We start from the raw sequence: 72089 nt of genomic DNA, 5'->3' as shown, positions 1-72089 counted from the left end.
AATGCTATTGATTTTGACCTTACCTTACCTTTATTTATTTTAATAATTAAAATTTAAAAAACCTTTAAAATAATTAAAGTTTTTAGTCCCCAGATGCACATGCAAATCTTTAGTATGCATGTTTCCTCACGGTGTCTTCCTTCGCCGTTAAAGCAAGTTATATTTGATTGATTATAACTTTTTTTTTTGGATTGTGTGTAGCTGAACCCTAATAATTTCAACAGCGTAACGCGGGCTTGTGGGTGCGCCTCGGAATGGGGCTCTGCCAGGAAGAGTTGGAACCCTAGGGCTCGAAGAAGCGAAGGGATCGTCGGCCCGAGGGCGCCTCATGTGAGGCCGAACCTCGGCTCAGGCGTCGATTGGAGTGAAAGGGTTAAGGACGGTGGTTAATCCACATGCCTCCGAGGCCGTGGCGTGAGCCCTCGTCCGGATGATGTCATAAGTCGGGGACTGTCTTTGCCGGCGTAGACGCTGTGCTGAGTTGCTTAAAACGCAGTGCTACCCGGATATCAATCTTGGCTATCTTATCACAGCTTTTTAGCAGAGTTTTAAGAAATATTTATATATATTTTTATTGGTTTTGCAAGTATATGTTAATACTCTTTATTATCAATATTTGCTTATGTTACCTGACCCTGAGCCCTTTAATAATAAGGGCCGATAATAATAATAATTGTTTTGAACCGGAATCTGAAAGGAGGCACCGCCAAATATCTAATTGGAATTTCTAATTAGACTTGTAAAGCTCAACGCGGGGCTAATTAGTTTTCGATGGAGCGGTTTATTGTGTACGCCTTTTTGACTGTATGGAAGAATACAATATAATACAAGAGAATTAATCCCTTCTATCTTATGGTATCTTTTGTCTTAATTATTTCTTAACTTTCTGTTTTATGTTAAAAATAAAGTAGGCATTATTTTATTAAAAATAAATACATAAAACACTCATAATAAACGAGAATAAAACTGTATAATCAAGTAGGTAGGTATTTTTTTTTTTCCGAAATGTACTTACACAAGTCGAGCTCTGAATGTTAAAGATGAAAGAAAAAATATATGCTACCTGTGACCTGTGACTCTGGCGCAACGGTGAGCGTGCATTTAAGTAGGAATTCCCGGGTTTTATACCCGGCATTGGCAAAATTTCTGAATCTTCTCTGGTCTGGTGGGAGGCTTTGGCCGTGGCTAGTTACCACCCTACCGACAAAGACCTGCCGCTAAGCGATTTAGTGTTCTGGTGCAATGTCGCGTAGAAACCGATTAGGGGTATAAGTACCATACTCATTGGCGTACATAGAGGGTATGCACAGGGTATGCAGATGATACAAAATGAAGAAAATCTCCAGTACGAGTTATAAATACTTAAGCGTAGGCTTTTTATAACTCTTACAAAGCCTATTCATAAGTTTTTTATAACTAGTATTGGAGCTTTTTCTTCATTTTAGATCAACTGCATACCCTCTATGTACGCCACTGACCATACTCCATAACAGGTTAGCCCGCAATCAGGGTATTAGGTCATTAGGGTCATTAGGTGAGATTGCAGTCAAGGGCTAACTTGTAGTGAAATTAAAAAAAAAGTATTAGGTAATTTAATCTATCGGACCCCTGTTGTATGTTGGCCTCCAACAATGTGTGCAGAGGATGTACAAAAACCCATTACGCTCCTTTATTAATAAATAACGATAGCCATCTGCACGTTTACGGCCAAAATCACCAAACACGCACAAATACGGCAAGGGTGCGATTTTCTAAGCCCTTTCACATAAATTGCAAGTACCTCCGTACGATTCACATTTAAAACACACGAACATTACGGACCCGCAGAGATGTCCGAGGGCCCCCTTGACCGTTCCCGCCGGAAGAAAGGGCTCATTTTCATTAGGCAACTAAGCGTTAGAATACGTAGATTTATACAGCATGCAAATCGGGACGGTTCCCAAAGTGTAGACGCCACTAAACGGTATTTAAAAAACGTTTAAAAGTATATGGTCGCACTTCTAGTTGCCGCTGAAACGGTGGCGCCACGTGACAACTATAGCGAAGTTTTACGAATGCCACCCAAGCGCCATCATGAAAAACAAGGATTGGAGATCAGAGGGTCGTGAGGTTAAATAAATACTTTTTGCGGAACGGACGTCTGGCAGGCAAGAAATATGCTTGTCAGGCGAAAAAGAATAACGGGGCAGAATTATTGGCCAAGGGAAGGGATATGAGATATATTTTCCAAAGAATGTTAAAGTATTGTTCTAATGTAAGGTTTGGTGATAGTAAATGTAAATGCTTATACGATGATAACCCATGTGTACTCTTTTACTTATACTATTCATCATCATTTCTAGTCTTTTAAAGCCGTACTGCTGGATACAGGCGTCTTATCTCATAGAAAGGGGTATTTATGGCATACACCCCTAGCGCTGCTCCCATACGGGGCCAGGGCAGACTTTAAATATCATTATCTCATGTAAGTGTTTATAATCAGGACCGACGACTTAAGGTGCTGTGGAGGCACCTGGCTCTACAGGGGTGGACATCGCGAATTTTCTAACCCCGGGATGGTATTGAGATTGTTTTACAAATAAAAGCAATAAAAAATCTTTGCATCAACCGGTAATTGAACTTAGGACCTCCTAATATCAGTGTACATTTAAATGTGTACGTGTAAATTAAAAAAACTAAAAAGTGATCGTGATTTCAGTTTAATGCAAGTTCCCAAAAAGTTGGAAGATTTTTACCTACCTCTGAGAGCGGTAGGCTCCGGGGTCTACCAAGAATGCAACAATATGGTACTCGTTCTAACGGCATCGATCTAATAAGTCTCGCTGAGTCTCCAGTCAGGCCGCTGAGCCTTGAGGTATTTACATCAATTGATTATGAATACTATGGATTTGTGTGTTAAGATTAAAATTATAGATTAAACTCTAAGGGTTACCTAAACCTAACGAAACTAAAATAACTGCTGTAAACTTAGACAGATCTGTACAGAAGTCCTCCGTTACAAAAATAAACACAGAAAATTATTTGTTTTACTCCACTAATTATACTTATAGTTTGAGAAGCGCTGTCCGTGTTAACGAGAGGCGAGGGTGAGTCCAGTGACCCTTTCGTTTGAAGCGAGCGAAAGGCACTTTTCGCTGCACGGCTACATTCCGCCCAAGAAACCACGCGAAGCATGCAACGCTACACTTCGCTGCATACCTACTCCTCGTATCTTTATAACAAGGTAATATGATTACGGTCTACGGAAGCTGTGAACAATTTCGTCAAAGGCACTTACAATGTGTACACTGTACAGTCTTATTAACAAAAATTGCTTTGTTAAGTGTTTGATCTTATTAGCTGTGTTTCCCAGATTATATATGTCACCAATTAGTTATTGGGCAATTTGTATTTTATGACATGTGAGGGTGATTGAAAAGGTCGAGAAAACTTATTTTTTTTTCTACTACAAATGAGCTCTTGACTGCAATCTCACGTGATGGTTAGTGATGATGTAGTGTTAGATGGTATCAGGCTAGCCTGCTAGGGATTACGGCAGTTATCTTTAACTTATACCCCTCATTGGTTTATTCGGAACATCGTACCGGAACGCTAAATCACTTAGCAGTACCTCTTTAGGGTGGTAGCCACGACCGAAGCCAATTTGCTCTTGCCGCGAAACGATCTCAAGACCTCCAACTGAAAACTACAGCGCTTGCCGCGGCAACAGATAGGTCGTCAAAAACTAAGAATAATTAATTATTGATATTGATATATATTTTATTCTGTGATAATGTTTGTTAAGTTTATTAGACATCAAAAGATAATGTTACACATTAAACAAGGAGGGTATTTATATAGAAGTTTTTATTTTATTCTATCTAATGTAGTAATTTAAAATAACGGATCTATGTTGCATGAAAAAAAATATATAATTATTGTTAGGTGACTAAAGCTAAGAACTTCAACTTTTGGACTCTTATCAAGCGTTAGATACCATAAGCCAGACGAGACATAGATCATTAGTCTAATCACTGAACAAGAAAGAGTACATACTTATCAAGGAGCTTACTACCATCGCTTAAAGCAGTATTATTTTGAAATTTTAGTTATATAATAATGAAAAATCTTGAGGTAAAATAAGTACTATTGTTTTGAAACAAGATCGTCATCAATATTATAACGAAGCTTAAGTGTTTGAATATTTGTTAAAATAAGGAGTTTTTCGGCTTGCTTTTCTTAAATAAACCAGATTAAAAACAGCTAAAAATAACTACATATATAGGGTTCCTATTCTGACCACTGCAATTATGAGATTTTGTATAAAGTATTGTATTTAATACTATATTATTAACGATTTTCTCTTGCATCTCCACACAAAACTGACGATTCTAGTTTCGGTATTTATACTGTTACATACGTAATTTATTCCACTAAATATCATTTAATAGCAAATATGTTCATCACAAAAACACATTTGAAAAGTTATCTAACTGCACATGTAGTAGGTACATAAAATAAAATAAAATATAAACAAAAATTTTTACATATCATTTGCTTTTGTGATAGTGAACCTGGTCACAATAGTTAATATCCTATTAAGGTTAATAGCACTAGCTACCTGGCATAAAGAAGAGATGGATCTTAAAATATGATATGTCTTACATATATCTAATATACAATATATATTTTTTATTTTTATTATTTCCATTTTCGATATTTTTTTATTGTTTGTGTTGTTTTGTTTTGTCATCTCTTTTTTTAAGTAGCATATTGTTTTTTTTTCTATTTTACTTTAAGGTACCAACAGGAGTGGTTTTATTTAATACCTCTGTAACGCATGTTGAGTTAGCTTTTTAGTGTGTGTACGATGTTAGTCCTTAGTTTAGTTTTTTTTAGTTTTTATGAATGTGTATTCATGACGGCCGATTGGCGCAGTGGGCAACGAACCTGCTTTCTTGGTCCAAGGCTGTGGGTTCGACTTCCACAACTGGAAAATGTTTGTATGATGAACATTAACGTTTTTCAGTGTCTCGGTTTATACATATATTATAAGTATTTATTTATATTATTCATTGAAATATTCAACAGTCATCTTAGTACCCGTAACACAAGCAACGTTTACTTTGGAGCGAGATGGTTATATGTCTATTATTCGTGGTATATTTATTTACTTATTTATTTATTGTATACCGTTTTGGCTTCCTATTAATAAAATAAAATAATTATTATCAGCTATTAGCCACGCCCTTCAGAAGAAATGAAGGTACCTACCAATGATTATTTTGCAAAATAAAATAAATAATGTACCACATGTAGCCGAAGTTTTCTCTGCATCGCAAAGGGTGAACACGTTACAGCCATTATCTCTGGAGCGAAACCGACTTTTGTTTTAAAACGTAGAAAATTAAAGTTCCCCCTTTTTTCGTTGGAACAATTCTAAACTTCTATTTTAGCGGCGTCCTCGCATGTTTGCGGAACTTCAAAAACTTTGCTCGGGACTTTAAAACAGCGATTTGTTTCACTTTATCCCCGCAATTCAGTTAAATGCTTTAATTGGACCGGTTTGAGTATGGATAAAAGGAACGTGTGTGCAAATTTGAACGGAATATTTTATGGGCTTAGCTTAATAATAATAATAATATATAATGTTTTTTTTTTTATAAATTTTTAATTGTTTTTTATTTTATTTTTAAGCATTGTTAGTAATTAAAATAAAAAATAAAAAGAATAAATGATACAGTATAATAATAATAAAAATCCTTTATTGCCATACACTATTGTTAATACAAGATTATAACTAAATGATTATCAATTAATATTAACAATATGGCAAATGGGCGCAAATTCAGCCTTATGCTGTGTATTAGCAACAATGCTTAGCGGTCTGCACCAGTATCAGACTGAGCAAACAACCGCGACGCCCGTTGCGTTATTACTATAACTAGAGTAAATTTAAATAAAAAAATCCGAATAAACTGTAAAAGAGAACAAATAAAACTAAAACTAACCCAAACAGTACATATTCAACAGTTTAAGGTAAACAAGTAAGTAAAATAAAATAATAGAAAAAAAAAAGTTTAAAAATAAACAAAACAACAAATATATCTAACTGATTAAATGAATTCCTGTTTATTCAATTATTCCAAACAGAACTCATTTTGCATAGACAAATCACGCTGCTTCAATTTGTAAGCTAAGGTAAAATCTTTGCTTATCTTAGGCTTATCTTTGTTTATAAAATACCCCGTTTATAGAACCGTTTTAGTTTTCTTTTTTGATTTTATAAATGTGTTTTCATGACGGCCGATTGGCGCAGTGGGCAGCGACCCTGCTTTCTGGGTCCAAGGCGGTGGGTTCGATTCCCACAATTGGAAAATGTTTGTGTGATGATTAACATGAACGTTTTTAAGTGTCTGCGTCTTAATATATATATATATATATATATATATATAAGTACTTTTACTTTTATATATATGTAAGTACTGTTAATATATATATATATAAAAGTACTTATGTATATCATTTTTTAAAATATTCATTGGTCATCTTAGTACCCATGGTGGCAAAGTGTTAAAAGCACATGTGTCTTTCCTGGGACAAACTTTACAAATCTTCATAGAACAGCCTCTACGTATCAGCCATCTTGCAAAACTGTTGTTTGCCAGGGTGGCATTATCACTGTTAAGTACAGGCCTTCTCTCTTTTGGAATAGAGAACCCTCTTTTGTATGAGAGAGAAGATCATGCCTTAACTAACCACGCTGCTATCCTGTGGTTGGACAGTGCTATACGGTGCTCACGCAGTTACGTAATAAATGGAAGGTAAAACAAGGTTATTGGTAACTCTTGGCTAAAAAGACACGGAGAGTTTCTCGATAGAAAACCGCAATACCTTACGACTTTTGGCTCAACCCGGGAATCGAACACAAGCCTTCGTGATCTGTAGCCTATCATGCTTACTATGAGATCAACAAAACCATCATTACAAACCCACCATCGGCCCAAGTGCGAGTCCAAACAGCGGATTGGTGAACTTGACACACCTTTGAGAACATTAAGGAGAGCTATCAGGCATGCAGGTTTCTTCATGATGTTTACCTTCACCGTTAAAGTAAGTGATATTTTACTTTCCGAAGTTAAAAACGCACATAACTCCGGAATGTTAGAGGTGCATGCCGGGGATCAAACTCGGTCCCCCCGAAATTGAAGCCGAAATCCTAACCACTAGGCTATCACCGCTTTTAGTGGCAAAATATTTCACATGCATTTGAATACTACGGATTTAAAGCTAGCGTGCTAGGTAACAGGAACGAGTGTTGTTCTCTTACACATGATATAGCTAGTTCTTGGAAGTAATTTCTTACATTATTTTAATCTTTTTTTTCATACCACTACAAGATTGCAGTCAAGAGGACTGCAATCTCACCTGATGTTAAGTGATGATGTATGATGCAGTTCACGATCGTAGGGGCAAGTCAGTTATATTAAACCCCTAATCGGTTTCTACGCGACATCGTAACGGAATGATAATTCACTTAGCGGCACGTATTTATCGTAAGTAACCGATAAGACGAGTCAAGGTAACGGTAAAGAGAAAATCAAAATATAATTCTTATTATGATAATATTTTTTTTGTATGATCTGTAGCCATTAACATTTTGGTCCTTTGACACTACCGGCTGTGCTGCCATTAACTTTAAAATACTCTTTTTTAATAAAGCATAATATTTGTGGTCCAGATGTATATAAAAATGGTCCAGATCATGAATCCAGACGATCCGGCACCTCGACATAGCCATTTAAAAATATTTTTTTAAACAACAGACGATCAATTTAGATTTAAAAAATATTTTTTTACACAATAGACGACTCAATTTAGATTTATATGATTTAGATTTAGATTTAGAAACAAAAAAACCTGTTAATAAATAACTGACAAGTTCGAAATCAGATTTAAAAATAAATTGAAGTAACTCCTCTCAGACATGGATATAAATCGAGGGCATTACTAAACACACCTCAGAGCAATCCAAACGGCCTCCGTATATAACAGTCAAAGTAACATTACAGTAGGAAGTCCGATTAATCAGTTGGTGCGTAGTGGTAGCGAGCAATTAGATTTAAGAACAACTGGGCGTCAGGCGGAGAATGGCGCGCATTAATTTGAGCTTCTCTAACGAGCGACGGACCGACTGGGACCTTGCACTTCTAACAAAACTATGGAGTCGCCTTGTTGACACTTTTTTATCTAACCGTACATATATTGAACAACAAGAAATATGCTACATGGAATGTATTTGAAAATCCTCAAAAAAATAACTACAAAATTCATTTATTTCAAGTAGGCCTAATATGAGCACTTTTGAAACGTCAAGTCTGTCTGTGTGTAGTGACTCATTTTTCTATCTTGTGAGAGATGAAAGCGGAGCCGGATGCTTCCAAGCAACCTTGTCATTAAGAAGTTCATCAATTGTATATTAACCTCGCTGTAATAAATGTGTTTTAACACATTTTTTAAACTTATGCATTAGTTGGTCCAAAATAACTTTAGGAATCATGTTATAAAAGCGTTCCACATCCGACTTCTGCACCTTTCGCAGACGATATGTCACTAATTTATGACCATTTCTTGTAAGTCGACTGTTTACATCCACTTTTTGATTATATAAACTAATATGTTGTCTTACAAATACTATATTGTTATAAATATATTGTGAGGCTACCGTAAGTATAGCTATTTCTATAAATTTTTCACGGAGGGATTCACGTGATATATTTACCGTACAGCTCTTTTCTGCAATATGAATATAGTTTAAATAACAGCAGCTTTGCCCCATAATAAGATCCAGTAAGACATCACACTGTGAAAGTACGCAAAGTAAACAAGTCTTGCTGTTTCAACGTCAGTAATCCTGTAAACATTCTTTATTTTTCTAAAATAAAATATACTACAGCGTGTTTAGAAAGCCCAAAACGTTTTTGATCTCAGACACTCGCCTATAAATTTTCATGTGCGTTTTAAAGAATTAAACATCACTCGTTTTAACGATCTAGGAAGTCATCGTAAGGAAACCTCCGTACCTAAGCATCCTGTGTTAAAGGGCATTACTGTAAAGTATACCAATCCACACTTGGCCAGCGTGGAGTACTAAGGCATAAACCCTTCTCATTCTGAGGGGAGACCCGCGCCCTGTAGTGGGAATGGGATGGTAGCAATAGTGATGATACAGTGTTTCAGTATGCAGAATCTGTGAAACATAAGTTTCCCAATTAGATCTTAAAATAAAAATTTAATGCTCACTAAATGTAAGTTTAATTGGAACATGATAATAGATAATATGATTCTATATTCTCAACATATCTATGCCATGATAATATATTGTCAGTATATATATATTATTTACTAAGTTTGATTTTTATTAGTGATAGTAGAAATAGGGATACAAATAGAATTGAAAACAATCTAATTAGAATGATTATCTCATTGATACTGTTCAGTGACTGATGTAACAAAAAACTTTATTAAAGTAAACAAGATTTTGTACACGATTTGGTCTGCGTAGATTTATTTCGTGGGATAAAGGTAGCCACTATCAGACGTTTTACTGTTATTTTTCGAAATCCCGCTGCCAGAAAAAAACCAAAAAACCATTTGAAATTAGTCATTTATTCATCCAGCGTTATAAGTTATAACATGTACGAACACTATTTAACTCTTGGAAAAAAACAATCTAGGTTGATGAGTTAAAAAGTTAGAGGTATTCGACTCCATGCGACTCTATGCCCTGATGTTTCCAGCATAGCAGTGCGCTGGGCGTCCACTGCGCTATGTTTATTGCAATCTGGCTAAATGCTGCTTATACTGTTACTGGGCTTATACTGACCTTCTGTTGTACAGGATTTTAGTTTAGATATTTGCTGCTATTTTAATACATATGTATATGTTTTTATTCCACTTGCAGGTTAGCGCTTGAGTGCAATCTCACGGGCACAGTTAGGGAGTATGACTGTTATATACCCTTACCCGGTGACACATACCCTTAGTCGGTTTCTACGCGATATAGTATCGCAAGCTAAAACGCTTGGTAGCACAAAAATTCTGAAATTTTAAATCATTTAATTCGTTAAAATATCATCAATATATACTAACATATCCATTTTAGTCATAAATGCGAAAGTCATCATCTGCATCAGCACATTGGAATCCTCAGCCCGGCCCAACTTGTCCAATCCTACTTTAGCTTGGCAATTCATGATGACGACTCTTGAAATAATCTTCTCATTTCTAATTGGATCAAATTTGACAGCTAAGCTTTATTTTTTAGGTTTATAGTTAGCGGCACTTTTCTGAGCCATAAGTGATCACCACTGGAAACATGCAATATCCGGAGACTATATCATATCATCGAGCACTGGGTGACTTTCTCAATAAATACAGAACAGATCATCAAATCATCTGATGAACGTGAACTGCTGGCAGAATGTCTTCCGAAGAGAGTCCTAAATTCTATGTCGATCGTGTCAAGCGGCTCTTTTCTACGATTTCAATACCACTTAGGACCAATTATATTAATTAGAAATTACACTAGCTGATCACACCGACACCGCCCTTTTTGGGTTTCTCATAATACCGCAGGAACCCTTTATTTACCCGGAATAAAAAGCTATGGCCAGGATCCAAGCTACATGTGCGCTAAACTTTATCAATATCGGTTCAACGCTTTAGCCAAGCATAAGTAACAAACAAACAACCATACGAATAAACAAAGTTGAACCGAACCCTAGCGAAATTGTATAACAATCCATAGATTGTTATACAATTTTCGTAGACCTCCAACGTACTCGTAGCAAGGGCGTAGCGCTAATATTCTTGTTTCACGTGCACAAGATTTTACATTTGATATCTGATTTAATCAAATCAACGATTAATTTAATTACACAGATATTTTCTATTACAATCCTATACATTTCGGCCGTAAGCGTTATTCTACAAACAATAACATTCCCAAAGCAGGTTAACATCAGATAGGGTTGTAAAAAATATACCAAAACAAAACAACCCTTGAATTTTAAAGAAGGTAGGTACTCCAGAATTCTATTTGGACATAATCTATATATCTATATCCATATTTATAATAAAACTGTAACTGGAAGATTTCTGTACATTTAATTTATTTTGAAAATTTCGACCGGGGTGTGCTTTATAATCGTTTTATATTTAATTTTAGTCTGTCTGTCTGTCCGGGCATCACGTGAAAACTGCTGAACGGATTTAAATAAAATTTGGTTTAGTGCTAGCTGATATTCCGGGTCAACATATAGAATACTTTTTATTCCGATAAACTATAAGTTTCCTCCGGGAAATGGACTTCCACTTTTTTATCAAATTTACTTTATAGCTCCGTTAAATTTGAACCGAGTTTGATAATTGTTTTTTTTTGAAAGTGTATACTATCAAGCATGTCTTCTTTTAATAAGGATCTGATTAATATTTTCGGAGATAAAGGACATAACTCTTCACAAATAACAGCAAGTCGCAAGGCATATGGGACGAAGATCGAATGCATGCGTGCCAGCCTACTAATATTATAAATGCGAAAGTTTGTGAGGGTTGATGTATGAATGGATGTATCAGTATACCACGTAAAATAATAGTAGGTACATAGCTAGCCACTATGGTTATGATGTTAGCATCAGATCTATTCTAACTTCTCGATTGACTCATACGCGGACGAAGTCGCGAGGGTCCGCTAGTATTTAATATATATATATCATTTTAATAGTATCATGATCGATACACACTTAAAACAAATAATAAAATCTAATGCAAAGCGAATATAGCATTCGGCATAATTTTTACTCCTCCATTGAGTTAATTCTGGTAACAAAACACAACAAGATTTGGATTTGAAAGACAACAAAACTAAAAAAAGAGCAAAAATAATGTGTAAGTGTATTTTAGCTTATGCACAGTGAACGCGTTATATTCCCTTTCAAAATAAATTATAACTCGTAAAACAATTAGAAGAATCCGAACCGTCTGATGAAAGGATAATACAATTTCTAATGGTTCACAGAATCTGCTTATCTGGTCAGCGGAAGGGTTGTTGAACTATCTCCCTCGGCGGTCCCTCGCAAACAATGTGCCCTCTGTATGCGCGGACTTAAATAAAAGGTTTGATTTTGTGTTCTAAGGGTCAAATCGTACTAGGGACGCGGTGTCATATTTTTCAGTCGCCCTTTGAATTCCCTTGCCGTAATAAACAAAAAGTATTGAAAAAACAGACATGCAGACTTTAATAATAAAAACATCATTAAATCATTGTAATATTATTTATTTTATCATTCCAAAAGATCCTACCGGCATCCCTACTTCCCTTACACAATGATACTACTTGTGTTAACAGTCATTTAAGCCCACCAACCCGCATTGGCACAGCTTGGTGGGTAAACCTCGTCTCTCTCAGTGGGATATTCTTTTCTCTGCCATCACCAATCCGTCTTCCCAGTGTGGGTAAACCCTCCGTTGAAAGAGTATAAGGTTATCAATGATGTTTTTGTTTTATTTTAAAACGAAAGAAAAGGACACCACACCGTTATTGAGATGTCCCAGATCACCCAAACTAAATTAAGCATGATACTCACTCTTTGTGCGAAAAACAGTACCACACTCCTGTCGTTTGGCATTCTCCCTTCAGAAATCGTTCCTCTTATAACAATAAACTTATATCGCACTAGTAAAAGTATTTTATATCGTCAATACTCCGCGAAGGTAGTTAGTTAGTTTCTATGCGATGTCAAATATGACTGTAAAATCTCTCATTATCAATACTCATTTAGTGCGTAAAACAATTTCAAGCTCATAGAGCTGAGATTATTTAAGCCACTAAAGCATGGCTGACATTCTAAGGTGTAGGGAATTCAGTAAAAATAAACGTAGTACGCAGGTACAAGAGACGCTAGGTCTGAAAATCTTAAGTTAAAAGTTAATCTTATTTCAATATGTTAGTCTACACGCCAAGTAGTAAGTGTGGTAGCAAGTCGCGGACATGCCGAGATTTTCCGCCGGGTTATATAGGCGGGTCGGCGGCTTTGGTGTTTGGACTTCTTTGTGCTTACGTTAGCTTTTTGCACTGAACTTAGCGCAATAAAACATAGTAACGAATACATTTTTCCTAAACATAGTTTAATGGCTAGTAGATATTTTTTACCGTAAATAATCACGAAAACTATTGTGAGAATTGCATATAATTTTATTGTAATCACTTCTGTAATTAATTGGCAAGCGCTTGCGTAACATCTCTAGTATATTTAGGCCTGAAACAATTTCCAACTCAGTTGTTTGGACTCTTGAGTAGAAGAACCTATCATTGACCAAATTCAGGTGCAAAAATGGAAGGGGATAAGACTTATGGATGATATTTTCTGCCGATCTTCTGGTGTTTCACAAGAATTGTTTGAATTCTCAAGCGAAAACTATAACGCGGGGGCGGTCTTTTGCAGCAAAAATAAAAGTATGCAATTTTATCTGGTATCCGTTTAAGTAAAAACTCGATGGTTGAAAAAATAGTTGTGGCCGTATGCACCACCAGACGTTACGAAGAAGACGCTTGCATTAAAGATTGCATGGCCATTAATCTTCGGAAAGAGACACAATAAACTATTGTAGTCAGTTAGTAAAAAAGGCACAATCGTTTTCGCATACAAACGTCTAGCGACTTATCGTCGCTCGACATGTCGCTAGTGTGATATGTGTGAATAAAAGGTTTGATTTCATGTTGTAAGGGCCCATTGTTTGCGGAGCGGACCAACTGATCTGCATACCTTTATTATACTTTACAGTAGCTTTGAGGTTGTCCGGCTTTGTATTGCAGTTTTTTATTGTAGACGTCCTCTTGCCTGGAGGTACGCACGTGCGTAGAATTTAATTTTTGTGCATTGGGTCCCTAGCTCTGCCCGCGGCTACCTGCGCGGCATCCCTAGTTCCTTTACACTATTGTCTCATTGATTGGTAAAATTTAATTTCGGCTTACTTGTGGTAAACGTCGTTTAAGCCCACCAACCTGACTGAAACGGCTTGGTGGGTTTTACAGCTTATATGCTGTAAAACCTCGTCTCTCCTATGAAAAATGACGCCTGTGCCCAACAGTGAGACGTTAAGAGGCGGCGGATAATTGTCTCATTTCTCTGCGATCACCAATCCGTCTGCGCAGTGTGGGCAAACCCTCCGTTAGAAGAGGTCTTTATTTAAGCAGTAGATGAAAATCGATGAGTTTTTTGTTATAGGCAATAGTTTAATCAGCCATCTGCGTCATCATCTTCAGCCTTGGGTTTTAGACCATACCCACCACGGTTCCCCACTATTAGTTGATGGGTTTTAACGACTATTACCACATGTGTGTGCAGTGGCGTGCATAGAGGGTATGAACAGTGTATGCAGATGATATAAAATGAAGTAAATCTCCAGTACGAGCTAAACATACTTAGGGGTAGGTTTTTATTACTCTTAAAATGCCTATCCTTAAGATTTATATAGATTTATATCTCACTGGAGATTTTCTTCATTTTATATCATTTGCATACCCTGTGCATACCCTCTATGCACGCCACTGTGTGTGTGATACCGTGCCGTATGTGTGTGAACCGGTATCGGCTGCTTAACATGCTCACCGATGCACGGGAATGGAGCGTCAGTTTTCATACTTCAAGCTGGTACGGTGAGTTTCTAACAGAATAATCCAATAACCAACCATGAAATTGAACAAGCCCAACTATGAAATTGAACTCAGGAGCTGGTATAAATTATTTTACAAGCTTCAAGCTTCCTAAGAACATCCTAAACTTTAAGTCTTTACTAAAAAAAGGTAATATCCAAAAGCTACTGGTTCTTGACTCATGTAAGTTTGAAATAATTTGTGCAAATCAATGTTCCACCATACATTCGACAGAATAGAATAAAATATAATGGAATAGAATAGAACAGACCAGAATAGAACAGAATAGAATAGAAGAACAGCACAGAATAGAAAAACAGAACAGAACAGAACAGGACAGGACGGGACAAGACGGGACGGGATTATTAAGTGTAATTTTTGATAACGCGAGTTAAAACAGAAATTTAATCAGTGATGCAACCATTCCCAAAAGATTCCGAATCGCTGATCATCTACTTAGTTGTTATAGGCCGATTAAATGTGCCGTGCTTCAGAGAGCACGTTAAAGCGTTGCTTGTTGGTTCCGTATATTATTACTAACATGTGATAATAGGTGCATGTTTGATCATAGACTAGAAGAGTATCGATCAATCCCACTAACAAAGCAGGGTAGATGGTAACACTCTTAAAACGCTTCGAAGAAACTCAGATATCACACACACACACATACACACACACACACACACACACACACACACACACACACACACACACACACACACACACACATTATTCTACAGTTATTGTTTAATTTTTATTTTACTAAATTGTTATAATATGTAGATTTCATAAAACATAGGTTTAAAATAAATGAGCACCTTTGTAACAACTGGAAGGACCTACCCTCTGTACCACAGGTTTTCCTTCCGCAGAGGTTAGGGCATTCATGTAATTATTGTATCCATTATTTTTAGCCTAAATAAATGATTATTATTAATAAAAGTTCGATCATACAACTACGTAGCCAATTTTGCTGCTTTAGAAACGTTAAAAAATCCCCAAACAACCTTTGCGAACTATCCAGGGAACCATCGAGAACTTGTATCTAATAGTGAAGTCTGAGTCAGGGCTTGTGAAGTGACAGCTGCAGTGAACGGCACTAATGGCTATCAGCAGCTACATGACGCGAAATGAAATGGGTGAGATTTGATAATAAACACAAATTACCAACCCTATTCCATGGCGATAAGGTCCGTTTTGTCTTAGAGCATGATGGCTAAAGTTCGAACGCGTAAGGCAATAGAGAAGGGGCCCCGAATGAACTGTCCTGAGATTCATGGAGCGTGTATCAACTAAAACTTGATATTTCTGTGGCTTCATTTTGCAATTGATGTTAGGTTTTGTAAAAACGAAACAAACCTTTAATATTTTATTATATTTTAGACAAGAAGATATACACTTTTCTATCTTTTTGGTATATTTTATAATCTCATTAAATCTTTAAGTAACGTGCTTTTTTCATAGCGCCAAAGGCTTACTGCAAATTAATTAACAAACAAAGAAATCTTTCATAAGAAATAAACTATAACCAATCATTGTTGTCATCCGTCGCTTGCAATCGCAACCGGAGTTCGATCCCTGTTATACTCCTGTTTAGCCTAGGATGTATGATTTAAAAAAGAAACACACAAAAATCATCGCCAGTTAGTAAGTGATGAATTAATCAATGAATGAATACACTTTTACATTACACCAAAGAAAATAGTAGTTACAAATTCTTCCAGGCAACCAAAGACGCGAAAGGAAAAAACAGAAAAGAGGCAGTGTTGCAATAAATCTTTCATCATTAAACGAGCAATTCTTGTATACAGGGGGTTTCGGGGGCGATAAATCGATTCATTTTTAGAAAATGTCATTTTATTTGTGTTTTCCGGTAATAACCGATTTGGTGCACCGAAGTTGCACGGGTCAGCTAGTGTGGAGTAAACATTACAAAAATATATAAATATAAAATATATATATATGCATATATATCACGCATAAATGCAAATAAGATATAAAAATAGGTGATTTATTAGAACCCTCATTCAGCCATTATTGCATGAAGTGCATTGCGTCCAAACAGTAAAAAAAACGCCCCGCGCACGTCTCACTTCACACCTTCGGAATGAAGGAACTAACCGACTGTTAGAAAAACTTCTAAAATGGAGTGGTTTTTATGCTTCAATATTATAGGTGTACACGGTTTCACTCATCATGGTTTCATCTTATTTAAAACGCCCTTTGTCTTGGGTCGAGGCATGATTTTACATAGTCAAGATACTTATTAATGAAAGTAATAAAATTCTATAACAACAGATAATCTACAGCCTTATATGGCAGAACATAGAACATAGAGTCTAGAGGGACTTTTTTATTGAAGCCATTTCGTTCCAAAAATATATTTCAAAATATAAATTTAACCCTAATTCTCTAACTACTTCAATTAATTTTCTACGGATTGGAAAAAGGGGGGGAAATAAAGTCATGTTTTTATTAAATCAGATTCAAACCACTTCAACCGATATTTCCTTTAAATCGTTTATCAAAAAACGTAGCAATCTCTAATCCCAAACCTTTAGAAATATCGAAAGAGCTAACCCTAGATGCAATGCATGCAAATTGAAGATGGGCGGGAGCCTGTATTTAACAGGCTTCATTAAGTAAATTCACCTCGTCCCTTCCGATCCTCGTCAAGCCACATTAACAACAACTTAGGATACCTACATTCTACTCAAGTCGTATAACTGTATAATGTTTAGTGAGAATAGGAGTTCACAGAAATACATCGTCACGTAAGGAAAAAGCGTTATGCCCAGTCCATGGGAGTTATTGGCTTCCGTCTGGCGAAGTTCGTATATTATCCTCTGGCTGCCATATACGAGTATGTTCATATAATGTTTTTTTCCGATGGCCAAAGCACAGAATTTCATTCCTAACGGGATCCTACGACCGATCACGTTCTTTTAACAAATTGTAACCCATGTATGTTCATAAAAAAATTTCTAAATTTATGAAAAATGTGCAATAATTTGAATATTAGAAGGAAGAATTAACTTGCAGTGCAATATACCTACTAGGTTACATATAATTCTTATTTCGTTTAAAAGAAATTGCATACAATTTTACAAAAAACTACCCATTGAAATCTTGGAGATGTCTCTTAAAAAGTTCAAAGTTTGTATTATACGTAAGCTTATAGAAAAGTCATATCCTATAAAGGACTACGTAATTGATAAAAAAGCTTGGGTGTGAATTATTGCTCTAACCAGGTGGCTCTTCTAATAATTCAAAAAAGAACAACCAGCTTAGTTTGTCGGGGGCTTCTTCTTAGATGAGGACGGGTTTTGAACCCCGTAGCTTTAGTTTTAAGTTAACGAATATGGTTATCGCCACCATCTCACTACTGTGTACACATTTTTCATGGAATGTACGCATCAAAAGTGCCATCTATGGGCCTACTTGATTAAAGATATTATCGACTTTGTCACTTAACAGTGCCTGAATCTATAAGGGACAAGCGTCCCATCCTCAATCAATCTTCTAGAACTCACTAGTGCATTTCACTATTTTTTTATAACTTTTTTATTTTTATTTATTCTTATTTCAATTATAATTAAATGATCTGCTTGATCATACCGCGGATTCATATTTACTTACTCACTTTACTTACTACTATTCATATTCATACTAATAATGTTCTAAATGACCAACAACAAGGACATCAACTTGTGTTGATGTCCTTGTTGTTGGTCTGTCTTGTGTGTGTTAATTTCAGAATTATTTTTGGATAAAAAGTATCTCGTGTCAGTATCCAAAAGTTTTATAAACACTTTAATACCAAATGTTATCAAAATATGTTACGGAAATTAAGTAGTTAACGACTTTCCCTTAATTTTTTTGGAAAGAAAACAGAAAAATCATCCAATTGCTCTTCTGCTGCGTGAAAGAAGGAAATACACTTACGCAGCTATAATTTTTGTACGCAATAATTAATTTAATAGCAAACAACATTTAATTTCAGTTTATGCAAAATATTTCAATTGAATGCTGCTGTATTTAATAAGAAAAGTTGCCCCTATAATCAAGAGCACTTTTTATGTATTTTCATTCCATAATTTTACCGCTGACCAGATTAGCGCCTTCTATCTTACACATCAATTCCAATTACATCATTACGGTCAAAAGGGTTACTGTAACCTCTTTAAGACTTATCTTGAAAATTGAGCAATTTATATGTAGGTAAGTTTACCTTTATGGGTATAGCTTACTTACCCTGATATATAAGTAGACTTCATATTATGAATATTTATAATTATGAATTTAATTTCGCTGAAAATTTTTAGATAAATACATATTAGGTAATTATGCTCGGTTTATAGGTTTAGCATTTGAACAAAATATGAGTATTAAGGCCAGTAGGAGTTGGCCATAAAAACTTAATTAAAAAAATTAACATCAAAATTAGTAATATCTTCACAACACTAATAACACTTTTTTTGCTATCATAAACATCGTTGTTTAAACTACTTTGGTAGTGGAATGTCGATGACGGCAGCAACGGCTACTGCGGAGGGCGGCAGGCGGGTGCCAGCAAGCAGTACGGCCGCTAAATGCCGCAAAGAGAGCTCCGCCGTCCCGCTTGCACCAACGGCACCCGCGCACCTCTCGCTCGCGCCGGCGCGAACACGTGTTTATTTGTATGTTTTATCCTTCGGCGGCTTTAAACCCAACCCACCCCGACCGCAAAGTGCGCTCCGCCGCCCGCCGCGCCCGCGCCGTCGCCGTCTCTCGCTCGCCGCCAGCCCGCCACCGCTGCCGCGGTACCGGCTACCGACTACAGACTCACCCGCGAAACTTGCTCCGAAGTCGACGGGCGCGGACGTACTCCGCGTATTAATAGCCACGAGCGGACACCGCAACCGAGCGGTTCCACACGCCATACGCTGACGCGAGTCGCATCTCGACCGCGCTACTAGGCGCACGCACCCACGAGTGTGCGGGACGCCGACGAAAACCCGAAAAGCGAGTTGCATCCTCACTTTCCAAATATCAAAAAAAAAGTTCTCGAAAGTGAGAGCCACGTGCGTATCGTAAATACGGAGCGCAAAAAGTGCCGTCATTGAAACTAGTGAAAAGTTTTTTCGCCGCGCGGGGGAGACACCCCTCTGTACCGGAAAAAATCGGCCCCTCGCGTCCCCGCCCGCCGAACCTTTCATTCACCGGGAAAAAAGTGTGGCAAGGCCGTGTGACGTCACATCTAGTGGCCACGCGTTCGTTCCCTAGCAACGTGTCGCATCTCACGATAGGGTCTTCCAAGGAAGTGTTCCGCGGGTGCAAGATGGTGCCGTGTGACTCGGGTTCGGTGTGGATGTGACCAGTGTGGAGTGGGAAGTGCGATGTAGCAGGTGCGGACACAGTGGACTCTATGTGCAGCACACAGCGAGCGCGGGTGGCGAGGATGCACCTCACGGGCGCCTCCAACGGAGCCGTGTCGCCCGACACCAGCTCCACCCTTCTCCACGAGACATACACCAAGATGACCTCAGACATCCTCGCGGAGAGGACACTGGGGGACTTCCTGTCGGAGCACCCGGGGGAGCTCGTGAGGACCGGCAGTCCGCACTTCGTCTGCACCGTCTTGCCACCTCACTGGCGGTCGAACAAGACACTGCCGGTCGCATTCAAAGTTGTGGCTCTAGGCGACATCGGAGACGGCACGCTGGTCACGGTGAGGGCAGGCAACGATGAGAACTGCTGCGCCGAGTTGAGGAACAGTTCGGCGGTGATGAAGAACCAGGTGGCGAAGTTCAACGATCTGAGATTCGTCGGCCGAAGTGGTCGCGGTGAGTGCTGAAGGTGCAGTTATTGTTACACAATGAGTATCTTTCGAGTTCGAATCCCAGACCTCAGACACACCTCTAACTTTTCCAAGTTAGGTGAATTTTAAGCAATTAAAATATCACTTGCTTCAACGGTAAAGGAAAACATCGTGAGGAAACCTACATTCTTTAAAGTTCACCATAATGTTCTCAAAGGTGAGCGGGTACCTTGAATTACGGACTTAACGCTTCTCAATGTGGGAGGAGACCCGGACACTGTTGTGGGAAAGTAATTAATGATCAGTATTTTTACACTGAAAGCTCTTAAAACAGTTAAACTACATACTTTATAATATGGTACCATTAATATTACTACTATATAGTACCTACAATAAAGACTACATAAAGGAAAGCTGATAACATTTACCTATAAGTTTGCAGAGTACTTATAATGCGAATATCTGTTATTAAGGTAATTTACTTTTTGTAAAAACGAAAACTATTTAAACGTCAAATCACTCTTAAGATATTATTTAAAATATGTTAAATAAGGCAATATTAATTAGAAGTTTATTTTTAACGCGAGTTTTAAATACCTATAAAACCCCTCTGATAAGTGTTTACTAAAAATACAAAAGTTATGTACCTATAAAAAATAACAAGTACATATAAAACCCCTACCTCGTTACCAAACAAATAAGGTAGCTATCCGATCAGTAGACAAATTTCAAAGTAAATAGACAATTAAATTCATTTAATTTAATCTTTGTTGATGTACAGTTGTTCAATATATGGATATGAATGGGGTTTTTATAGATAAACTGACAATGTGCCTTTTATTACTTGCACTACAACTTAATTTGGCATGCCTAATATTAAGTATGTACATACAAAAATAACCTTTTTAAGAATAATTAAATTACAAAAAATATATGCCACTGTTTTACTTACGGGCATGGTTGGTACCCTAAACTGGTGTTAGCGTTATTGCCTCTTTGAATTGCAAGTCTTACCATTAGAGCCCAATAATCACGCCGTCTACCGACTTTTATTCGAATTTTTAGGAGTCCTAGAGTCTAAAACTCAAGCGTTGCGATATCGTATTCTTAACTTATAACGAAGTTTTTACGAAATTACGTATACATAGAAAAATGTGCAAATTAGTGTGCAGTTCTACGAACCCTATGAAAATCAGGAACTCTATAATTAGAACTAATTACTAATTTAGAATTACTTCAAAGTGCGGGAGCGCCCCATCTAAAATCTAAAATTTTGCTATTTCTATATATTATTACTTCAATAACATACAGCTTACGTTTGTGTCTCTATCCGCGGAACTAAAAAAGATAGTCAATGGGATTTATACACTTTATATAATTGTATAATGTTATTGTATAAATTGTACACAATTTTTCTGTAAATTTATAAAAATTGTGACAAGTCGCCGATTAGTTTCCTAAAATATTCAAGAAAACGCAAATCATGCTCAGTTCATTAAAAACAAACAAAATCTTAATACAAACTTGACATAAAATTTGCATTGCAAACAAGATATTCAAAGTTAACTCTCACCCTAATAATGTCATTCATTCGAATGTTTCAAGCAAACTTTCCGAAAGCATACGATTGAGAAGAGATCAAAACTTTTTGCGAGGTGCTTAAAAAGTTTTCAATGTCAAATAGGGCGGAATGTCCGGAAACGCCCTACACTGCCCGCCTTTCCTTAAGGCATAACATGAATGAAACGCGAAATCTTAGCGTTGATGGCAGTTGTTGCAGATTTTATTTTTCTCAAGATTGCTTTAAGTGTTCGTAATTAGCTTCAAATCGTTGTTAGCTAAATGAAACAAAACAATAGTAAAACTAAATAAACAACATCGTACATTCATCTTATCATAGCTTCAGTTTTTAGTTAAAGACAATGGAAAATTACTGTTGGTACACCACTACAAGTGATAAACAAAGCGAACTCCTTTGTGGGGTTGAGTATACGCTTTTAGAACATGATTCCTAAGGTAATTCTTGACCTACCAATGCATACATTTAAAAAATGTGTAAAAACACATCTTATATTGCGAGGTTACTATACATTTGATGAATTCCTAATGACAAGGTAGATTGGAAGCAGCTAGCCTCGCTCTCATCTCCCGCAAGATAGAAAAATGATTGTAAATGTTGATGTTGGAAAAGAGCAACTACTGAGTTTCCTGCTTTCCGAACCGGTGGAAGAGTCAGTACAAACATACATACTTGACGTTTCAAAAGTGCTTTTAAAGTAGGCCTACTTGAAATAAATGAATTTGAATTTGAATTTGAGGTACCCAGTTCTATACCTGGCCTCTAAGTTTGTGAAGTTATATGCAATTAAAGCAGTGGAATATCACTTGCTTTAACGGTACAGGTTTCAATAGTAGTAAAGTTTTTGTGTCTTTTCGTCTGGGGAAGCATGCTTATTTCTGCCGCTGAGCAGCATTGTTGCAAAGCTGTGTTTCGGCCTGTAGGGCTTAAAACCTACGCCTCAGATAGATGAACACAGGGGGACCACGTCGCAGGACATGTTGCTCGCATGTCCTGAGAAGTGTTGCTATGTTGGTTTTCCCTTTAACTTCAGGTTGGATTACTGCTAGGTCCAAACAATCATAAATATATAATAATGTTTATAATACACCCTTCAATAGGTAGTTGAAATAAAGACGAAATTGCGTTTCTGTGAAAATACAAGAAACAACATTTAAAGCCCTCACTTCAGGTCTTTAAAATCCAATATTTTTTTCTTAAAATAAACTCTTAAATATCTTTTTTAAATGTCACTTATCACTGTAAAAACATTGGTGACTTTAAAGTTCGATATATGAACTCGAGAAAAGAGTTCTTCACATCTCCCCCCTTCGGAGAATAACAATTTCATTTGACGATGGATTTAAATGTTGTTTTACAACATTATTATAAAACAACATTTAAATTCATTACTTCAAGTCTTTAAAATCCAATATTTTCTTCTTAAAATACACTCTTAAATATCTTTTTTAAATTTCACTTATCGCTGTCAAAACATTGATGGCTTTAAGGTTCGATATATGAACTCGAGAAAAGAGTTGTTTACAAATATAAAAAAGAATGCATAGTGAGTGAGTTGCATGCCTAAGAATTTACAGAGGCGTGTGAATTTAAATCAAATCCGCTTTTAACCAGCGTGGTGGACTACGGCTTTTACCCTTTAACGAAGGGAATATAACAGAGAGCGCACAGCAGCGTCCTCTGTGCGTCATCTATTGCAATCACCAAAACTTCTGCCTAGATGATTCTGATCATAGGAAAACCCCGGTTGGGAGAGGCATTTAGTGCAGTAGTGGACTGTTATACGCTATTAAGATTACTTTCCTAACTTTATCATCTTTAATGGTTTTATTACAGATTATGATTTTTTTATTGTAGAGATACAAGTTAGACCTTGACTGCAATCTCACCTAGTGTTAAGATGATGCAGTCTTAGTCTGAGTTTTAAAATTTTGTATAACATTAGAGGATTGTGCAATGACCATACAAACTCAATGGAGTTTCAGGACATCAAGTCACCTATGTATATCTATCTACTTATGATTGTAAGAAAATAAATAAATAAATAAATAATAAATAAGATGGTAGCGGGCTAACCTGTTAGGGAGTAGGGTAGTCATAACCCTAATTGGCTTATACGCGACATCGAAACAGAAAAATAAATCGCTTAGGGGCACGTATTTGTCGCTAGGGTGGTAACTAGCCACGGCCAAAGCCTCACACCAGACCAGCCCAGAGATAATTCAGAAAATATAAATTTTCGAATTGCCCCTGCTGGGAATCAAACCCGGGACCTACTACTGAAATTCATAGCGCTCACCGTTACACTAGGGAGGTAATTAATGATTAATATTAAGGATTATTTCCAAAAGGTACGTTGATTAATGTTATAATGCATATACGTACTTAAATACGTTATAACTTGATTCAAAAGATAATATAGATAATAGAATAGATAAGGTCAAACTATGTGTTTATTGAAATACATTAAATCTACTATGATCACGATACATTTCATGAATTTCTTGACGATAAGCATCCATTGATGCAGTAGATTCTGGTAAAGACACTCATAAGACAGAATAATAATATTGTTCAACTTACGAAATGTTAATGTTGGAAAAGAGGCCCTACTGACTTTATTGACGGCTTCTAAACTGCCTTCGAAACAGGTAGCAGAGTCTCTGTTGCTTTACAGATTTTACATTTCAATAGTGCTTACATTGGATCCTTATTGAAATGAAATATATTTAGAATTTTAATTTTTAGAAGATTTTATAAAATTCTCATAAAAAAAATGATCATTTAAAGTTACATATATGTATTTCAGGTTTATAATATGAAATAAACCTTAAAATAAATTGACAATGACGACTAAGATAAATTGAATTGACGTCACATCACATTTAGTAGTGTTTGTGTGTGTATATAAAAATATTGTTTTAATATTATCTAGGAACGAATTATTTTTGTTGATATTATCTTATATCTTTAAACGACCAATTCTTGTATACGTTAATTAAATATATAAATATATATATATTTATATATAACATATACAAGAATTGCTTGATTATTAATAGATTCCAAATTTATATATATAATTGGTTTCGGGGGCATAAATCGATCTAGCTAGGATTCATTTTTAGAAAATGTCATTTTATTCATGTTTTATCGATAAATATTTTGAAGTAAACTCTTTTGCGGACGAAGTCGCTCGGGTCCGTTAGTATAATATAATCCTTGACCATTGCCAATGCGTTATTTGTATGACAACTTTGGATACCGCCACTGTATTTATTTAATTATATTAATTTATCAGCTTGTATTGTTTTCATTTATTGGAGCTTGCGTTTTGACGCTAGAGAGGCAACATGCTCTATAGCGTTCGCATCCTCCAGCGCTTTCCATGCCCATTTTTGCTTACCATTTCGCACAAAGGTACACTTCCATCGGAAGACTTTTTCTTTTCTAACATTATAATTAAATTAAAACTACAAAATATATTTATAGATTTGTGTGTGCCAAGAAATGAGGAAAAAATGAGGGAGGAACTTTTTGTTATTAGATCAACCAGTTCCTTGACTATCCTTGTGAAAATGATGGCTGTATAAGTTTTACAAAAGTTATCGCGTGCTATGGTTTTCAGGTGGGACTTTGCGTGTAGAACCTTTTTAAATCAGTTTTAACAACGCGCTTTCTGTCATAATTTTTATTGTCTACGAATTAAAAAACTTTAATACAAGTATACCTATTATGAAAAACACAAACTGATGTTCAATTCCATCTGATAAAGGAAATTGTAAAGACGCGCAAAGCTAGGAAAAATATATTGTTTATAGTAAAGATAACGATCCAACTTTGTAAACAATTAAGCTGTGCGGGAATAATATACCGTTCAGTAAGGAACTTTAACTTTAAACGTAGCAAAAACCATTTAATAAAACTGTAAAACATATTATTAAATTTTTAATTTCATTATAAAGTTTGTAACATACTAGCTGTCCCGGCGAACATCGTACCGCGAAATATTTTTTTTTTGATGAATTTTATATTTTAATACTTATTATTCTATTCCGGTCTAAGAGGAATCCAAAATATTAAAAATCATAAAAATTGGTCCAGCCGTCCTTGAGTTATAAATGGTGTAACTAACACAAATTTCTTTTACATATATAGATTTATAGAATCGAATTAAAACATTTACGTAGCTACTACTACGTAGCTTAGGGGCAGGAAAAGCTTTACATGATCACACGGCTAACTTAAAAAAATAAAAAACAAAGTATTTTAGTTTAAGGAAATGAATCCATTTTTTCCTAACACCTCACGAGCCTACCGAGGTAACATTTGTTTAAAATTTTCCCACAAGCATTGAAATTATTAATATTCGAATTCGCTGCCTAAAGACTTAAAGTTTTGCTTAATTTAAAATTGTAGTTCATTGAACGGGCACATATATGCTTTGATAAGCATTCAGTCAGCCATCAAAAAGATGATCAAAATGGTTGCTTATTTTAATATAAACAATCACTATGTACGGTTTTACACAATAGCTAAAATAGGTGCGAGTTATACATTTATATCTGAACACGTTAACTAAGCCCAGTTTCAAATGAATAACTTATTTCGTACATTGAGACTGTAGGTGCTTAGGCATGACACGTGACAGGTGCTATATTTAATTCCACAGCTATTAGGTGCCCACATAACCGTATTAAATCGGATAGCATATTCACTGTATCTGTTACATAAAGTTATAACTGTCTAGTGTTATTTGACAGTCGCATTGTTCCGAATTTTGCAGTAATAACACTTTCGATTTCATCAGTTATCCTTTTCACTGGAACTATGTAAAGATGCTTTGCTTAAGAATCATGAGTTTTATGATCTAGCTAATTTTAGTTCAGAAAGGGGATCAGCGAAATAAAGTTTTATATTTCATTGCTCGATCAGAATCTGGATTCCTTTTTCTGCTACTCGAACTTCTTCGAAATTATTGAAACCTGACTTCGACAGATACTGTCAGTTTATTAACTTCACAACTAACAGCTGACAACGTAACCGAGCTAAATCAAACATACTCACTAGCTCTACTTCATAAAGTCATAACTGATTAAGTTGGTTTACACCACGGCTGGCTGTATGAACCTGCGATGCGTTGGTCAAGTTATTCTTGAAAGCCGACGAATTAGGTTGCTTTATTTTTATGGCTAAGCGGTGATAGCGCATTGGCTAGGAGCTCGACTACACTTTCGGGGGCTCGAGTTCGAATCCCAGCACGCACCTCTAACTTTTCTAAGTGATGTGCGTTTTAAGTGATTAAAATATAACTTGCTTCAACGGTGAAGGAAAAATATGCGCGAAGGTGAAGGAAGCCTGCATGCCTGAGAGATCTACATACTGTTCTCAAAGGTGTGTGGAGTCCCCCTTCTCATTGTGAGACCCGTCCTCTGTAGTGGTCGGTAATGGGTTGATGTGATGATAATAATGGCAAATTGTAGTTCAGAAAGCGCTTTATAAGTGCGTACTATCTATCGTCTGTATATAAAATATATGACTCTTAAGTAGTGATTAGCGAATGGCAACACTACCTCGCGTATCCTTTAAAATCCCGTGCCACTGCTAAGTAGGGAAAGGGGGTCACGACGGGGCCTCGGAGTAAGATGTGGTTTCGAGCTTATAGAAGAATCTAGAACGTTGCGAATATAAATAAACAAACCGATAGGAAGCCACACTTAATCAACAGTCAGTCCGAGAGATAAAATAAGTTGAAGTGCACTCATTTTATTTCTATAAATGGAAAACTGGTTAAGTGTCTCGCTTCTAATATTTTTGTGGTTAAAAATGTCCCCGTGGAAAGTAATAATGTATTTTCTAGCATATGTTCACTACTGTTGTAAAGGAGTTCTATAAAAAACTAATGCATAGCATAAGAACTGGCAGTATATAAAATGGTGACACAAGCGAACGCTAAGCGAGCGTAACGGTTTGCCGGATTCATTCATAACCATTAAATACCTGAAACTATACTGATATATTAAAACATATAAAAGAGACCTGTTATATAAATCATAGTTTTAAAAATTATCTGAAGATTGGGGAGGTTGTAGTAAGAAGTGGGACTTGATATCCCAAAGTCTAAGTCAAATTTAGTTAGATTAATAACAAGGGGCAATTTTGCTGTATTTTATTATAAGATATCCTACCCTATCATGGTGGTTCTTACCCTTTGATGGGTGTTACATTGACAGTCTGCCAATTCCATAAGAAGACTGTCAATGTAACGACCATCATCTTCTCTTCCACATCTTGAAGTATCTTTAAAACTACACCTAAATTGAATGCTTTTTACCGAATAAGTATTTAAGTAGGTATCTTTATTTGAATCAACAGCTTAGAGTACGATGTTGTCTCTCAATTGATTGTACAATTGTTATTTGTTGATTTGTTAAAGATTACGATTTAGTGACAGAAGCTGAAACCGAAATACGTTAAATTCTTAAGTTACGTCGTATCTGGGTCTGACTCCAGTTTACATATTGTATCCAGCACGATGAACTATTTTTGCTGCTGCCACATATCTCTCAAATAAACTGTGCCTGCTGGATGCTTTAAAAACAAAAACAAACGCGAAGGAGTCGCGAGCAACCGCTAGTATGCATACAAAATTAGCACAAAAAAAAAGAATGACTATTAATATTCGCAGAGATTGGTTTCGATCCACGGACCTCTGGGTTATGGGCCCAGCACGCTTCCACTGCGCCACTCTGCTTGTGTCAGACCCTCGTAAAACCATCGTCTGCATAAAGTTAAAGCAAACATATTCAAAGTTAATATATGAATTTAAAATTAGCATAAAAATAGAATGACTATCAATATTAGCAGAGCATGGTTTCGATCCACGGACCTCTGGGTTATGGGCCCAGCACGCTTCCACTGCGCCACTCTGCTTGTGTCGGACCCTCGTAAAACCATCGTCTGGATAAAGTTACAGCAAACATATTCAAAGTTAATATATGAATTTAAAATTAGCATAAAAATAGAATGACTATCAATATTAGCAGAGCATGGTTTCGATCCACGGACCTCTGGGTTATGGGCCCAGCACGCTTCCACTGCGCCACTCTGCTTGTGTCGGACCCTCGTAAAACCATCGTCTGGATATAGTTAAAGCAAACATATTCAAAGTTAATATATGAATTTAAAATTAGCATAAAAATAGAATGACTATCAATATTAGCAGAGCATGGTTTCGATCCACGGACCTCTGGGTTATGGGCCCAGCACGCTTCCACTGCGCCACTCTGCTTGTGTCGGACCCTCGTAAAACCATCGTCTGGATATAGTTAAAGCAAACATATTCAAAGTTAATATATGAATTTAAAATTAGCATAAAAATAGAATGACTATCAATATTAGCAGAGCATGGTTTCGATCCACGGACCTCTGGGTTATGGGCCCTGCACGCTTCCACTGCGCCACTCTGCTTGTGTCGGACCCTCGTAAAACCATCGTCTGGATACAGTTAAAGCAAACATATTCAAAGTTAATATATGAATTTAAAATTAGCATAAAAATAGAATGACTATCAATATTAGCAGAGCATGGTTTCGATCCACGGACCTCTGGGTTATGGGCCCAGCACGCTTCCACTGCGCCACTCTGCTTGTGTCGGACCCTCGTAAAACCATCGTCTGGATACAGTTAAAGCAAACATATTCAAAGTTAATATATGAATTTAAAATTAGCATAAAAATAGAATGACTATCAATATTAGCAGAGCATGGTTTCGATCCACGGACCTCTGGGTTATGGGCCCAGCACGCTTCCACTGCGCCACTCTGCTTGTGTCACACCCTCGTAAAACCATCGTCTGGATAAAGTTAAAAAAAAACATATTCAAAGTTAATACATGAATATAAAATTAGCATAAAAATAGAATGACTATCAATATTAGCAGAGCATGGTTTCGATCCACGGATCTCTGGGTTATGGGCCCAGCACGCTTCCACTGCGCCACTCTGCTTGTGTCCGATTCTCGTAAAACCATCGTCTGCATGAAGTTAAAGAAAACATATTCAAAGTTAATATATGAATATAAACCTCTGGGTTATGGGCAAAACTACGGTCAAAAATAATAAATGCAATAAATTCTTAAATGAACATATTGTTATTATCACTCTGCTCCATTACCTCCCATTACTGGAGGCAATTTAAAGCACGCGGCGTCTCAAGTCTATTGACTCGAAGCGATCTTAAGATCTCATTATAATATTGGCAAAGGACTCCTGGAAAATATTTCTAGTTATATCTGTGGTACGGGCCAATTAAGTAGCAGTAATTTAAGAAATGCTGGTTTGATTAGATTGTGTTACTAGGTAGGATGGAAACTGGCCACGGCGGAAGCCTCCCACCAGACCAAACCAGAGAAAATACAGAAATTATTAATTCCACAATTGACCCCTGCCCATTTGCTGGGAATCGAACCCGGGAAGTCCAATTTGAAACCACAGCGCTTACCGCACCGCCACGGAGGTCGTCAAAATTACACGCAGAGTGAAAAAATTAGTTCTTGATCTCAATTAGTCTCAATAATAACCTTATAATTTCAGCTTGTACGAGAAAAAAAAAGTCATGTAATTGCCATGAAAAGCAATTATTTTTATAATTAAAAAATATGTTTATCGCTAAGCATCGCCCCATTGATTTAATTTGTTACTAATACTTTTATGCTCACTGAAATGTGTTTTGCTTTAGATGAATTCATTCATTCATAAGATCAAATTTATTCACGTCCATTCAATTAACATTATGTGATGTTCTCAAAGGTGGAGTCCAACAATCCGCACTGGGCCAGCGTGGTGGAATATGGCCTTAACCCTTTCCCTTTGTGGGAGGAGACCCGTGCCCTGTAGTGGGCCGGTAATAGGTTGATATAATTATGAATTACGATGAATTACGAATGTTTTGTTTCATCAGTCAAACTTTAGGGGACAGATCACACCGAGCCAGAATTAAACGTAACAAAATGACTAAAATATAGTTGCGCTATCAATCCCAACCGAAACTATTAAACCGGCCTATCTAAATCATAATAGCCAGTGTGAACCGACGTGACACCACAATGCATAGTTACGTAACTTGCGGGCCGCGCTTAGTTAGCACAACTACCCCGAAACCGAGAGGCGACCATAAATGAAATGGTAGTTTTCCGCGGCTAACCGGGCGCGGCCGGGTCGGCTCCGGTTAACCGGGCCCGTGCGGCCGCGTTATGGTTGACAAGGGCCTGTTACGGCCGCCAACCGCGTGCGTGCCACAACCTACACGATGTTTGCGTGTACCGCCGGTGTTGATCGCAACTTTACTTTTCACTTTTGAAAGGGCACGCACGTTCCGTTTTTTGAAAGCATTATCTTTTTTTTTGTTTTTTTTTCTTATTCTATAACCCGTTAGAACTAGAATGTGATCTCACTGGATCTTAAGCGACGATTTAGGTGCGTTTTACGTGCGCCAAGAGTTCAGGTGAGCCGAAATACAAGGAAATTACAAAAATTGGGAAATTGAATTGTGTTTTGTCAGTTTCGGAGCTTTAAAAATTTTGTTAAAAGAATATATCGAAATTTTCTTGAATTTACAGCGTACAACGCTGTAAATTCATCTGCAGTTTTTATGATTTTAAGTTTATTTTATTGGTTTTAGGACCTTCGAGGTAGACAATTTTAGCACCCACCCTAACGGTGTTTTAGGAACTTGTAGACCAAATTTCTCAGAGCTTTGTATAGGTTGAGCGTTATCTGCTTATAAGTCGAGTACCAGTTTCATAACTAAATTGAATAATGGTAGGAAAAATTGTTTACTTGAAGTTCCTTGATTTAATGATGTAAGTATACATATCAAAGTATTCATAAAGCTGGGATGCAATAGTAATGAAAGCGAGGTCGGAGCACCACAATATATTCGTATAAAGAATTTCTTCAAAGGAAAATTTTTATTCAAATGGCTCTGCGACCGCAGGCGTGGCCCCGCCTCCATGGAAGACGTTGCTTTTCCGACATTTTCTATTGGACGGCGCGGGAAAGGCGGGCGGTGTCTTCTTCTTCGAGACCAACTTTTCATTTGCACAACTCTGAAATATTGCCGGATTAAAACACTGCGCGGAAGTTCCCTTGCGGTTTCTGGATTCGCTCGTTTTATATTTTTTGCTAGGATCTTCCATTACTTATGTTAGGTACCATAAATATTCAGAGAGTCTGGAGATATTTAAACTGGTTGTAACTTACCTATAGCTTTGTGGTAGATATAATTTTGCAGTTGTTCAGTGTGCTTACTAATATCACATAAATAGTATATAACAGTCCAATGCCGTCTAAAGGACTACCCCAACGGGGGGGTTTGACGATAATCACAATGCTTGAAAACGGGTTAGTGACTGCAATAGGCATCTATTTCCGCTCTTCGTCCGGAAGGGTGGTGATAACAGCTGTCTTCTGGGATGTCTTCCTAATTATTGAAAGAATATTGATTCTTGATCTTAATGAACATCCCTAATAAAAATAGCACAGAAATTCAGAAAGTTAAGAAATTTAACCTTATTATTATATTACAGTGAAGTCTTATGTCCATGTTTTGTGCAAGCAGGCTTCACTCTCATGTCTCACAAGGTTTCGAAAGATTGTAAACTTTAAAATGTTGTTAAAAAAGAGCAATCTGCTGAGTTGTTTTCCGAATCTTCTCGTTACAATCTGCCTTCCGAATCTGTGGTAGAGTCACAAACAGACTGACTTGGAATTTAAAAAGTGACATTATAAACTAAGCCTACATGAACTAAATGAATTTTAAATTTTGAATTGTGTGCTGAATGATCAAGATAGTCCTTTAACCTTATAAACTATAGTAGATAGTAAACTTAAAAAGTGATTTTTAATTAATATTTACATATTTTTACATATTTATTATATTACATACATTCTGACTAAATACATTATAATAAGTAGATGAAACGTCAGTATATAAATTTGGTAATAATAATAAGTAGAGAGAACGTCAGTAGAACATGTCATGTAGACAAAGTCATGTAGACCTGACTCCTAAGATTACCGCTATCATGTGGCACTGTGGCAGGTGAAGTCCATTGATACCATCCAAATCATGATATCTGCGAAAGGTCTCCTCTGCCGCATGTATTTAATCCATGGATGGATGATAGATACATGGAGAAACAGAGAAAAGTGAGAGAACCGCCGTTTTTGAAGACATTTAAACAAATATAGAGATAGAAACGAATAGGTATACTAGTTTCAGGTCAGCTAACCTAATATTATTAATGTGAAAGTGTGAATGTTTTTTACTCAAAAACAGCTAAACGGATTTGGATAAAATTTGGCATGCATGTAGCCTTTTGCCGTGAAAAAGAACACAGCTTACCTTTTATCCCGATTCCTTAAGTAGTTCCCGATGGAAAATTTAAAATTGTTTATGAGCTAACCCGCGGACAGACCGCTTTGAAATGTGTAAGATTAAAAATTGTTAACGAGCGCGTGGGAATAAAAAACCTTAAAAAAGTCGCGGGTATAGGCTACTAAGCTAATTCAATGAAGATATTAGTTGTGTAATTATGTTATGAAGTTTTTTTTAATAGATCTTGGGCTAGCAGCATTACATAATATATATATTGTCTAGAGCTTTTCAAGCACATAGTTGAGGAAAAAAGGTTTTTTCACTATATTTTTCTCTATCTCCTGAATTTTTAATATTAAACAAATAAAGTTAAACTTTCAGTCCAAGTTAGTCTTTAAAAAGCATTTTCCAAGCTTACTATCTACTTAAAACTTGGATTTCAAACTCGGAACCTTGAAGAACACTGAAACTAGACGAGCAAAGTTTTCTTGAAAGGCATGTTCAAAGCGTTTAAATTACTTATCTATGCATAGCCAAGACTAGACAATGAATGCATTCATACCTATCGTATGGTGTATATTAATGCAGTTGCCAAGACTAGATAATGAATGTATTGATATCTAAATATAGTGCATGTAGGCATATGTAGCATACAGCTAGCGATTAATGTCGTCACGAGCTAAGCCGTAAATGAGTTTACAGATCAACGCAGCAACTTGGTTGACATCAGCAAATTAATTGCGTCGTCCGTCCAGTAGGTATACCTACCTATGAGTATATTACTGACATAACCATTAGCCCTTTCTAAAGTCGATCCCAATTCCACTGAAACTCAACCACTAATTAAATTCCAAATCCATTAAAACCCAAATTCACATGTTATGAAGTGAGTTTATACGTTTTTATAAAGTTTGTTTCGTTATAACGCAATTTAATAATCAAACTATTAAAAACGTACGCACGTTCCCAATAAGATTGGATTAAATAAAAAAGACGTAATGTAAAAGTTAAAGTGTTAAATTACTTAAAACTTTCTAACTAACTTTAACTTAACTTTCTAACCGTAAGCAAATAAGCGTAATTTGTAAGAAAAGAAAGATTTCTCTTGCTACACCCTAGTAATATAAATGAGACTAGACAAGATAAAAGTTCAATAAATTAAACTAAGTTTTTCGCAACGGATTTTGATGCGGTTTCCACTATCGCTTAAAATCGATGGTTTATATATAATCTGTACAAAAAAAAGTCACTTTCCCCGTCGTCAGTTTATTCGCTAGCTTCTCCCAAATCTCGCAACAGATTTTGATGAGGTTTACATAATTTATTACAGATGGTTTATACGTATAGTAATTTCACTCTTTTTTTTCTAATCAATACTCGAGTGAAGCCAGGCCAGTTCACTAGTTTGCTATGAAACAAAACAAATATATGAGGTGTTTTTAGTTGCAAATCGTGGTATAATAATCTTTTTTTTTTTTATTTGACTAGAACTCAGCTCTTGACTGCAATCTTACCTGCTGGGAAGTGCTGATGCAGTCTAAGATAGTAACGGGCTAAGCTGTAAGGGCTATAGACATTATATTAAACCTAAACCCTGATTGGTTACTACGCGACATCGAACCGTAACGCTAAATCACTTAGCAGCATGTTTTGTTGGTAAGGTGGTAACTAGCCACAGACGTAGCCTCCCATCAGATCAGACCAGAAAAAAATTCAGAAATTAAAAAAAAAAAACCACAGCGCTCACCGCTGCGCTAGGGAAGTCGTCAAACATATAATGAATTAAATTGTACACAACTGCACCTATGAACATCATACAATATTACCTTATTAGCTAAGCAACAGCGACATATTAATTCAGTCAATTAGCGTGTACGCAAGCATTAGCACATCGTTACATCGCAGGTCGTAATCGGCGCGACTGACACGGTAAGGCGTGTATTTGACAGCTGTCAAATTGGATTGCATCCAGCTATTAGGAAATGTCGTCTGCGTCGTTTGAGTGCGGTAGATTTGTGTGGATACGATTCAATCATAAGATGAGCTTTACGCTTTAAGATAGGCCCTTAAATAAAATTGTAAAATACAAGCTTACTTAGATGCTATTTCAAATGAGTACAGAATATAATTTGCCTTAAAAAAAGTACTTAAAATAGGTTATTCTTTATGCAAACAAATGTGGCAGGTGGTAGATTTTGTGAGTATCATTAAATAGAAAAAGATGTGGTAGAGTCACTACAAACAGACTGACTTGACGTTTTAAAAGTGCTTATAAATAAGGACTATTTGAAATAAATGAATTTTAAGAGATCAAAAGTCAGTAAAATAAAATAAAGTACAAAACTACGTATTTTATTTTATTTTATCAAAAATGCTGTTTAACAGTTTTTTTAGTGTTTTTTCATATTTTTAAAATAAATCGTAGGCTGTTATTTTTGTAACCAAGTATAATGGCTTTTCTGAAAAGATTTTTTTCCCAAAGGCTCAGGTATATTATTAGTTATATTCTGTAATTAAACTAGACTTACTATCTACTACTTACTATCCATTGTCGAAAGCAAATGTAAAATGCGATTCACAATTTATTTAATGGCAATTTATTTGATCTACATTTTCTTCCAAAAACTTGATTTTTTTTAAAGTCGAATTTACATTGTTTACTTCTAAGATTTTTTTTCTTTTTTATAAAACTTACTCGCGTATCCTGCTAACAATAGCGGTGCGAGTAAATTGCTGGGTGGAAGTAGAAGCAAGTGTCGTTAAGTACTGTTCGTACAGTTTAGTTACTAATTGCGTCATAGGTGTTGGTTACTGCTACACAAATGCTATTAAATGACAAGATAGCAAGGTATCCATGTAAGGCAATAATGACTGAGAATTTTCTGATTCAAGCAATAAAAGAACTTACATAGAAACAAGTATGGGCGCGTATTCTACGTAATCTATGCATATAGGTCATCTTCATCGTCATCGTCATATCAACCGATAGACGTCCACTGCTGGACATAGGTCTTTCGTAGGAAGTTCCAAATTCCATCGTTTGGTGCTGCTTGGTTCCACCGCCAACCTGCGACGCGCTCAATGTCGTATGTCTGCATCTGTCTGTTTGCGTGTAACTATATGCACCTCGTTGGCGGTCGGACTGGTAAGCGAAGCGTTGGTCGACCCCCAACGAGGTGCACGCAAATAAATACAGTGAGTGAGAGTGTTCGTCTGAAATTTCGAAATTAAAACTTTTCTAAGCTAATCTTAGCTAAGCTTATATTATGATTATTTGAATGCTACCATAAGCAAATCAAAAGTTTTTCTCTCAATCTATACGAAGAAAAAAATTAAATTTGAAATTTTTTGATTAAATTGTTATAAATAAATTCAAATTAATTCATTGAAGTTGGCCTAATATAAGCACTTTTAAAACGACAAGTATGTCTGTTTGTAGTGATTCAGTGACCAACGACGATTCGGAAGGCAGGCAATCCATGGGTCTGGTGACCCTCGAGCCCGCGTTAATTTAACTAAACTACCATTGAGGTATATTGACGTAGCTAATACCAATGTAAAGACGCATAACGTAGTTTAGCTTTATATATAGTATCTAGACCTATTAGCTAAAAAAAAAAAATTGCTGCTATATTTTATAAAAAGTACCAATAGCTTCAAAATACGTACAATACGCAATGTACAAACTTGCAAAAGAATTTTGTATAAGGGCTTTGGTATTATAAGTGGGAGGTTCCGAAATCCATCTCTGACAGGCGCAATATGAATTTTATAATTTATGAATTTTCTCTGGTTTCGTCTGGTGGAAGGCTTCGGCCGTGGCTAGTTACTACCCTATCGACAAAGACGTGCCACCAAGTGATTTAGTATTCCGGTATGAAGCCGTATAGAAGCCATATTGTATGCATAGTTTAATATATCTATCATATCTCTAATAGGTTAGCCCGCTACCATCTAAGCCTTCATCATCACTTAATATCAGGTGGGATTGCAGTCAAGAGCAAACTTGTAGTAAAAGTATTAAAACAAACACACTAAAGCAATACAAATACAACCCTCAAACCTTATAAAACGCTATAGGTGTCCCAGTAAGTTACCGTAGGCGCTCAAAACGCGTAATAAAATCATGTCTCACATAAATCAATCTGAAACAAAACGTCCGTCATTTAGCGTGCGGGTGTCACAAGACGGGGTGAGTGAGGAAATTGTGAGCTCGTAAAGCGTGCCGTGAGCGGGAACATTTAGTGAGGGTATTTATTTAGGCACCGCGACTGGTACGGGATTGTCCATGGATCCACACATTTTGCATCGTTTTATGTGATTCAAAATTCCAAAAACTCAAAAGTTCGTTATTCAAATTGATTTATCACCAGTTGTACAGATTGTCCGATCTCGGCCTTCCTTGGAAAACCATTTTACAATCATCATCATTGGCGTCTACTGCTGGACATAAGTCTTTTGCAGGGCGTTCCAAACTCCACGATTCTGGACCTCTCGTATCCAGCGGCTCCCCAAGACTCGTTGGATGTCGTCTGTCCAACTGGTTGAGATTGACCAACGCTGCGTTTACCGGTGCAGGGTTGACATTCCAACACCTTGGAACCCCACTATCCATTTATTCTCCGAGCTCCGCCAATTACCACTTCAGCTGCACGACTCGTTGAGCTATGTCGGTAACTCTAGTTCTTCTACGGATCTCCTCATTTCTGATTTGATCACGTAGAGATAGATACTCCTAACATAGCTCTTTCCATCGCTCGCTGAGTAACTCTGAGCCTTCTTATGAGGCCTTTTTACACTACGATTATATATATAGTCAAACAAGGCTTGTTGTTGTAAAATTAAAAAAGTAAATATATAAATGTGTGCGCAAACACAGGCACACTCACTATTCCCTCATTCTCATAGTGTGATAGGACGGCCGCTGAAGAAATCAGGCGCAGGACCAGCAGTCCCGAGACCCGTGGATAATTCACTGACAATTTCCAAACTCCAGACTGGTGCTATGAATTTCTTCATAGAAAAGCCCAATACTGTTAATTTGCCTGGGGATCGAGGATTACTATTGTTTTTTATTTTTTTGCCACTATAAGTTAGCCCTTGACTGCAATATCACCTGGTTGTAAGTGACGATGCATGAAAATTATAGGCATAGGTTATTTATTAGGACTGTTCCAAGTTAGATAACTACAAGACCCTCCCTTTACCAGGCTTTCATTTTTCCAATAAGAGCAGCGGTAGGACAAAAATAGGCTAAAAAATGTGATGATGGTTCCTAAAGACAAACTACTGACTACAAAGCGTCCCAGTAACTTATTAAAACGTTCACACCAGGACCTACGCAATAAACGACCTAAATATGAGCAGCCTATAAATCAATCTCGAAAAAAAACGTCCATCATTTAGTATGCGAGTGTCACAAGATTGGGGTGAGTGAGGGAATTGTGAGCTCGTAAACAGTGCCGTGAGCTGGTACATTAGGTAGGGGTTATTTATTTAGGCGCTGTACAGTGGCGCGCCGCGACTGGTACAACCTAGATACCTACAGGATCCTTCCACTTCACGACTGGTTTGATTTGATGGTTTAATAAGCGTCATACTGTATACACAAGTTATGGGAGATTTTTTTATTCTACATGTTTTATTTTATATGAGTTGTTATGTTTGCCCTTGTTTTCGTATTTTAAACGGTTTTTCGAAAAAGAAGGAGGTTCTCAATTCGGTTGTATTTTTTTAACGTTTGTTGGCTCAGAAATCAGTCATTTATAAACTGATTTGATTTTTTTTTTCGTTTTGTTGATTGTTCCTTCAACGATTAGGTTATATTATTTGTGAGTTGCATTTGTTCCGAATGTTGCGAATGCTGCAAATAGTTGGTAAAGTTCAGAGAGCAAGAACTGATATTTTTTTCGTCCACACCTCAGGCGTTTGTTTAAATATGTTGAAAGAAGTTTCATCGCTATCTTTTAAATTTTTAAGTACCTACTTAATATTATAGTTTGTGTATTTGGCACTACCATGGCGATTCAAAAAAAATACTTTTAGTTACCTGGTTTATTGAGGAAGGTTGCAGGAGTCCCGTAATTTGTGCGGGCTAAGCCGCTGGGCACAGCTAGTTACTTAATATTGCTGAGACGATTTAATAATAAAATTGCCTCAATTGCTGTGAAGAATTATCTGCAAGATGAATTGTCAATAAACATATTTTCGCAAAAAATCCAAGAATGGCTCGACCTATTTGAGTACCGCACGTTTGCCATGTCTAGATGTTTTCTTTGGTCTTCTCTACGAATATTCTTACTCTGTGGTACCTACTAGTTTAGGTGAACTGAGAAGAATGTTTAGTGACGAAATATAGATTTACCTTCACATAAGTTTAAAGAATGTATAAAAACACATTTAATACAAATAAATTACCATACTATTTATGAAATTCTTTATGACAAGATTGCCGAAAAGCAAGCCGCTCCGCTTTCATCTCACACAAGATAGAACAATGAAATTAAATTGTAGAATGATGTTGGAAAAGAGCAACTGACTGAGTTTCTTGCCGTCTTCTTTTCGGTAGAATCTGTCTTCCGAACCGGTGGTAGAGTCACTATAAACAGATATACTTGACGTTTCAAAAGTGCTTATAGTCGGCCTATTTGAAATAAATTGATTTTGAACTTTGAATATTATTTCCGTGACTATATTATTCCCATAACCCACCGCAAACATCACGATACAAAACATGAGTATTCCCATAAGTGTTAACGACGGGGGCCTCTCAAGCGTTAATAAACTCCGATAGGCCGCAACAAGCCAGTTCGTGTACGACCTCCATTTTTAACGAGCACACACCGTCCCCGCTGAAAGTAGCCTACACATGAAATCACGTATGAATGAGGCTTTTTTCAGTTTTTTCGCGTGTAGCCAGCGGCGTGCCGCTTCAGGCCCCATTAAAGCTTACATGTCACTCTCCTCCCCTCGGCCCATTCCCCTCGCGGGGTGGAAAAAAATCTGAAAATCGGTATTGGCTGCATCCCGCAGCGAGCGGCCAAAGCGCTCTACAATACAGCTTTGACGGACGGTCATTTAATATTAACTGTGGTTTTTCCGCAGATGGAAATGTTTTTTTTATTGCCGGCGTTATGCTGTGATGAAGTGGTCGGCCTGTTGTTTGTGACGCGCTCTGATATGTTGTGGATGAGTTGCTCTTTTATGCTCTCCACTTTGATGCGTCATTTCGCGTCAAGTACCTATTTGTCCGGTATTTTGATAGTTGGCAGTTATTGCAATTCTGATAGCCATTATTGTAATTTAATCAATTACCCGGGCAATACCAAGTTTGATATACGCTTATTTATTTGATATATAAGTTTTCGCGACGGAATTTTTTATTCGGCGCACGAAAATTGAAAACAAACCCGCAATAAATTTTTAACTTTTCGAACAAGTGATCAAAATTCGAACTATAAAAAGTGGGCGGCTGCCGAAAAGAGTAGTGACCACAGATTGAATTTATTGCTCTCACTTATTCGGAGTAAAAAGTTTGTACAAATATTTTATCGCTTGATCGAATATAGTTCAATTACAGTATACTCGTACTGTGAATAATTTTGGTAGTTCTGTAAACTTTAACGAGTATAGCTTTCACTTAATATTGTCTAAGATCTAAATCACAGAACTAACAAAAAAGTGTTTTGATTGCTTTTTATTTTTTTTGTCTTTTTACTAAAAGTTTTCATTTTATCTATAAATAAGAGTGGTCCGAGAGTACCAAATATTTTATACTTAACAACTACATATTTTTGAAAATGCCCCTAAAATTTATTTTTTTCAAAATTAGTTTTTAATGTCATTTATTATTGTGATTTTTTTGGAAAAAAATTATGAACAAAGTTTTAATCCCTTTTTTATTTTGTAGCTTTCTTCTTACGATTGCACTTTCTCTTTTAGAACGATACTACTTTGTTACTCATTTCCCTATTCTCTACCCGCGTTTTTTTAGAAAACAAAACTTTTAGAGGTATTTTTATTCAAACTATTTTATTTTAATGCCTTAGCTTTACAACATCGGGCTTTCATACAATTTTATAACTCCCATTCACCCCTTTAGAGGTTGCTTTCCGACCAACTCTTTCAGTGGGCACAAATATGCTTTTTGGATATAGATATATCTTCTAAATTGTAGGTATGTCCCTAACTTTACAATAAATAGGACAATCATATAGTATTTCAACCCCCATATAACCCAATTAAGGGTACATTTCCGAAATAAAAAGTAACCTATTTCTACTGTTACTGTACTATTACTGCTGTTTCAGAAATTAGCCGGAAAAAAAACCGACTAAAATCTGATATTTTTTGGTAATAATTATCAATACTTCAATATGTATTAAGAAGTTCGCTGCTTTTATTACACAACAAATTGACAATTACATTTTATTTATTCGTTTTTTTTCGAGTTATGCGAAATGTTACCGTGTGAATGCTCATGGAGATTTATTTATTTTATTTTTATTTATTTATTTAAATATATGTATAAAAACAAGGTTTACTATGACCCACAAATATTTGAATAGATTCAGGTAAAAAGTCCTAATTTGGCCATGGTGTGTGTGAGTTTCTGACTCCTAACTAGTCATAACTGTATTTAGGATATCACATATTCTACCGCGGTAGTGGCATGAACAGGATTCATATTTTGAATACTGTAATGTAATGTACTGATAAAGTGAACTGTTAAAACACATCACTTATTTTCCTAGAACTTAATATCAAAACATGAACACATGAAAACATGATTAAAAAGTAGGTCTATAAACTTAATAAACACAAATCTTAACAAACTAGTATTAAAACAAGAAACTTTACTGCTTACTACTTGACATATTCTAATAAAAACTCACTCATACAATACGTACGGTGATTTCTACATCACCCCTTTGAACTGAAAGGCACCTACAAGATCGTAAACTCGGTCGTCAAAAATGTGTCAAAACAAAAATAATAATAATAATAATTAAGTCTGTCTTCAAATATGTAGGAGACAGTATAGTTATTTTGACATTATACTGATCCCAAACCCAAAAAAAAAGTATGTATGATATACATTAGGGCGAGAAAGAAAAGGCAGTTTGAAGTGGCAGTTGACGGGTCATGACCAGTGGCGTGCACTTCATACATGCAGAAAAGCACTGCATACCCAAATGATTTTATATAACTCGTTTTGGAGGGGATTTTTTTTCCATTTTGTGCCATGTACCTGCTTTATGCATACCCTGGTCACAAACCCTGTGCACGCCACTGGTCATGACTCTAGTCGAACCGTTGGCTGTTAGGGCATACGTGTTCTGAATTGAAGATAAAGGACCAGTAGGCCGTCCACCGAAGAAGAAGCATGATGATTTTTCTATCTTTCAAGATTCAGTTTGGGAAGAACGAACATAACTTTAGAAAGTTGGACCTACCTATCTATACTTGGGTAACGTTTGTTGCCCTGGTGGGCTTATTATCATCGTCATTATTTCTACCAATGGACGTATACTACTGGACATAGGTCTTTTGTAGGAAGTTCCAAATACCACGTTCTTTTGCCGCTTTGGTCCAGCGGCTCCCTGCAATCGTTTTTATGTATAAATATACCATAATTAACCATCAGTAAAGCAGTGTATCCTTCCCATTGTGGAAGAAGACCCGTGCCCTGTACTGGTCCGTTTATGGGTTGATATGATGATGATGTTGAAACGCAGCATAGTCGGCCCCCAACGAGGTGGACAGACGAGCGGCCCAGGACCGTGGATTTCGGAACTCAATAAACAACTTTGTCCAGCAGTTGAGCAGTGGTAAATGAAAACTTTACAATATTTTTAATATTCTGTTTGATATTGTTACAGGCAAATCCTTCACTTTGACGATAACGGTATCAACATCGCCGCCCCAAGTGACGACGTACAACAAAGCGATCAAAGTCACCGTCGACGGACCACGGGAACCGCGGTCTAAAACCAGTTAGTATTTTCTTATTTATTCCAATCGATTAATGGAGGAAAACAATCTTTTCAATTTCCTGCTAGACCTTGGCTGCCAGCGAGTACGCTGGCTGGTATTATTATTATGGTGGATTAAACTAAGGGTGAATATGTGTTAGTTGGAAGCGGTAATACGCCAGTGGTTAGTACTTCGGCCTCACTCTGGGGGGCTAAGCTCGATTCCTAGCAGGCACCTCTAACTTATGTGCGTTTTAATTTTTAAAAAAATGACTTGCTTTAACGGCGAAGGAAAAAATCGTGAGGAAACCTGCATGCCCGAGAATTCTACATAATATTCTCAGAGGGGTGTGTAGTCCACCACTCTGGGCCAGCGTGGTGGACTACGTCCTAAAACCTCGTTATGGGAGGAGACCCGTGCTTTTTAGTGGGTCGGTAATAGGTTGATATGATGATTGAATTGATTTATTCATGATGATTGTTCTGGAAGGTTAAGGTTCCATCCCTAAAGTGAGTCCACGGGACCCTGTTACCACAGTAGGTATTAAAAAAAAATCGGTTTACATACAAAGAATCACATATCTAATTGTGAATACTTCATTCTTCCACAACGGTATCAACGAATAACAACGCTCATATTATTATTTGTTACAAACATCGTTTACAAACGTTTGTGGTTTTCCGATATTTTGTTTTGGATTGTTGAAAATTCACTTCGGTATGCAAATTCTAATAGAAAATTGTTTCACTTAATGTTCTCGTCATAATGGATTGAGAAGAAAGAAACAACTAAAAATTATAAACCTTCAGCGCTGTAAGCACTTTTTATATCATTACAAGTCCTTACCCTCACTTTTTTTTTTAGCCGATTACAAGATAGTAGACTTTCTTGGGGGAGAGATTGGGCTATGTAGGATTTCTACCTACTAAAACTGCCTTGGTGGCAGGGCTCGGCAGGGCTTGGTGAGAGGCTCCGGGTCTAGTCGTAGGTCTCCTCAGATTGCACCGGTGCCTATTTTGTACGGGAAAACATCGGGAAAAACACTTCCCCAAATTGAATTGAGCCACGACAGCCTATGCCATATCAAACTGCCGTCTTCCCGAGGCTACATAGGATATGGAAGAGTGAACGGTCAAATCCCCCACTCTGGCCGCTTCTGACCCAAAATTACCTTTATCTGGGACTATTAAGTGCACGGATCTAGCTAATTGGAAAATAATTACGTGACGTGAAACAAGTAATTACTAGTAGCCAATTTATATTAAAAAATAAAAGATTTTTAATAACAGAATACACTAAAAAATATTGACAGACCTTAATAATAAACCACATCTCATCTCAGAAAATAAAGTTTGTTTTTAATAATGCCTGATGTCAATCCCTGTAAAGGCAAACGCTTAGGTAGTTTATAATCCTTTAAACAAAATTAACAATTAGTAGCAGGAACCTCCGCTAGAGTTGAGTGAAGCAATCTAAATAGTTGGTAGCTAGGTGACGGAAACAAATGACTGGCGAGGGAACCACTGCTAAGCCTGCCCGATCAATGGCATTAAAATGATCATCGTACTCGGAATAATCACAACGTTTTGTACCTACTTGCAACAGAAAATACGAAATGTTATTATTTAAACCAGCATTCCGTTTAAATCAAGATACTAACTAACTACTAATTTTATGAAGCTTAAAATTGTGTAGATCTATGATCGTACGATGTTACTCTTTGACGCAAAATCCACTTAACGGTGTTTATTAAAATTGAGAATTAAAAGATTACATTTACAATTGAAGAAAATACTGTATGTACTACTAGTATAACTCTCTTTGATTTTGTCGAACTGATATAAATTAAGGTTATCTGTTATCGAACTACTCGTATCTTGCTATTGAAAAATGTAAAGGATCTGTACCCCTTTACCAGACGAATGTGAGGGCACAAAGGAAGGCTGTAATGAATCGGTTGTTTAATTAATTAGTCAAGAAAGGGCCCGGGTTAAACCACCCCCCCACTCTCCATGTATGCATGCCCTGCATATTGATTTATTATTCCAGCCTCCGCGCGATAAATTATTTAATTCTAAGTTCCGAAGGTTCACATCTATGCGAACATGTGGGGATATTAATGACTTGAAAGATTCCTGTAAATGATCCGTGAAGGAGGCACTGTTTTGGGTGTTCTATCTGTATATGTGGATGTTTATATGGAATAATTGTTTAAAGGCAATTTAATTAAAGCGAACCGAAAGAAGTTTCATAGATATTTTATTGGTTACATTTTACACACGACTTAACCATTGAGTTGAAATTGGATTTCTTTTACGACATTCATGTAGACTTGAATGACGTAAATAATACACTACAAATCACTAACTAGTTATATAAAAGTACTCAAATTGTCGTACTTCGAAATAGATGTCTACGTTTCATCGCAACTACCTCTAAACGTGGTGTAACAAAGTTTACATATTAAATTAAATAAGCAGAATTAGAGATTTCTGTCCCAAAATAAGCAATCAAGATTCTAAAGAAGATTCATTTGTTACTTTCTTTTTCTTCGTCGTTATCTTCATTACTGAAGGTCGTGTCCGGATTCAGGTTCCTTCGTAGCGATTTTTACTACAGTTATCCATACTGTTCCATCCTCGGCCTTTTCGATAGCTTCTGTGATAGGGAGGCCTGTGAGCGGCTTTACCTGGTCAGACCAGCGATTAGGTGATCGGCTACGTGGTTTTTTATCCTCCACTTTACCTACAAGTATTAACTTATCCATATTACTGGGCAGGCGTCGAACAATGTGACCAAAGTAGCTAAGAATATTCTTGTAGCACAATGTGGAGAGCCTGGTGTTAATACGTAGCTGCTCGAGGATCGATATATTAGTTCTCTTAGCGGTCCATGGTATACGTAGTGTCCTTCTCCAACACCACATTTCGAAGGCATCTATTGTTTTCCTTTCAGCCCTCGAACTGGCCATGCATCGGAACCATAGAGGAAGATTGAAAAGACTAATGTTGTTGTAGTTACTTTCTACATACCACTTAAAAATTGAGTTGAAATTGAATGTCTTTTACGATATTAATCTAGACTTGAATGACCTAATACAATACAAGTCACTAGGTAGTTATATACAAGTACTCAAATTATTGAACGTGAAAATAGGTGTCTACGTTTCACTGCAACGTCTAGTTTACATATTGAATGAAATAAGCAGTATTACAGCTTTTTGTGACAGTAAGGGACAGTATTGTCCCATGCTTATTTGTGCCACCAAGCAGTATTGCTGTGTTGTCTGCTGCTGTTTAAAACCTACGCCTCAGGTCGTTGGACAAAGGCCCTTTGTAGGACGCATTCCTTGCATGCCCATGCAAATCGTTGCTCAGTTTAAAGGCGATAGATTTTCACTGACGATCCGGTGGGTCATGAGCTTTGTCTATCAATTATAAGTAAAAAACCTCAAATCTACACTGAATGTAAATAACTAGACAAAATGCATAGTACACATATAATTGAATATAATGTGTGGTTTATATTATATGAATTTAATAATGAGGATTTCAAAACAGATCTTTTTAAAAATTGTCCTAAAACTGATATGGAAAGCTTGCCATTTCTCTAAGGTTTCGACCTGTCTGGGAGGTAATCGTGGCTACGTTGTAGAAACCTATTAGGGGTACCTAACAGGTTAGCTCGCTACCATCTTAGACTGTATTATTGCTCGAGATTGTAGTGAAGGGCTAACTTGTAGTAAACTAAAAAACAAATAGAAATAGTACATTTTCATACTGTCTGCAACTTGTATTTCGCGGATAGAATTATCTATCTGAAATTCATAACCAGATCCAAATTGTTCAAGCAAGATGCATACTCGTACATCGCTTCCCTATTTTTCCAAGCCGCGGGTGCCTCGCTTTAATGTTACTAATATCAATAATAAACGGGCGGACTATTAACTGGAATAGTAAAGTGAGATACTTTGTACGTATTCCATCTCGCGGATAAAACTTTCTATCTATAACATATAAGCAGATCCATAACTGTTTAAGCATGAAGCAAGCACACGTACCTCCCTTCCCTATTTTTACCAAGCCGTGGGTGGCTCGCTTTAATGTTACAGTAGCCGCCTACAATTTAATAATCGGGCGGACTATTAACGATGTTTTTCTTAAGGCAGCTATTTCGGATGCGCGGGCACCAGACCACCCGCGCGTATGGCGGTGTGCGTTTGGTTTATGCGACTAACTTTATTGTTTACTTCACACGTATGCATCTATTCTGTATTTACACGTAACATAAAAAATGCTTATAAACTGCTGCATTTTTGCCGTAAGGGTGGTAACTAGTCGTGTCTGATGCCCACCAGACCTAATTAAAGGCAATATTGAGCTAATAATTCTTAACTGGGTCCCCTTATAATAGGAAGGGCCAGCTTTCCATTGGAGCTTAAGCAAAACTGGGACTAAACGTTTAAAAATTATAGCATTAAATTTTCTTAGTATATTGTCTAACAGATCGATTCACTTACTTTTTGCAATAATTTTCATATATAATCTAGTTAACCAAGTTATTAAGAATTGGTGGCTGTGGTTGGTTCTGTAAAATTTGTGGGTGAACAGTGGGCACAAGTGGGCAAGCCACTGCTCCAGAAATACGACAAATCTATGAGTTATATTGAAATCTGCGTAAAAACTGAATCGTCTGCGTTTTCCAATGCGTTATAATAATCATAGTTGATCTGTGACCCCACCTTATTAAGGTTCAAAGATCTATTTTTCTCACGATCCATGCAACGGGGTCGAAACATCCACAAATGCAAAAACATTATCGTTGTATATACCCGTTGAACTATATTTAAGAAATGTTAATAAACAACGAAAATCTTAGTTTAAAATCTTCAAAGATCTATTGTCCCACCCTCGGCACTATACCTTCACAACTCATTGAGATATGTTGACATAGAGACATCGACAGGCTCTGGGCTATCCACGGATCCTCCCAAAATATTATTAGACGCATAAAGACGTTAATTTTTATCTAAAAACGAGAATGCAGTGTAAGAATGATGGGCAGGTCCCACTTTGTAAATTATCCCGCGAAATTAGTCCCGCGTGAATAGAGACCATCCTATAGTAGCTAATCTTATTAAAATTCTCCCTAGACTGGACAAGTGACTGACCTTATACTAAAGCAAGACTAACTAGTTGAAAATACTTGGAATAATAAATCTAACTAGACCGGACGCCACCCCAGTGTAATCCTTTAATCAGGTCCACAGTAGCCCTTGCCGGCACCCTATTTTTCCCTCCCATCTATAACATACCCCCTTTCCCTCCCCACACGACCCCTCGAACGGTGCAAATGACAGTTTCTAATTCCAACTTGCCATGAAAGTGTGTAATTGTTGCACCGTTGATTTATACATTGAATCTTTTACGCGGAAAGTTAAATGTGTGTGTGTGGCAGTGTATATAGGGATCAGTTTTCAATTATTGTACTCATATATGTGCGTCCTTCAATTTAATGTCAACTCTTGTTGTTGCTTTTTAAGTGAGAGGTCCTCAGCAGGGACAATTTAGGAATTTTATTAAAGTGAAACTCCTAATGCGACTTCCAACAAGGTTGCGTTAAACGTTTAAGGCTACCATTGATGGCTATTTATATTATCTGACAGATTGACATATTCTGATTGTATAATTCAATGCAGCTGTCGCCAACGTCCGGTCAAAACACCAGTTCTCGTACGATCACCGAAGCCAAACAACATCAGGCGCGGTCAGTACTTGGATGGGTGACTGAAAACTCCGCGTGTTGGCATTTTGCTTTGTTTTGAAAGAATCTAAAATAAATAAGAAAGTAAATTTTATGGTTTTTTAACTTGTTTTAAATAAAATTAATAACGAAAAAGAAAGTCAACTTGGTGCGTGTTTTTTGGTGAACATTTTGCCTGCAGATTCTTGGTAAAAGCTTTGGAGCAGACAGAGTGTGAGATTTTCTCCTTATCACGTGAAAGTTAACTAGCTTACTTCAGAAGGTACTAAAAGTAAGAAATCTATTAAAAGTAAAATCTAACACCATATACGAGTATAGGCACTCTGGTTGATTTTGCATCATTACATTTGTATCCACCGTACCAATGTTGATTTTGGTCTTCTTTTTTAATGTAATTCAGTCCATAACATATTGAATACACTGGTTTACGAAGGGGTAAATGCTGAGTAGGTACTTAAAGAAATACTGTTATTACTGATTTTGTTCCCGTGCGACGCCGCGTACAAAACCGATTAAGAGTAGAGAGAACTCAATATAAGTCCCATTAGACCTCTACCATCTTAGACTGCATCATAACCGAGTACAGGGTGAAATCACAGTTATGGACTAACAAATATAAAACTCAAGTGTGAATAGTCTGATTCTTTAGGGGATAGAGGTTTAGATGATAGCATTTTTGGCTACATATCAAGAGGTTGTGAGTAGGTACGGTTTTCGGGCAAGGCAATTCATATACAAGCCGGCGTTACTTTACGGAAATCCATAATATGTTATGAAAATGAAGCTTAATTTGCTATACTCCGCGAACAGTAGGAGAATCTTTATGTTATTATTTATAATTTCTTCAATCCTTATACTCCACACCAAACAGATCTTCAGCAATGTACCTTACGCACGTTTCGCTCCGAAACCGGAGCATCTTTAGGAGAATTTGACTTTACAATGTATAATTGTTAAGTCAACATCTGCTGAAGAGATAGAGTAGCTTAATTTGCTGTGCTCCTGCTGTTTGCGGAGTATAGCAAATTAAGCTTAATTTTCATAATGCTTAAAGTATTTGTTCGCACGAACCGGTAATTGGGAACTTAGCGACGCCCTTGCTTGACTTGCCCTGAGTGTAGGAAAGCATGTTAAATTTTTGTTTCGTTATAATATGACGAACATGAAATAAAAAAAATCCCATCCAGGGACTTTAACAATAATATTTTATAAGTTCGATAAATTAAACTTATTTGACTGGTCTAATAGTATCGTGGATTTATAGTCTTTTATAAATATAGCATTATTTTATCAATTAAATTAACTTTAGTTGTTTATGTATAGTAGAATTAGCACCATTAAATAACCAATACTTAACAACGTTTTACTTGACCTCAGAAACAGAATTCATAAACGCAAAACTTAGTAAGCGTTGGTAGAATTAAACTAAGTTGAGTATATTTGGTAATATCATAAAGCCGATGTTGGGTTACAAAACACAAACTGTAAACTCAGTTATATTAGCTATAGAACTCCTTCATTAGGAGACATATTCTACATGATTGTGTCGATACCTCGTAGGTGTCACCCTTACGCATTCCTATCGCGAGAAATATGGCACAAAACATTAACAGGTAGGTTCAATGTATATTGGTGGGCATACCTATACCTAGGTGATTACAAAATTATTCAGCTTAATTGTAGGCTCTTTTTGTTTCGAAGAGAAACCGTAAGAGTAAGTATACTTTATAAGACGTGACGTGCTCAGTTCAGAGATTTGTAGTGTACATAAAACAAATATATTTAGACTGTATACTAACTGAATATTAAAAAAATCTATTTAGTAATATAATGTAAAAAAAGTCTAAATTTCTAAAGCACATTGACCAAAAAATTTTTTAAATCTTACTCAATTCTCAGACCGATCTTGTCTTCTTGATGGCATTACCACTACAGGGCCAAGGTTTTCTCTTAAATATGAGAAGTATTTTGGTCGTACCGCACTTTGCCAGTGTGGTAGACACCACACGGGTTTGGTAGACTTCACAAGAACATTATGGGGAACTCTCAGGGTCTCAGGCATGACGGATAGTTAGCTCACGGTGTTTTCCTTCACGTTTGAAGCACGTGACGTATAGTCAAATAGTTGAAATTATCCGTTGTTTACTACTCACAAAAAAGCTGAGTATATGGTTTCTCTTTGGACCCTTTATGAATAAATTAGTCATTGGTAGATACTTTTTGCTTTACTTAAATCGCATTCATTGCCTACCTTATAGCTACCTACCAAAGGTTAGTTATAGATATCTAAATGGTAGATACACGTTTGTCAACATGTATGACCTCGATTAGGATTGTCGATTAGTTTGTAACGCAATTCGGAAATGCTGAATCAAAAGCACGGGCGGAATGGTATACACATATCGATAGCTATTAATTTGTTGTTTGCTGTATAATCGGTAATTTAGTTCTCGATTCAATGTTGAGAATTTTATGAGATAACAGTTTGGTCGTTTGGCACAAAGATTTAGAGATTAGATCTACTGTGGTCGAAATTTAACCATAATTAATTTAAATTTTAAGTTTGAAGATTATCAAGATAAGATCTACTATAATATAATCTCAGATTTGGCCAAGGCTACATTGTTAATTAGTCTTATGTCACTACTGAACATACATACATATACGTAGACAAATGATACATGTATACATATACATATATACTCTTGAAATACACGGTTGTGTGTGTAATGTTTTTTTTATTAAGTTAATGTATTTTTATGCATTATGAATATAAAGCATTCTGCACACCTTCTCTGTATGAAATCTAAATAAAAAAGTGAGGGAATTTTCATTACTCCCCGTCCGCGAAATTTTCATAAAAAGGCTTTAGGGGTAGATTATTTACTGTCTCTGAGACTTATCTTTGAAACCCGAACGGTAATAATTTTTGAATAAACAATTGCCATAGTTTTTGCTGAAAGAAATCAGATACAGCCCTAACATAAGATGCATAAGTAAAATCAAGTAACTCTTTTCACTATATTAGGAACGTGTCGCGTAGCCTAGGTACAATTTATGCACGTCTCGTTCCTATATCTTCAATATGGTTGTCATAAGTAAATACTTAGGAGGTTTTGAATAAGTTGGTATAGAAAAATAAATAAATAAATATACTACGACAATAAATATGCTTTATTAATTTAATTCCGATTTAATTCAATTTAATTTAATTCATTTTTGTTTTGTTTTGTCTCCTAATAATTGATTAAGTTAATTTTTTTATTGTAATTTAGCTTTAAATATTTATACTTTTATACTTTTAAAGGTTTATATTAACTGACTAATAATTAATTGTAAATAATTTATAAGAATGACTTTTTTACATTTTAATGCATGCTGTGATAACCTGTAAATAGTTGAACATTTACTATGTGACTCATTCCAAAAAAAAAAAAAGCATGTTTTAATGTATCTACTGTTGGTTGTCCTTTATAAATAAATAAATAAATAAATATTAAATATGCTTCTTTTGGTTTAATACTTTTCCTTATGCGATATACTTATGCAACCTTCAACAGTATTTCTTAAGGGCTTCCTTTGGGGTGGGGCTGCGTTTAGCATGCACCTCTATCTCTTTTAATTATTCAGGTTGTTAGGAATTAAATATTGCTTAAATGGTGAAAGGAAATATTATGAGCTAAGAGTTATCTATAATATTCACAAGGACTACCGATAGAACCCTTCTCAGTCTGAGAGGAGAACCGCGCTCTGTATTGGGTCGGTTATAGGTTGATAACATTGTGATAGGCGTATTTGAGTAAAGTTTTCTTTTAATTTAACGTTTAAAACCAATGTAAAGTTGTTATAGGCATATTCGATTCTTTTTTTTAAATTTAATTTGATTTGAATCCAATGCTTAGTTTTAAGAGCAGCTTGTATCCTACTGATGTAGTGTTGTCTCTGCTAGGGCAGCAGCAGCAGTTCCACTTCGCGTTTGGTCAGCGTCCGTTCCCCTTCCCACCGGACCCACTCGGTGGCTTCAGGATGCCGCCTATCACTTCGTGTCAAAGTAAGTATTTTTTAATAACAAACTATCTTAAAAACCCTCGACGCATAATGTAGATAAAAAATATATTCTGTAATGGCCTAGGTACTATTCAATAAAAATTTTGACGGCCGACTGTCGCAGTGAGCAGCGCCCCTGCTTTCTGAGTCTTCTGTTTGAGTGATGAACATGTTTGCTTTACAGTGTCTGGGTGTTTATTTGTATATTTTAAGTATTTATGTGTATTATATTCATAAAAATATTTATCAGCTATCCTAGTACCCAAAACACAAGCTACGCTTACTTTGGGGTAGATGGCGATGTGTGTATTGTCGTAGTATATTATATATTATAATGATCATCAAAACGCACATATTTCAACAGTGTGAACCCGTCTCCTGCGGTAGTTTAAACTGTATTACAGGAGGCAGCGTCTGGTCTTTATATATGGTAGAACCATCTATAACTATAACGTTTGATAAATAAACAGGCAGAATTATACTAAGGGAAAAAAGAAAATTAATGATATGAATTTTAGAGGAGGTAATCTATAGCTAAAAATAATTTACAAGTTTTTATTTATCATTTCGATGGGTTCATTGCGTTTAAAAAATGTAAATAACCATTTTGTGGTGTCAGCCTTCTTGAAAATAAAATTTGTCATCGCGTATACAACTTTACTAATCAAGCACTTTCATGAAATTCATTTGATACCCATATTGAGGAATATTTAAAAAAAATATGCTATCCGCCATTTTGTGTGATGGCGGCCATCTTGGATCAATTTTAATTAAACATAGCGAAGAAAAATTTATCTTTATATTATCGGGAGACTCATTTACTGTTCAAACTAATTTACAGTTCGTCCATTCGGGAGCATGTTGCATCGTACCATAGACAGACACACACTTGCAGAAACACGTTAATTTTATAACGCTCCGTCGTTTTTTCGGGGATTAAGAATAGCGCTTGATATTTGGATTTCTAATTAAAATGTCCAATAGTAGGTGCCCGTCGTCTATGGTGAGCCAAATTCAGTCCAGCACATAAAAATCTAAACTCTGCTGTTGGCTGGACATATTCAATGCATGGTCGCCAACCAAAGAAGGTTTTGACCTCACAGCCTGACGGACGGAGATCGATCGGGAGGTCAAAATTGTTTTTTATAGATAGAGTACGCCGCGATGCACAAGCCATCCGCTTGAGAAACTGGCGGACATGGGCACAATATAGACCACAAAAGGCTGAAAATGATAAGTAGATGCCAGCTGTTTGACTATTAATATGATGAGTATTGGCAAAAGAGGTTCAAACAACGTAATATGATGTGAAGAACTACGGAGATTTAACAACAATTAAATCTCCGAAGTTCTTCGCAGCCAAGAAAATAGATGTTGTTCTCACCATATTTCTGGCTAAATAGTTATCGAAGTACCTAAACAATTAGGTAATTTTTAAATAAAACTTACATAAAACTTCATGGTTACCACTAAATGCAGTAAAGTAAGGTTTTCTTAGATCATTTCAATTTTGGGGTACATTAAAGAGTTACTGAGTAGAACAAATACTATTTTATAGCAAAGACAAGATGGTGCTTGAGAAATGCCATTAGTTAGATGCCAGACTTGTTCTTAGGCAACAAGCTCTCAGCTACTGTACCTAATGCAACTTTCACTTTTCCTCATGTATAACATCACCATCCCAATCGAAAAAAGCTTCACTTCTAAAATTCTAATCGGTTGTACATAACAACAACAGTATGAATACAACAAATGACAACGCAATCAGACTATCTAAATTGGAAACCGCACACAAACCTCATAACGCGTTTGATAGCTCAAAAGTGAATGAGTCACTAAAACCACGCGGCGATACGCTAAACTACGTTCACTAAAGCGCGGATTCAATCAGTCGCCGAAAAAAAAATTCAGATGAAAGCTGACTGCGAACCCAATCGAACAAGCATGCATCGAGCCCGCTAAAATCCACCGGCCCAAAACAACTCGAGCGGGTCAAAGCGTAAAAAAAACATCCACAAATCGACGCGGCGAGCGCGTATCGTATAAAAACCGAGTCCGCCGATCGTCGGCCAAAAACGGAACCGTGATACCGAAAAATAAAAGCCTGTAATACTCCGGAAAAAATAAAGTGGACGCAACGTGCGAGGATCTCGCTGGCGTGCGTTTTGTCCACTCCCGACTCTCGATATCTTTATAAGTGCCCACTCTTGTGTTATTTCGGATACACTGTGAGCGGAATAAATATCAAGTTTGTCTTTTTTAAGCAGTCTATTGGATTTTAAAACATTTGTAACATTTATGCGATTATTTGTTTTGACTGTTTCACTTTATTAGACTTGCTTATGCTTTTAAGTAATTAATACTTGCTTTAACGTCTTAAGGAAACTTGCATGACTGAAGGTTATCCATCATGTTTTTTATAATAAGCTATGAAGCTAGAGCAATTCACACCCAAGCTTTTTTATCGTTCAAGTAATCCTTAATATTATAATAGGATTTTTCTGTAAGTTTACGTTTTATATAAACTTTGAACTTATTGAGAGACATCTCAAAGATTTCATTTGGTTATTTGTTATAAAAAAAATATAGGTGCAATTGCCCTTGAATGAATAAGCAATTTTGTGTACTAGCCTAGTAAACTGCACAACGAGTTTATTTCTCCTAACATTAATATTGTTACAATCCATTTTCTTTTTAAATTTGGTTATATTTTTATGGACATAAATTAAATTATCAAATATGTACCTACTGACTATCATCATCAAGTCAATGTCTTAAAAAAAAATCACTAAGTTTTAAGTAGTCGTAAAGTTTTTCGTGACAGAGCTCGTCGAAAATAAACTCTTGGCATGCTTATTACTGCCGCCAAGCAGCATAATGTAATTAATAATTATTATTATGACGGACGTGACTTTGCAATATTTTTATATTGCAATACTGTTACTTATTATTATTATTTTGTTATTTAATTTATCTTTTTATATTCTAATAACTGGGTTTATACCTTTCAATAAAGATTATTATTATTATTATTATTATCATAATTGCAATGCTGTGTTCCGGTCTGAAGAGCGTGGTTGCCGGTGTAACTAGAGGCACATAAGGCATGTTGCAGGACGTGCTCCTTGCTCATTGTGCTGTTTATAGGCCATCTTTGTTTACTTGCAGCTTCGTCTATTGGATAGAAGCAGGCGTTACTTTGCGGAAATCCATATTATATTATCAAAATTAAGCTTAATTTGCTATACTCCGCGAAAAGCAGGAGAATCTGTGTAGTGTAATTTATAATTTCTTCAATCCTCATACTTCACACCAAACAGATCTTCGGATATGTTAAGTAACAGTTGGACTTAACAATTATTCATTGTAAAGTCAACATCTCCTGAGGATGCTCCGGTTTCGGAGCGAAACGTGTGTAGAGGGTATATTGCCGAAGATCTGTTTGGTGTGGAGTATAAGGATTGAAGAAATTATAAATTACACCACGCAGATTCTCCTGCTTTTCGCGGAGTATAGCAAATTAAGCTTAATTTTGATAATATTGTAGCTTCGTCTGTCAATTGTTACTATAAAAAAAAGAGACAGGCTTGTCGTTTCAAAAGGGCTTATAAGGAAAAACCTTCTTGAAATAAATGAATTTCGAATAATAAAGCTTTTTTTCTAGATATGAGCCAATTCGGACTGAGTTCGAGTAACTCGCACTGGGGCTACGGTGGTGCGGGCGCGTACCCCGCGTACCTGCCATCTTGCGCAGCACCTGCTGCTTCTCAGTTCAATCCACCAGCTCTCGGCTTCGCTGGGACCATGCCTGAGCAGACATCCACGCAGGACTTTACGAATAATACAGGTACGATCTTTTTGTTATACTACAAGTTAGATCTTGACTGCAATCTCACCTGGTATTAAGTGTCCTCCCGATGTCGTCGACCCCTGGGGCTCTTCTCACGCCGAGATTTCGCACTCGCTCAAACCCCCCGGTGACGCCGTAGCAACCCCACAGGTGGTTAGCGGCAAGTGTCCATCCGAAAATCGAAATCGGTATTAAGTGATGGTGTAAGATGGTAGCGGGCTAACCTAACCTAGCCCTTAACCCTAAGCGGTCACTACCCGGCATTATACCGGAAATCGCATGGTGGCACGTTTATGTCCGTAGGAACTAGACACGGCCGAAGTGTCAAAAAGACTGTACTGACACGGAAATAGGACGAATGGCGTACCTACTCCGCTCTATTACTCATTTTAAACTTTCAATCAATCCCGTTTATTTTTGCGAAAGTAATTATTAAAAACCAACAACCAGCAGCGTCGTGAGTCTATAAGACTATTGTTTTCCGACTAAAAATAAATTCATCAATTTTTAATTATAATATTAATGGAAACAATGTTTGGTGTATGATAGACTATAAACTATCAAACCAGCATGGTGAAATTAAATGTACCAACATGGTTTACGACTGACATCCTCCTTAAAACCGTACGGGCGCTGTGGATGTGCCTGCCCGCCTACACAGCACACACAAAAAGCAACGGCGATCCTCTCTTCGAGGTGGAGGCGACATACTCAGAGTTCCCCTTTGACAACTTACCAGACCAGTGGGTCAAAAAGATTTAGTAATTATCACTAAAATAACAAATGCAAACGTGTATTGTAAATATTATAATAACGGTATTTGCCAAGGGATACCGATACATATAATAACTATAGATATATAATAAAGAGAGATATAAATAATGAGCGCTATGCTTGATTTTTTATCTTCCCAGCTAGCTAGACAAATATGTATGATTTATTTTTCTTAAAAGCAACACTACAGAGATCAACCAATTTTTATTAGTTATTGGAACTATGTCCACTCCTAAGTATAAAGCTGGATGGACGAACATTAAAACGGCTCTCATTATAATTTACAGCGGTACGGACACGTCCGATACAGGCGATGAATTTATTGCCGATGCGTGCCCGCGCAACACGAAAAATATAGCCATATTAAAACAATGTAAACATTCTCTCAAATATATTATCGCTGTATAGATTTAGAAAAGTACCTATATCTCTATTTCACGTTAATTTCACGTTCACGTGCGATGTGACCGCTCTCAGTTGTCGTTTCATCTATTTTTTTATATAGAACGCCAATCTCGATACTTAATATAAGGAATTAAACAAAAAAAATAAAACCGATAGATGCAATGTGAAAGTTTTATAGCCAAATCAATGTAAACATTGCTCAAATATTTTGTAGCCGAATAGAATTAGAAACTACGATTTCTATTATAAGCGTTAATTTCGGCTCAAACCATCAAAACGTATTTTTTTACGCTGATCTCGATACTGACTAAAAAAAATGGTAATTGTAAATGTCTGACGGCTAGATACAGGTCTCCTCTCTCATAAGCGATATAAGTGCCAACGCGGCGGTACAAAAATATATTAACTGGTCCAAAAGTAAAGTTGCCTTTTTTTTCTTTGTTTTTCGTTGATAAGGCAATATAGTTTTATTTATAGACTGATCAATTTAGTTTCGTTTGGAGATTTAAGTACAAAATAATTTACAACGTTTAGGGCCTTTAGACCTTGTATTCTAATTTATCAATCCTTCGGTTTAACGTGCTCCACGAGCACGGGGTTGAAACATAATCAATTGCCCAAATTTGTTTCTTGGGTTTTCTGTCAATGAACTCTCATAACTGAAGGTGCCTGGTCACAAATCCTCCTTCTTCAACGGATCATCTACGGTTCAGGCTATTAAATTATGGAACGCCTTGCCGTTAGATATCCGTGAGGCACAATCGATTGGGACCTTCAAGAAACTAGTGAAGGATCATTATTTGTCTCTTTCAGCCGAACAACGCTGAAGCGAATCATTTTAAGTGTGTAATTTGAATTATTTATGTATTTCATACTAATTGGGGATGTTATATGTAATATATTTATGTTATATATTTTATTTGTATTTATATATAATATATTTATATATATATTATAGTTATATTTATATATATATATATATATATATATATATTTTATTTATATTTATATATTTGTATAATTTTTAAATCTTATTTATTGCACCACCTACCTCTTTTCTACATTTTTTCCTTTTACGCCATTGGTTGCCTGGAAGAAATCGCTATGTAGCGATAAGGCCACCAAATTGTACTCTCTTGATTGTATTTATATCTTTGTAACTACTTTTTGTTTCTTTGGTGTACAATAAAAGTGTTTTCATTCATTCATTCATAACTGGAAGAAAAATCCAACACCAAGAGCCTCGCGATTCGTTGTCGAGCACGCAAAATAATAAACTAACAAAGCAGCTATTTTCGATTGGCCAACATTAATAGACTTTATGTCGATTTAATCACAATAGCTAACATGCATTTCTGTTTGTACAGTTCTCCCGGATACGACAGGCGTTGATTTGGATCAACAGCTGTCGGGCCTGGTCGGTTCGTCGCCTTCACACCACAGCAGTCTTCTGCCGCGGTACAACAACAACACAGACTACAGCTTATCAACAGGACCTAGATCTTTGAGCGATAATAGTTCCCAACCAGATTCTCCAGTTCAGGACGATTTACTAACCTCGAACACGACTACAAATATTGGGCACAACCATTCAAACACCTCAAACTTTCCTTCGCTAATGGGCTCTCAAAACTCTTCGTACGGAAGTAGTAATTGCAACAATTCCCTTTATCCCGTACTCCCTGCTAGTCTATTGTACAGTCAGCTGTACACAGCGGCAAACCAAACGCACAATTTTCATCCATTGCATTCGAACTCAATTCACTCGACGCAGAATCATCACAACGAACTGCAGACGATGATGGATCAGATATCGTCCACGACCAATAATCATAGACAGCATGGGAGTCATGTGCAAGGAGATTTGTTGTTGGGCGGTGGAAATTCCTGCGCCGCGGCTGCAGCGAGAGGGGAAGATGGAAGAGTTAATAGCCTTGGCCAACGAGGTAACCCGCAGCCAGATAGCAACACTGTATGGCGACCATATTGAAAATTTTCATTATTAAAAAGTGTAATTTTAATTGCGACTTAAGTGGAAAACAAGTTAATCACACGAAGACAGAGTGAAGGTAGAGTAATGATTGAATTACTTCGAAACGAGAATTATTGTTACTATGATTTCGTCTATTGCAACGAAATAGGTATTGGTAATTATTCATATAGAGATAGATCTAAAATGGTTTCACAAACCATTTGATTTGAATCTTGGATATAAAATCGCTCCCGTCCTTATTATACGAGTTGTTTATGAACCAATAAAATTTTAGTAACACTTGTTTTTCTGTTAATTTACGTCTTAAACATACATCTTCGTCTGATACATACAAGTTACTTTTGCCATTTTGGTTACGGGATGCTAAAATGGCCATCGAAACATTCACGTAGCAAGACTCTACATTTTTTTGGATAGCTAACAAAATAATTTATTTCATTTGTAAATTTTTTTTTCATTAATTCATCATCATTTGCCATATATTACACAGAAAAAAATCTATGTTATGTGAAAAAAATAATTTAAATATTTAAATATAAAAAAAACTTTAGTCATATATTATTTTATTGTTCTCTTCGCATACTTTTTAGTGAAAAAAACCGGAAACATAAATGTAGTAGTTTAAACAAAAGATTGTAAATAAAATTGTGAATAATTTGTTGTAAATGCATCTTGTAAAGTGCAATAGTTGTGCAATTATGAAGTTGAGTAGATGTATACAAGAAATTAGTTATAAGATACATTATTTGTTGATTATGTGAATCTGTCCATTGTAGATAAAATAGATCTTAGGGTCCTATTCAAAATAGCGGGTTTATTTGTATTAGGTTTTATAGATTTTTTTTATTACTTGAAATGCGAGTATGTAACATTGTTTTAAAGAAAATATTGGCAAAAAAATCTTCATACATTGTTTGAATCACAGCGCTTCCTTTCTCTTTCCCCAATGATCCCACTTCTGAAAACAAGGCTCGTGTCTTATATAGTCGTTTGAATTGATAATGAAATACTAAGGTAGTGAAGGTCCACAGAAATTGATTGTGGAGCTCTAGTACATATGATCTGAATCTGAGAATATATCAAACTAAAATCAACGTTAATCCTATGCAAAACAACATTTTATTCAGCGATCTTAATTAACTTAAAAATCTTATATATTAGTTATAGCTAATTTGAACCAAGTTTTCTCGGACTTAGATCGTACGTTATTCACATGAACCATTGTAGAAAGTATAAGTGGATCTTACGGGGTAATTCTTTTTGTGTTCTAGTTATATTACCACGATACGTTAATTACAAAGAGGTATCATCAAACACTCATACTTCCGTCAGGTTTGCTATGCCTAACCTTTCCCTTGACTTACATTGTTGTTGTTTGGTGCCAAATTAGTAAAATATTGGTGTTTATGAAATGAATTACTACACATTAATAATGTGGAAATTGCATATATGGGACACAACACATTCTTATTTTTTTTCATTAAATTTCGAATTATCGTTCTTGTGAATTGTCATTTTCATTTGTGAAGGCAACTTAAGCATGAGCATGTGTTTTTTTTTCAAAATTAGATAAATAAATGGTTGTGCAACCCTTTACCCTAAAACTTTCAAATATACAAAAATGCCAAAGTTAAATTTATAAATGTATGATTTACATTAAAAAAATGTTTTTATTATTATATTTAGGTGCAATATTATAATTTTAATAAAAAAATATTAAGTATCATGGTTTATAAATATTATGGTTTTGGATTTGTGAAACTTGCGTAGCAATTTATTTGTGAGAAAGCTTATTGTTACGTTTTGTTGACTGTAAAGTAGCGGGAATCACTTTGTATAAATAAATTATAAATGAATGTACATTTGTTTGATTATCTCCCTTCATTATAACTATCACATTGAACCCAAGCCTTCTTTAGAATATTTTACATATTCTTTACTAACTTGACATACTGAAGAATTTAGCCTTCCTATTACTTAGCATAGCACTTTTCCTGTATGCAATGATTATTCAAATAAAAAACGGTAAAGGAAAAAATATATAATATGTAATAGTGAAAGTAATTAAAAACCAAGAATTTGTTAATGCATTTATTGTTTTTTTTGATAAGCAAGATCATTGGCGCTTAGCATAAAATTTACCCATTTTGCGTGCTTTCTGTGTGCACGTGTACCACCCAAATGACACCACTTCGCATCGCATTGCTGACGGAAATGTTATCATCATATGTTATGACATGACTGCTGCACTCAGCGTTCAACAAAACTCCTCAACAAAAGTTTTGTTTGTTTTAATACTTTATTGCACACGCACATTTAATATAAAGTAAAGAGACACAAACACAAAAGAAACTTAGTCTAGACATTGAGGCGTGCAAAGGCGGCCTTATCGCTAAACCGATCTCTGCCAGGCAACAACTTGGCGAAGCGAAAAACAAAGAAACGGGTTGGTGCGGCAATTTAAATTTAGATAATAAAAAAATATACTCTTTATTTTTAATACTAGACACATACATATTTATACTACATACTATAATGTTACATAAATAAGAATAAGTTTTTCAAACGCTTTTTGAATATACCTACTAGGATATACCTACAATCAAGGATTTAGCCTGACATATGTCAGCAGGGAGGGAATTCCAGTGCCTGATTCAATTAACCGCAAAAGAGTTACTATAGTATTTCGTAGGCCTGTTTGGAACCTAGAGTTTGTCATCAGTGCAGGAACGAAGCAAGTTCTGTCCATCTACTTCGACAAAGGTAAATCTTTGCTTTAAAGAGTGTCCGCAAAGTTCCGAGTTCTACAAAAGACGAGAAGTTTTAACCGGCCCAGTAATAAAATAAAAAGAAGGGGTATGGCAGCTGTAGTAACCTATACCCCTTAGGTTTCTACATAAAAATATACCGGAAAAATAATCATGAATCTAAGATTCACGTCTCACAACTTGGAAACATCTACAACTAATTCTTTTAAACAAGTTTCGCATCCATACAAAATACCACTCAAGCCAGACATATAATTTTGTTTTCCTTGTATTTTTCCTATTGTGGTGTGGAAAGAAAAAATCTATTCTATACTATTTATTCTTCTTCTTAATCGTGCACTCTTGGCAGAGTGGTCGTGGCTGCTGAGATAAATTTCACGACGCTAGGCATCATTGGATTGCACGGCTTCCCGCGCGAGTCTTCTCCACTTTTGGCGGTTGGTAGCGTGTCGAAAACATTCTACCACAGTTGTCTGGGCCAATCTACACTTTCCAAATAGAACCTCCTCATCATCGTCATCATCATTATAAAACTTTGCCGGCCTACTAAAGGGCACGGGTCTAATTTCAGATTGAGAACAGATTAGGCCGTAGTCCACCACGCTGGCCAAATGTGAATTAATACACTTCACACGCCTTTGAGAATGTTATGTAAATATCACTCGCTTTAGCGATGGAATGTTTGTATTTCAACGCTAAATCAAGTTATATTTTAATTGCTTAAGTTCACTAAAAACTCCTGCATTAATAGAATTATAGGGTCACATAATGCTATGTACGTAGAGCAAAAAGCAGTCTCTTCCATTTAGTCAAAGCTAGTGGAATACGTCCATTAAAATATTGGATATCACTTGCATCGATCAGTGTCGGGTTCGCACTAAGCCTCATTAATTACCTACTTCGCAATTTTAAATCTCATTATTGTCCAAATCGGGCTGCCATCGATTTTTCGCGCGGTACAGATGCTGGGTGGGCTCGCATATATTATCGTAGGTAATCAGGTGACACGCTCGGGTGACCATCCTTTGTGATAATTATTTATAATAATGTACAAATTTATTGGCCTTTTTTACCAATGCATAAGTTAAAAAAATATTAAAATCAGTAATAACATTGAAGGTACCGTACAATTAATGAACTTCCTAAAGATGCGGTTGCTAGGAAGCAGTAAATTCCGCATTCATCTCTCACAAGATATAATAGAATTATATTTGTTAAATTTTAAAATGTTGACGGACAAGAGTTTTTTGCCCTTCTTCTCTTCTGTCGTTAGAGTATCTTCAATTAGACCGATTGGCCTTTAGAAAGTGCTTATAAAGTTGAAAAAAAATTAAATGTGATTTGTACTTCATGAGGCACTCAAAACGTGAAAACGTGAAAACGTGCAGCTTGACGGCTCAATGACGGTCCCAATTTTTTGCCAAAGCAATGTTCTCTTACATGGTCTTATTGATGGTAAGTAAATATAAAGACGCATAAAAGCTTTTTTGTTTCGATCAGGTGCCCCATAAAGGTACCTTTATGTTGCTAAAAATGTTTAATATAATATGGCGATAAGTTTAATAAAAGGTGTCGTCTTCTACTTCATTGAGGTTGTACACGACCTGTACAACCTTAATGAAGTAGAAGTTTATTATTTTGTTTAACCTTGACTGATTACTATAATATGAAAGATTCTATTATTTGATTACCAACGTTATAAAAAAACTATAGTTTAAGTTTCTTTTTATAAAGTTACAAATTTCTATGGAGATACCAGATACACTTTGCTGTTTATACAAAACAACCGATTTATTTAACCGCCAATGACGTTAGTTTACTTATAAACTTACATTGGGACTCAAAAGGTTTTTGATAAAACGCTGTAGATTAGATTAACGTGTCTCAAAATTGTCCACCACAGCGTGGCCCACCTTGTATAGGCGTCCGTCTGTCCATCGTTTCGCATTGGCGCAAATTAATGAGGGTGGGATATTTATTCCAGGGTTTCGTTTGCCCGACAAAATATCAATTCACCTCGATTTGTGTGTCTGTGTGTGTGAGTGTGACGTCAGGTGATATGCAAATGTTACGCCCGACGGCGGAGCTCAGTAATGAGCTCATTAAGCCTGATATACCTATTGAAGTTGCGGCTCATAACGGCTCAACTATTTAACTGCAGGACTCTGGATCAAGCTATCAAATTGTGTACGTCGGGCGTGTGCCGTTGAATTATTTGTATAATTATTTTGAATTTTAGTCTAGTTTTATATTGTTTACGTAGATACATAACTAATTAACTATTAGTATCATGTAATTGCTTTATTATCAGGTTAGTTTATAGGTTAGCATGCCCAGTGTGCTGTCTCAAAAGGTTTTAGACCCATTTAAAAGTATGAAGGTGATAATATATTATTTTATGATATTATATTTAGTGTTCTATTTGCAGGTGTAACATTGCTCATTAGACCACCATAAAACTAAGAAGGTGATAAATTATTTTATAACTAGATGTGCCTAGCGGCTTCGCCCGCGTAATTTTTGGAGGCAGCCTACTGCTACATAGTCTACATCTATAATATATAAGATTTTAAGTTTTTTTCACAAACAGTTTTTTATCTTACCTAAATTTTTTTTTAATGAAAAGTATAAGTACTATAAAATATTCTAATACCTCCAAGAATATGTATAAAAAGTTTCATGAAGATCGGTTCAGTAGTTTTTGCGTGAAATCGTAACAAACAAACTTACATTCACATTTATAATATTAGTAGGGATATTATATTTAGAGCTGTTTGTAGGTGAAACATTTTTTTATTTATTTATTTAAACTCTTTATTTGTACACCACTACACAGTTAGGAAAATAAACGACGAATAGAGAGAAACACAAAAAACTGGAGTAGAATACAAAAGGCTTGCCTTATCGCTTAAAAGCGATCTCTGCCAGGCAACCTTAGGATTAGGAGACAACAAGAGCGAGAACAAAAAGGTGGTGTAAAATTATTATAAACCTACATTCAAATAACTACATACGAATACATAAACAAAATATACACAAATAAAAACATAAAATAAAATATTCATATATATATATATATATATATATATATATAAAATAAATATAAATATAATAAACTAATATATATTAATGAATTGATGATATATAAAAAAAAAAAAAAACCATTAATCAATGATTGCAGCAAGGATCATTCAGAGAAATACATAACGGTCCGTTATTTATTATTTTTAACACACTCTATACATACATATAAAGAAATAGAAAAGGCGATGATAGTTTTGTATGAACTCAATTTTTCAAGTAATATCCATGGACAAAGTTGTCATTTCAAATGTTTCGGGATTTATAAATATCCCCAAAGGGATTTAACAGGGGATGAAAGTTTATTTAGTATAACGCGCTAAGCTCAGGAAATCATAACTAGCAATTTAATGTTCATTTGAAATTTATCCTACGTAGGTATATAGTTTAGTTCGGGTTCAAAACTCAAAAGTCTTTTTGAACGTTAATAACGCGATTTAAAATTGCAAAGTAATTAATGAGGATTAGTGCGATCCTGGCACTGATGAATGCAGGTACGGGCGTATTCAATATATTAATGCACTCCATTAAATAAACTAGTCCATATATTTAAATTTGAGCCAATAGTAGAGTGATGGGATGAGATGAAAATTTGTGTGATATAAATTACCAACCAACCTTTTACATGTTTAAGGTAGTCGATTCACAAATTGAAAGCGGGTAAATTATCAATGTATTTTTTATCCCAATGCAATCTCACCTGGTGGTAAACGACGATGCGGTCTAACATGGTAACGGTCTAAGCTGTTAAACTATAGCAATTATATTAAGGCCATATACCTAACCAGTTAAACCTATTTTTAAAATTTATAATGCATATTCCTAAAAATTCTGAACCGACAGGATCTGAACCTGCGTCCCTCTGGCAATCGCGGCTTGAGTGCTTTGACTACTAAGCTACGGTTCTCCCTCTGCCAATGCCGAAATTAGTATATGGATTTATATCAGTGTTAGACCAAATTGACCAAATTTCTTTATACTAGCAAGTGCTTTTTTGATGAGATTATTCATCAACGTTTGTCTATACTTCCTTTTTCACAGAAAAAAGACATTATTGTTTAGACCCATCACGCCTCTCCAATATACATTGGAGGGCTTTAAAAATTTATTAACTCCTTGCTTGAGAGTTACCTACCTAATAAAGTTTATCTTCTCTATAGCCCACGGTTGGGCACAGGTCTCTTCTATATAATAGGAGAGCTACCGGGACCATAGGCATAACTTGCTCATCGAGGCACGGAATAGGCACCGAGTGGGCACCGCCAAGTTCCTTACTCGAACCCAGGGCCTCATAATCCGTAGTTTAATATGCTAACCACTAGACTAACGAGGCACAATCGCTTCTCGGAGATTTCTATACTTCGCCCAAGATTTTGTCTGTAGGTAGTTTGAATGCTACCCAAACTCAATTTTAAACAGTATTATATCGAATAAGTTGTTGATAATTTAAAATTGATATTCATTTTATCGCAGTGTTTGCAATTAATTACAACAATCAATAATTTCGCGCTCGGCCGAGCGAAAACTACAACACTGTACCGGGCAGATAACGGGCAACAAAGCTATCTTGCTGAAATATACGCTCATTATGCATTATAAATTAAAATGTTAACCACTTTAGGTACAAAATATTAAAAATGCGCCCATTTTTTTTACTCTTATTTCTGTAGTTAGTTATATAGGTTTATGTGAAAGTGTATCTATATATTTGTTTATAAATGTTTGTTTTATATTATCTATGTAGGTACAACTAAACCGCTGCACTAATCTTGATGAAATATTATACAGATACCTAGGTTCCAGTTACAATCCTTCAGGTTTTATCTCAGAAAAGACACCGGATTCCATGGCCACGGCATTTCAGAGAGAACTTTGTTACTTAATTAAAGCTTCCAAATTTCGTGAAAAACACTTTCAATATATTGTTAATTATACTACTAGCCAAGCGCACTTTCATTTGAAACCCATAATGCGGGAGTGGTCAAAAAAGCACGATATGCCGTCGGTCCCAAGAATCATCTCTAATTTTAATATAAGTAATGATATTTATCGTATAAAAGCCCACCAATCCACATTGGAATAGCGTGGTGGGTCAATGATCTGAGTCGCTCTTCGTATGCCCAGTGATGGATTTTTAATAGGCTGAGGATGATAATGAAACAAAATATATAACACGTCTACGTGTTCAGACATTTGTGAACATGTTCCAAAGCTGACTAATTATATTCATTAAAGTCATTTGTTCCCCTTAGACAAAGCAACGTCAAGACAAACGAAGCGAGCTCGGTTATTGCAATAATTGGCGTTTTCACATAAACAAAAGCACAAAGGCCGTAATTAAGGGGGGATTGGAATATGAAAAGGTACGTAAGTACGAATACGTTTAGTCAATACAAATGTCTGATGTGACGATGGAGAGAAACAATTAAGGAGGAGTTTATTTTGTACTTACTCAAAGTGACAACAAAGGAAAATAGAAAAAAAAACCTTTGACTCTCGTATAAATGAAAATACTTTTATTGGACAGATTAAAATAACATTATGTAACAGATTATAAGAACACATAATGGTAGTTAGATGAAAGGTGCAAAATGGTAGATTTAACGGTACATAGCATAATATTCCGGTTAACAAAAGGTGGTGCGAAATGACTATAAATTTTCACATACGGACGGAGAATCCCAATACGTAACAGTTATTGACCAGACCCAGGAATCGAACCGGGATCCGTGATCGCACTCCACCGCACCAACGAGGCAGTGGCAGCATCGCTAACTTTTTTTTTACTAGAAGTTGGCCCTTGCAATCTCACCTAGTTATAAGTAATGACGCAGTCTAAGATGGTAGCAGACTAACTTATACTTTTTATATTTAATAACTGAAGCGCATGGCCCACCTAGTGCTGAGTTGTATACCAATGCCTATAAACGAGCAACACTTCGCATGCAAGGATCACGTCGTTTAAATTATAAATAATGGCCCTGTGATCATCCACCTCATGTGTATTGACAGGAATCACACCGGCAACCATGCTATTGGGACCGGAACTCAACCATGCAGTTGAATGAATGAATGAATGAATGAATGAATGAATGAACGAAAAAATGCTTGAATGAATGAATGAAAGAATGACTGAAAGAATGAATAAATGAATAAATTAATGAATGTATGAACGAATACACTTTGATTATAATCCAAAGAAAAAAGTAGTTACAAAGATATAAACATAGAGCAAGAGAGTACAATTCGGTGGCCTTATCTCTACATAGCGATTTCTTCCAGACATTCAAAGGCGTAAAAGGAAAAACATAAAAAAGACAAAGGTGGTGCAATAAATAAAATATAAAAATTACACCATATAAATATAATATAACTATAGTGTAGCTTGGTTGCAGAAATGAGCATGGTATCTACTTTCAAGTCCATCAGTGGATGACGATAATAATTAAGTTGTGACAAAAAAAATATACTTATTTCTCCTTTGAAAATAATATGGCAATTTCTATATTAAAATTGTTTTGATTTTTATGTTCCTCAAAACAGCCTATTTCCGTCTCGCCCCGTTACTAATAATTATGATTCTTGTTTCATTCTCGTGTTCATCACTGGCCAGATGAGGACTATAGTATACTGAATGAGTACCTATTCGGTTTTTCTGTTAAAAGTATAAAATAAATAAAAATAAAAAATAAAATCATTTTATTTCAATTCGTGGACCCATATTCAAAATAGATAGATTCACATAAAATAAATATAAAAGTCACACAGATTTAAAAAATAAATAAATAAATAAATAAAAAAGAAAAACATTAATTAACGTAAAACCAAAATGAAAATTAGATTAAATTAAATTACAATTAAAATTCAACTATTTTATATTATTTAATATTTGGAATCTAATAGTATAGTCGGCTCCATAGAAATAAGAACATACAGACACCGCGTACACGACTAATATTAAAGCAACAGAACCACTCCACTTCAGTAGTGTTTCTCAAACGAGCAGTGCGTTACTTCACCTCTTTTAGCAGTTGACAGTAATTATTTTAACTCTAATGTTCTAAACGTTTGCCATAAAATGGGGAAAATGGGAAAAGTTCTTGAGCTAACAACATTACGCGGGTGTAAAGTGAAACGTGCGCTTTTTCACTGTTTTTGAACATAAAGCACTGCAGGCTGAATCTGGGTTCTGTATGTTCTCAATTCAGTGATTGGCTCACGTTATGAGTTGAAAAAACGTTAAAACAGTCAATTCTCACCAGCTGGACTATTGATGAACTCTCTCAAAACCCTTAGTTTTTATATATTTTTTTCAAAAATCCTTTTGAAACACCTATTTGTATAGATGTACATTACTTATAGCACTTTTAAAACAGCAGTTTACAACATTGACGGTGTACATAGCTTGCATACAAAGCCGGAAGATACTGTATGACTTTTTAAGATGTCAAATAATTCAAACCATACCACGGCTAGCCTCCTAATTGTTTCCCCGAGGAAAGGATATAAATTTATCTTCTCCCACAGCTTTATCAACTCTCAGGGCACTGGCGCACAAGTGGAAATAATATAAAAATAATATAAGAGTAATCATAAACGGAGTTAAACTTCTCATATTCCGTGTTCCCGTGGTGCCGGTGGACACGTTAACTATATCCCCTGTCAGGGGATATAATCGGGGGATATAATTATTGTCTCCTGCCTGTGTTATCCCTGCAGCTGGGCTACCGATGTTCCAAATGCAAATAAAGTACTCCAGTGTGTGCTTAGTTGGTCATTATTATCATCAAGCCAAATTGAAACGCCTTTTTATTGGCATGGATGTGCATTAGGTACTTATAACATGTTCTAAACCGCAGTTTACAATATTGGCCCAACACCGGAAGATACGCTATGACTTTTAAAGATGTCAAAAGGTTCAAATCCTACTAGTTGGGCTATTAGCGTACCCACAAACAAGACAAGTTTGATGCTTAGTTGTTAATTATTTGCTTCAAGCCCAATTGTAAAGCCTATTTATTTGTAGGGATGTTCATTAGGTACTTTAAACACGCTCTAAACCGCAGTTTAAAATATTAGTCCAAGTCCGGAAGATACGCAATGACTTTTAAAAATGTCATAAGGTTAAAATCCTACTCGTTTAGCTATTAGTGTACCCACAAACAAGTCAAGTTTGATCCTTAGTTGTTAATTATTTTCATCAAGCCCAATTGTAAAGCCTATTTGTTAGTATGGACGGGCATTACTTAAAGTACGCTCTAAACCGCAGTTTACAATATTGACGGTGTACATAGCGTGCGTCCAAGGCCGGGGAGACACGGTACAAACTACAAATGAAGCTTCACAATTAAGGCGGGCACACACGGTAGGCACGCCGCATTTGCCGGTGTCACGTACCGACCGCCTCGCACTTAATTTCGCAAGGGGGCGCGGGGGACTGGCGGTTTTAAATTACGCCCGGACCCCCACGATTGCAGTTCGACGGCATAGTTACAGATAGTTCGATGATTTAGTTTGGGAAGTCGAGTTTTGATAGCGATTATTTCACAAAAAAAGTTTTTAATCCCTTGAGTTTTTTTTTATTACTTTCTCTAATGATGAGCATTAATGAGCGCTAAGCTCGAGGCTTTTGAGGTGTGATATGTGTGTGATAGGATATAGAGATACCAAAATAATACTGGCGCCAGTGGTTAAACAAAAAGTCTCTGTTTAGAGCACAGTTTGCTGCACAAATGTGTGAAATAAGAGATGAAAGTTTACATACAAAATATTTCATTTTCAAGTAAAGAAATTAAATATAATACTAATATGGATAAACCAAATTGGTATTATTTTTAATTTAATTTGCTTTTAGTTTTTCTTGTAGCTTGCAATACAGCCATAGGCGCCGTGGGAGAATCTAACGTTATATCAAAAGTTAGATCAAATTTACTAATTGACGGAAAAAAAAATGTCTGGAGCTTGCCTGTCACTTGTTGTT

The 72089-nt window shown here is 36.1% G+C and overlaps 1 protein-coding gene and 6 non-coding genes across 7 annotated transcripts; 1 reads left to right on the top strand and 6 right to left on the bottom strand.

The window, feature by feature from the left end:
* The first annotated feature begins 20102 nt into the window (after window positions 1–20102).
* Window positions 20103–60257, top strand: LOC120631080 (runt-related transcription factor 3). The gene is made up of 5 exons (XM_039900503.1): window positions 20103–20520; window positions 43335–43448; window positions 53141–53242; window positions 56903–57085; window positions 59635–60257. Exons 1-5 carry the CDS (start codon window positions 20103–20105, stop codon window positions 60255–60257), a joined length of 1440 nt encoding a protein of 479 aa, XP_039756437.1.
* Window positions 28936–29007, bottom strand: Trnam-cau. Its single transcript has one exon. It is a non-coding gene; the product is annotated as a tRNA-Met (tRNA).
* Trnam-cau lies at window positions 29115–29186 on the bottom strand. The gene has a single exon. It is a non-coding gene; the product is annotated as a tRNA-Met (tRNA).
* Window positions 29294–29365, bottom strand: Trnam-cau. Its single transcript has one exon. It is a non-coding gene; the product is annotated as a tRNA-Met (tRNA).
* On the bottom strand, window positions 29652–29723 carry Trnam-cau. The gene has a single exon. It is a non-coding gene; the product is annotated as a tRNA-Met (tRNA).
* On the bottom strand, window positions 29831–29902 carry Trnam-cau. The gene has a single exon. It is a non-coding gene; the product is annotated as a tRNA-Met (tRNA).
* On the bottom strand, window positions 30011–30082 carry Trnam-cau. Its single transcript has one exon. It is a non-coding gene; the product is annotated as a tRNA-Met (tRNA).
* Window positions 60258–72089: the final 11832 nt, after the last annotated feature.

The sequence above is a fragment of the Pararge aegeria genome, chromosome 17, assembly GCF_905163445.1.
Source record: "Pararge aegeria chromosome 17, ilParAegt1.1, whole genome shotgun sequence".
Taxonomy (NCBI): Eukaryota; Metazoa; Arthropoda; class Insecta; order Lepidoptera; family Nymphalidae; genus Pararge; species Pararge aegeria.
Note: the sequence above shows the minus strand (reverse complement) of the source record. Positions and strands in the feature narration are given on the sequence as shown.

Excerpts from the sequence above, each read along its gene's own strand:
- LOC120631080 (XM_039900503.1), top strand. The coding sequence starts at position 20,103 with ATGTGCAGCACACAGCGAGCGCGGGTGGCGAGGATGCACCTCACGGGC. Across the intron at positions 20,521-43,334 it reads CGTCGGCCGAAGTGGTCGCG|GCAAATCCTTCACTTTGACG; the intron begins GTGAGTGCTGAA and ends ATATTGTTACAG. Across the intron at positions 57,086-59,634 it reads GGACTTTACGAATAATACAG|TTCTCCCGGATACGACAGGC; the intron begins GTACGATCTTTT and ends CTGTTTGTACAG.